We start from the raw sequence: 72,089 nt of genomic DNA on the forward strand, positions 1-72,089 counted from the left end.
GCAGGTTATCAAGATTTAAAAGATTTTGAACGTGGTGTTAAAGTCGGAGCACGAGCGATGAGACACAGTATGTCCGAGGCAGCTATTAAAATGGTTTAAATGGCTCTGAGCACTATGGGACTTAACTTTTAAGGTCATCAGTCCCCTAGAACTTAGAACTACTTAAACCTAACTAACCTAAAGACATCACACACATCCATGCCCGAGGCAGGATTCCAACCTGCGACCTTAGCGGTCGCGCGGTTCCAGACTGTAGCGCCTAGAACCGCTCGGCCACTCGGCCGGCCAAGGTAGCTATGAAATGGGGATTTTCCGGTAAGAACATTTCACCGTGAATATCAGGAATACGGTAAAACATCAAATTTTCAACATCTCTACGACCGGAAAAGATCCTGCAAGAACGGGACCAAGGACGATTGAAGAGAATCGTTCTACGTGGCAGAAATGCAACCCTTTCACAAATTGCTGCAGATTTCAGTGTTGGGCCATCAACAAGTGTCAGCGTCCGAACCATTCAACGAAACATCATCGATATGGGCTTTGATGACTGCACGACACAAAACTTCACGCCTCGCCTGGCCCGTCGGCACCGACATTGGACTGTTGATGACTGGAACCAGGTTGCCTGGTGGGACGAGTCTCGTTTCAAATTGTATCGAGAGGATGGAAGTGTACGGGTATGAAGAAAACCTCATGAAGCCATGGACCCTGCATGTTAGCAGGGGACTGCTCAAGCTGGTGGAAGCTCCGTAATGGTGTGGGGCGTGTGCAGTTGGAATGATATGGGACCCCTGATACGTCTAGATACGACTCTGACAGGTGACACGTATGTAAGCATCCTCTCTGATCACGTGCATCGATTCATGTCCATTGCGCATTCCAGCGGACTTGGGCAACTCCAGCAGGGCAATGCGACACCCCAAACCCCCAGAATTGCTACAGAGTGACTCCAGGAACACTCTTCTGAGTTTAAACACTTCCGTTGCCAACCAAGCTTCTCAATAATAAACACTATCGAGCATATCTGGGATGCCTTCCAACGTGATGTTCAGAGGATCTCTCCACCCCGTCGTACTCTTACGGATTTATGGACAGCCCTGCAGGATTCATGATGTCAGTTCCCTCCAGTAATGCTTCATACGTTATTTGAGTCCAAACCACGTCGTGTTGCGGCACTTCTGCCTGCTCGCGGGGGCCCTACACGATATTAGGCAGGTGTACGAGTTTCTTTGGCTCTTCAGTTTGTATATGTGTTGGCTCTCCTTTCGGGTGCATCTGAAAGAACATACACTCGTTTTATCCTGCAACAAATATGAATCAAGACACAAACGGATTAATGACCTTTCATTTAAATCGATTTGATAATTACCGTCGGACCAGGATTCGAACCCGTGACTCCTGCTTACTAGGCAGATGCGCAGTTGTCAGGGCGTCTGCCTAGCAAACAGGAGAGCTGGATTTGAATCCTGGTCCTGTACAAATTTTCAACGTTTCCCATTGATTTAAACCCATGCCAGCTGGCAGCTAATGTCATTAAAAATTATCAGACCAGAAAGTTTGAGCACCCCGTTCACCGAGTCACAATGGCGAACGATAACGGTTTGTCGGAGGTCGAGGCATGCTTGCTTGTGTAGAATTCCTCGCTTACCACCATCAGCGGTGGAATAAAAAGTTTACCTTGGAACTCGCTAAGATAACATTTCATTCACTCATTGGTTACGACATTCACGGCAGAGCGCTCAGACGAGTACTGAACCTCACTAGCTTTCGGAGAATCCGCAGAACAAGCATAAGCTCGACTGACATCCTTCATGACGACAGCTATACGGGGATGTATACAAGTTATAACTCAATAAGATTTTGAACGCAAAATTGGAAGTAGCATAGCGTTGGCGAATATTTTGGAGTTACGAATAGCAGTGGCTAATGACATTAAAGACATAAACGTCCCTGAAAAGATGACTGGAAATATTAGCACAGCGATACTTTTAATAATTAAATACTCTATCAAGAAAATAGGCTGGCTAATAAAGTTTTATATATTTATCAATGACCTACAAACAACATTTTTCAGCAAGTTTTCAGTCTTTCAGGACCATATCATTTAGAACAAAGGCTAAGCTGACGATACACTGAAAATATTAAAAGGTAATGCAAAGGACTTCACTACTTTGCACAAGGTCACCGTTCCACACTTTCCAAATTAATTTCATCCCTGAAATGGAGAAAAATAATTCTTGTAACTCTCCTTTTACACTGACTGAAGATGATCATTACTGACTGAAAATGATTGTTTCAAATTAAAAAAAATGTCTTAGAATCAACGACTGGTAAAAGTAATAGCATTCCCAGTTTTCTTTATGTTAAAGTAATTAATAGATTTAATTTACTCAACCCATAAAGGTACTTCACAGACTACGAAAAGAGGATTTGGCAGAATATAAAAAAAAAAAAAAAAAAAAAATGGCTCTGAGCACTATGGGACTTAACATCTATGGTCATCAGTCCCCTAGAACTTAGAACTACTTAAACCTAACTAACCTAAGGACGTGAAACTTCCTGGCAGATTAAAACTGTGTGTCCGACACAGTTTTAATCTGCCAGGAAGTTTCATATCAGCGCACACTCCGCTGCAGAGTGAAATTCTCATTCTGGTAACCTAAGGACATCACACAACACCCAGTCATCACGAGGCAGAGAAAATCTCTGATCCCGCCGGAAATCGAACCCGGGAACGGCAGAATACAATTTAAAATCTAGTAAACATCACTAAATTCAAATATAGACAAAAGGAATAAGAATAAACAGTAAGATTCAAGAGGACTTTCTTGTAGTTTTCTGACATTAAGTCCAAAGCCTTTGTACAGTGCTTGCTTTTACAAATAAAGTCAAACTTTTGATGTTCATCTATCAAAACATGTAATTATTATCATATACACTCCTGGAAATTGAAATAAGAACACCGTGAATTCATTGTCCCAGGAAGGGGAAACTTTATTGACACATTCCTGGGGTCAGATACATCACATGATCACACTGACAGAACCACAGGCACATAGACACAGGCAACAGAGCATGCACAATGTCGGCACTAGTACAGTGTATATCCACCTTTCGCAGCAATGCAGGCTGCTATTCTCCCATGGAGACGATCGTAGAGATGCTGGATGTAGTCCTGTGGAACGGCTTGCCATGTCATTTCCACCTGGCGCCTCAGTTGGACCAGCGTTCGTGCTGGACGTGCAGACCGCGTGAGACGACGCTTCATCCAGTCCCAAACATGCTCAATGGGGGACAGATCCGGAGATCTTGCTGGCCAGGGTAGTTGACTTACACCTTCTAGAGCACGTTGGGTGGCACGGGATACATGCGGACGTGCATTGTCCTGTTGGAACAGCAAGTTCCCTTGTCGGTCTAGGAATGGTAGAACGATGGGTTCGATGACGGTTTGGATGTACCGTGCACTATTCAGTGTCCCCTCGACGATCACCAGTGGCGTACGGCCAGTGTAGGAGATCGCTCCCCACACCATGATGCCGGGTGTTGGCCCTGTGTGCCTCGGTCGTATGCAGTCCTGATTGTGGCACTCACCTGCACGGCGCCAAACACGCATACGACCATCTTTGGCACCAAGGCAGAAGCGACTCTCATCGCTGAAGACGACACGTCTCCATTCGTCCCTCCATTCACGCCTGTCGCGACACCACTGGAGGCGGGCTGCACGATGTTGGGGCGTGAGCGGAAGACGGCCTAACGGTGTGCGGGACCGTAGCCCAGCTTCATGGAGACGGTTGCGAATGGTCCTCGCCGATACCCCAGGAGCAACAGTGCCCATAATTTGCTGGGAAGTGGCGGTGCGGTCCCCTACGGCACTGCGTAGGATCCTACGGTCTTGGCGTGCATCCGTGCGTCGCTGCGGTCCGGTCCCAGGTCGACGGGCACGTGCACCTTCCGCCGACCACTGGCGACAACATCGATGTACTGTGGAGACCTCACGCCCCACGTGTTGAGCAATTCGACGGTACGTCCACCCGGCCTCCCGCATGCCCACTATACGCCCTCGCTCAAAGTCCGTCAACTGCACATACGGTTCACGTCCACGCTGTCGCGGCATGCTACCAGTGTTAAAGACTGCGATGGAGCTCCGTATGCCACGGCAAACTGGCTGATACTGACGGCGGCGGTGCACAAATGCTGCGCAGCTAGCGCCACTCGACGGCCAACACCGCGGTTCCTGGTGTGTCCGCTGTGCCGTGCGTGTGATCATTGCTTGTACAGCCCTCTCGCAGTGTCCGGAGCAAGTATGGTGGGTCTGACACACCGGTGTCATTGTGTTCTTTTTTCCATTTCCAGGAGTGTAGATCTTTCATCTGCATTTTTTCTAGTGTCATTGCAGCATTCTATCCGCAAACATGCAATGCTCCTAATAAATGACTTTCACCTTTCTGTGAATTTATCCAGTTATGATTTCTTTGGTCAATCCAGACGAAGGCATGCAGTTCAGTTACTAATTTTTCTTCGAAATTACTTTTCTGCACGAAGTAAGCCACCATTAAAGTACTCAGCGGTCGCATTTCCTGAAATCTATCTTGTATCTTAAACGCGAAACTTTCACAGCTTCCATGTATCATCACTGCAGACACATCCTCTTTGTGGCAATTACTTATTGTATGCAACAGAAAATTCTCAATCTCTGTCCACTCTTCCACTGCCTTATTAGGAAATCGCCTAAACGTGGAGCAGACATTGTGCCAGACGGACAGTTTCTTTTTCTCTTGTCTGTAACAAACAGTACTCAGAAATGGAAAGTAAAGTAAATTCGTGTGACATCATTAGCTGAAAGCACCTCAGCTGTCTGTTTGGCATTGAGAGGTGAACGCTAGCATAAAGGCAGACTGGAAACATCTCTTATTTGATTGGGATTCGATCCAGCGACCTTAGGCTCTCACTTTACTAAAAGACCACCAAGCCCGAAAGCCCGACTAAACCAGGGAATTTCCTATTGTAAATGAACCAGTCTAGACCTTTCGTGTACGGGGATCACAAGTACAGAATAGCATCTCCCTTCCATTACGGAACATACAATCACACAAACTTTTGCATTTACAAATAAGGTCTTCGAAGTCACTCTGATACGGGAATGGGATGTCTAACAGAGTTAGGCGAAATGGTTTTCCTATAGGAGCTCACCTTTAGGCGACATCTCCTGCAGCACGAAATCCTTTAGAGTGCACACACACACACACACACACACGCGCGTGCGAACACACACACACACACACACACACACACACAGCTCTACGTCAGTTTGGCGCCATCGCAGATGTCCCACGTTCCAGCGAGCTGGCGCCCGGAGTTTGCTGGAATGGCATGGCGCTGAATTATTAATCCGTCGGCGGCGACGCAGCATTTATCTGTGAACTATTCAGGGCGGTTGTCGTGGCCTCACTGGCCGGCTGAAATATGACGCAAGTCAGCGCATTCCAGACCGGGCACGGAACAGCCGCAGTTCATTCAAGCGACTCTGCGGATAGCTCACTGCTCGGTTTGAACCGCTGCGCATCCTGTCCCGCGATACACAGATAAGTGACATCAGAGAAATGTAACAAAATATCGGTAAGGCAGTTCTAAAGTTATTTAGCGTCTTCTATAGCTTTTTGTGTGTACTCGGCGTTATTCGCTCCCGAAAATACAACAGAAAATTAATAATTTTTGTCAGTGACTTTATCCTGCTACTTGGCACAGAATTCAAGACGTCAATAACATCAGATAAGTAGGCAGTACTAAAATGAGTCATACAAAGGTAGTGTAAGACGTACTACAAGAACGCAAAGCTAAGTACGATCAAGTTCTTCACTGTAGTATAATGTATAGGTCTCTTCGTCTTTGCTTAACTACTGCAAGTTACATATATATCAAGCTTTGTATTGTGTTCAAACTTTGGTCCACCTTGACAATTTTTATTCCCACGCTTCACTGTAGTAATAAATTAACTACTCCTTGATGCCTTAGGATGTGTCCTTTTACCGTAGCCCACCTTTTAGCTGCGCTATGAATTTCTTCCCTCACATTTCGACAATATTGTAATGGGAAAAAAGCGTACATCAAATATTTCAGGGATCAGCAAGGATTAGAATACAAATCACATGTAAGTGAGAGTGGGAGGAATACAACCGTAGAACATAAGGTACTTATAATGGAGAACGGAGTAAATTTAGTTGAACGACTGAAACACTTTTAAAAAATTTTGGAATAGAAATTTATAGTTATACAACGGCGGACTAGTAATTTCGGTACTGAGAGACTGAGCAGATGTGTATGAGGAACTGGAAGGAGTTAGCAAAGGAAATTTTCAGGAGGCGGAGCTCCAAGGTTCTTAAGCATTTGAGAGATGTCGTGAGTATCGCCTCGAGCTGCTGGTAAAATCCTTTATTTAACAACTAGTTTCGGCCTAAAAACCATCATCATTTGTTAGAAACATGTACAGCATCATAGTAGGTCAATATAAAACCAGTGACATCAGATAATAAAACCATGAACTTGTCACTATTACCATATCGTAACATAAGTTACATCGTCAGTAGCACAGACTGTAGAGGGAGTCCCAAAATCATGTATACACTCTTTGAAACCGAACATCTCTTTAATGAAAGGGGTTAGAAATACAATTTTAGTGGTGTTAGGTGCCTCATGGTCCGACTTAAGGTGGTAAATGTTCAAACTGGTGTCCGTCCATCGCAATACACCGACGACAACGACTTACGACTGAGCGACATGCCAACTTCATTGTTTTCAACGGAATAGTATCACAGGCTTGCTCTATTTGCTGTCTAAGATCATCCAGTGTCTGTGCTCTCGCGGCGTAAACTTTGTTCTTGAGAGTACCCCACAGAAAGAAGTCTAGAGGAGTTAAATCTGGAGATCTAGTGGGATACTCCACACTCCCTCTTCGTCCTATCCATGTGGCAGGGAATGTGTCATTGAGAAATGCCCTCACATCCAGGTGAAAGTCAGGTGGCTCCCCCAAAGTAATCATCTTCATTTACAAACACAACGTTAAGACCAGGAGTTATCATTTACAGCATTTCCAAGTACGAGTAGCCCGTGACAGTGTTGTCAAAGAAGCGCGGCCCGACTAACCCTCTAGAAGACAGACCACACCAGACTGTTACTCCTGGTAGATTAACGTGTGTGCTCGATTACGTATGGTTTCCCCCTGACCCAGTGCGCAGTTATGGCGGTTAATTGTTCAATCAAGTTTAAACGTCGCTTCATCTGACCAAAGCATTCGATCTTGGAAACATTGCACTCCTTCACATCCGTTAATGAACCAGTCATAAAATTCGCTTCTCCTATCAGAATCGTCCTCGTTAAGAGCATGGAGAAGTCTTGGAATGTAAGTTTTAAACTTCTGAGACTGCAAAATTCTATGAACATTGCTTCTGCAGATCCCTGTCTCACGAGAGCATTGCCTCACATATTTCTTCGGGGATCGTGTGTATGTCTATATCTGTTGAGCTTCTCTTTCGTCCGCTATGTCCCTAGTTCATCTCTGATTCTTGTAATTGTTGCTTTTGTCGGTGGTGGTGTTCCAAATTCAATTCTCCAACGTCGGCGCACCGCACTCACATTCTCTGTTTTTCAGTAACACTTTAGCACCCATTTTCGTTGTTCAAACGATAACGCCATGTTTGCTGAAAATCCTGAAACAAAAGAAAGTATTGTTATGTTTTTCACCGCCTTCTAAATTATTACCCTTAAAATTGTATTTCTCTCCCCTGTAATTAAAGAGATATTCTGTTTCAAAGTAGGTATACATTATTTGGTAAACCCCGTATATTGACGATGTAATTTACATTACTGGCAACAGTGAAAAATTCATTGTTTTTTTTTGTCTGATGTCAGTGAGTCTTTTATTCGCTGAATTAGATGCTGTAAATGCATTTTCTTCTTTAACAAATAATTTTTACGGCTTCTCGAGACGGTAACTGTGAAGTTTTTTAAGGGAAATTTTCATTACAACGGTGCATCATGCATTTAGACCACAATTTCTGTGAGATATTAGTAAGTCACATTGTAGCTCATGTGTTACAGAGATATAGTGTGTACATACGCTACCTAACGAAATTTAAAAAACATAGGAATCACAGCCTCATAACATATGTGACATGAAAACGTTTCTCTAAGCAATCAGATAATTAGTTGTCGATTATGTTAAAGTTTTCTCGCCTTTCGCTTCGCGCTACGTTTGGATAACACATCAACCTATTGACTGCTTTTTTTGCCATCATTGTGAGGAACTGTCTGTCGTATCTGATGTCGTGCTGCTATTTAAATTGATGCTGCGCTCATCGTATCTCCGTAATATGTAATAGTCAGCTAAAACGTGGCGTATCACTAAAATCTAACTCAGCAAGAAAAGCTAAGGTGCCCTTAGATGGTTCAAATGGCTCTGAGCACTATGGGACTTAACATCTGAGGTCATCAGTCCCCTAGACTTAGAACTACTTAAACCTAACTAACCTAAGAACAGCACACACATCCATGCCCGAGGCAGGATTCGAACTTGCGACTGTAGCAGCAACGTGGTTCCGGTCTGAAGCGCCTAGAACCGCTCGGCCGGCTAAGGTGCACTTAGAAATCGACAATCCCAACTATGAGACACTGATGCTGCATCTAATGTTCCAGTGTATTACACAGGCGAAGTTGACAATTTTAGCGTTGATATAGGGACACACATTTTCACCCTTCGAAATAGCGTTTCCTTACAGAGTCTTCGCTCTCATGTTTCGCCTGTTTCATGAGGTTGAAAGCAAGGAAGTAGTGAAGACGTACTCGCTTAGCAGTGAGAAGCTGACTTTTTGTTAGGTCAAAATGCACTTGTATTGTGGGTTGCTTAGACCTGTTGACACTTGACTTCCTTCAATCCGAGCTGGTACGGATCGCAAACACTCGAGCAGTATTCGAGAATTTGTCGCACCAGCGTTCTATATGTGGTCTTCGTTACAGGTGAACCACTCATTCCTAAAATTCTCCCAGCAAACTAAAGACCGCTATTCGCCTTCCTCACCACAGTTCTCACATGCTCTTTCCATTTCATATCGCTCTGCAACATAACGCCCGGAAATGTAAACGACTTGACTGTGTCAAACAGGACACTGGTAACACTGTATCTTTACGGGTTTAATCTTCCTGCTCATCCGCATTAATTTCGATTTTTTCACATTTAAGGCTAGTTGCCATTCATCACACCAACTGGAAATAACGTCTAGGTCGTCTTGTATCTTCATACAGCCACTCAACTCCGACACCTTACCATACACTACGGCATCATCAGCAAACAGTCGTAGATTGCTGGCCACCCTGTCAGACAAATCATTTATGTATATAACGAACAGCCCTGTCACTCAAATCATATATGTACGTAAAGAACAACAGTGGTCCTATCACTCTTCCCTGTGGTACTCGTGACAATACCCTGGTCTTTGATGAACAGTCGCCGTCGAAGACAACATACTGGATTCTATTATTTAAGAATTCCACCCGCTCACATACGTGTCTGCGAACTTATTCCATATTCTCGTACCTTCGTTGACAGCCTGCAATGGGCATCGTGTCATACGCCTTCCGCAAATCTAGAAATATGGCCCCTGACTGTTGCCCTTCATCTGTAGTTCGCAGTATATCATGTGAGAAAAGGACTAGCTGAGTTTCGCACGGGCGATGCTTTCTAAAGCCATGCTGATTCGTGGAAATAAGCTTCCCAGCTTCAAGAAAATTTATTACGTTCGAACTGAGAAGATGTTCAAGGAGTCTGCAGCAAACAGAAGTTAGGGATATTGGTCTGTATTTTGGGGGTCCGTTCTTTTACCCTTCTTATATACTCGAGTCACCTGCGCCTTTTTCCAGGCGCTTCAGACTTTGTGCTAGACGAGAGATTCACGATAAATGCATGCTAGTTAAGGGGCCAATGCCGTATAGCACTCTTTGTGAAATAGAACTGTGATTCCGTCCGGACCTGGTGATTTACTTGCTTTCAAATATTGCGGTTGTTTCTCTACGCCAAGGATGCTTATTACTATGGCGTCCATACGGGAGCCTGTTCGATGGTCAAACGACGGTATGTTTGTACGGTTCTCCTGATTGAACGATTTCTTGAACGTGAAATTTAAAACTTCGGCTTTCGTTTTGCTGTCTTCAACTGCCACACCAGACGGGTGAACAAGAGACTGAGTGGGAGCCTTACATCCGCTTAGCGATTTTACATAAGGCCAGAATTTCCTCTGGTTCGCCGCCACATCGTTTGCTAAGGTACCTGCCGTATGCTTCACGCACAGATAGTTTCACAGACGCCCGGATCTCTGCTTGTCGTCATTTGTGCGTTCCCTTTTAACCGAGAGAGCAACAGCCCCTGCTTCCGGAACATCCTCCGAATTTCCTTATTAAACCATGGTGGTTTATTTCCATCCTTTATCCACTTACTAGGCAGGCACATAGCTCCATAGACGAAGATTTACAATCCTCTTGAACATTGCCCCTTAAGTCCTCTACATCCAACTTACTGGAACTAATTGATGCCAATTCACTGACTAAGTAAGATACTAATAACTGCTCATCCGTTATATCTAGCAGAGACACTCTCCTAGCCTTCATGACTGATTTATTAACTTTCGTAATCGTAGGTCCTATAATGACATCATGATCGCTAATCCCCGTTTCTATACTGACAATGTCAATAATGTTTGGCCTAATTGTAGCTATAAAGTGTAAGATATTTCCATCGCGTGTGGGCTGCCGAACTAGCTGCTCAAGATCAAAGAGAAAAGGGGATTTCCGTGTGAAACACATTACGGGACAGGAGATACAAAAACGAAGTACTGATATTCTTTCGCCAATATTCTGTTTCTGAAACCTTCCTCCTTCCTCCTCCTTAGTACAATAGTACATACTTCTGAGAAATATCGTGCGAACATTTTTATAATAAATAACAAACACAGTGGAAATAGGTGTGGCACTTATCTGCTCCGGGGCAAAAGTCGTAATACTAAATTAAAGTAAAAAAACACATTTTCATTTTTTTCATTTGTGGTAAAAGTAGTTATAAAAATGTAAAGTGCATTGATGCGAAATGGGATTCAGCTGAAAAGAGTGCATTTTTTACCTAAAAACGCAGCCCATAAGAGTCGGACAAGCAATTTTTTCACCTCACCCTTCCATGTCAATGTCACTCATTAGGTAGGTGGATTGATCAAAAACCGCTGTTTACAATGGCTAGACCCATTCTGTACCGAATATAGTTGTTCACCTGTACAACGTTATCATAGTATTCTCCGTGCAATGGTGCTTCATCACTGAGGAAGTAATGGATTTGTCTAATGTAAACATCATATTGTTTTTTCATTTGATGTCAAAGCCATATTGGCGCTGAACCTGAAATTTTCATGCTGCACTGGTATGGGGTTTATTGTGCTAAGTTGTAGTGGAAGCATTTCAAGGCACCAGATTGCGTTTCAGTTTTTCACAAAACGACGATGACCGTCCTAGCTTCGGTCTTAAGGGGCAGCGGGCGGTTGGTTTCGTAGAGATCCTTGGATATTTTCTATACTTCTCGACGCTATTACCAACGCTGCTGCCAGCGAAGAGCGTCATTAATTAAATTTGCCTCTCACTCAGAGAACAGCGAGGCAGTGTAATGAGGGAATGATTCACGGAGGGGTAAACTACTGTCAGCGACACAGCTGATTTAAATTCGGTGCAATTATCAGAGTATCTCGCAGTTCCCCGTGATAAAGCAATTTCGGGCAATGCCTATAACTCCGTGAGGGGCGTAATTGATTACATTAGTCGGCGATGTTCCGAAGGCTCCTCGGGTGGTACGGTTCCGCCGCCGACTGTTCTCGCAGAACCCCTACGGTCCTTTAGCAGCCCATCACTTCCTGCGATGCTAATACCGAAATCTGTTTAAGGACGTCCATCGCTCGCTGCGCTCCGAGGGAGAGATGCAAATGAGGCGGCGCGCCTGCCTTCCATTACGATGCATGGGAACTGCGTGGCAGCCGAGTCGAGTGCTCTCGCCGCATAAGTGCGGCCCCCGCCTTCACTGTTTTTATACCTGGAAAATTCCTGTTCGCATTCCAGGGCCCATTATGTAAATCATGTTTTATACAACAGAGGCGCAGTGAGTGAAAATAATACCTCGTCTCGGCAGCTCTGCCGTGAACACCCCAAAGGATCTTCTTGTGGTATTGCCTCCAGCAACACGATTTTTACTTCAGCGTTGTTTGCGCATCAGTTGACGTACACCTTCGAACGGGGATGGCTATGACTACCTTCTACACGTTGTGTGCGCTGGTGAAACATGAGACAATGCACAAAGAGCTGACGGGTTGTGATGTGTCGCTCACACCGACACAGGGGGAAGAGTAAAATATAAATGTCGTGTGACTAGGGCCTTCCGTCGGGTAGACCGTTCGCCAGGTGCAAGTCTTGCGATTTCACGCCAATTCGCCGACTTGCGCGTCGGTGGGGAATAAATGATGATGAATAGGACACAACACCCAGTCCCTGAGGGGAGAAAATCTGTGACCCAGCCGGGAATCGAACCCCGGCCCTTAGACATGACATTCTATCGCGCTGACCACTCAGCTACCGGGTGCGGACAAGGCGAAAGAGTGATCAAAGTTGATAAAATTTTGTTGACCAAAGATAGGAATGTCTGCTTCGACGATAATAACGAAGTAACAATTAAAGTGTTTCCAGGTACGAAGACGTGACAGTATTGTGATTCTAGCGTGTGACAAAGTGACACAATTAGGATCTTCACAGTCATGTACACCTGTGTGGACAATATTAAAAATTCGATGAAGCTATCCTAAGTAACACCAGTATAGGAACAGAAAAGTCTACCTGGATACAGTCTGAGTGCACCAAGGGGAACGTCGATCAAAGCTGAAGACAGCGGCGTCGGTCCCTACGGTGGATTTCGACAGCGTCCTAAGACGTAGGGTGAGTAGCACCCGCCCAAAGGTTAGGAGGGGCTCTCGAAGCTGGGAGAATTGACCTATGCAGCTCTGGCGCCGACCTTTATAGCGACCGACGGCGCAATACTCGCGGCATTATTTTCTGGTCACGTGTGTGGCAGACGTGGTCTCTTGGAATTGATGGTCTCTGCTAGCGCTGGTACAGCCGCTTGGTACCCGTCCGGTACTGCGACAGGACAAGTGGGGGACGCGGAGGCATGCAGAGGCCATTTGGCTGCACGCGTGTTACAGATGCCCGAAGGGTTGCCGATCGTTTTGCGAAGATCGCTATAGCAGTTGCGTTCTCATTTCTCACACTACTATCAGTGGTCGTCGTTATTGTTGTTGTTGTCTTCGGTCTAATGCCCAGCTTCACGCTGCTGAGTCTGCGACATACACCTATAAATGTAAGAATGATGCACATTGGTTCGACTGCCCAACAGTCGGATCCCTTCCCATCGACAACTTCATGGCACATTAAAACAGTGTGCCAGACCGAGACTCGAACTCGGGACCTTTGCCCTCCGCAGGTACGTGCTCTACCGACTGAGCTCTCTAAGCACGACTCACAACCCCACAGCTTTATTTCCGCCAGTGCCTTCCAAACATCACAGAATTTTTTCAAGAGAACTTCTGCGAAGTTTGGAAGGTAAGAGATGAGGTACTGGCGGAAATACAGCTGTGAGGACGGATCGTGAATCTTGCTTGGTAGCTCGATTGGGAGAGCACTTACTCGAGTATGGCAAAGGTCCTGAGTTCGAGTCTTGGTGCGGCACATAGTTTTAACCTGCAGCAAGTTTCTTATCAGCGCGCATTCTCCTAAGGAATGAGAAATACATTCTGGGATGAAAAAGACGCGATAAAACGGATAACTAATAGGACAAGCTTGGCCCTAGCAAAAGTGAGACATGGCGCTGTATCTCACAAAAGATAACAAACAGCGTATTTTTCCACCTTTGAAATGAAAGAGTGGTCCACATTAATTTTTGTTTATTCCAAAGTTCCCTCCTGATATTCATGAATAACAAATTATTATAAGCTGCGTTCCATCACAAGTAATGTAGGGGTTAAGAAAATTATCAGTAGTTAAATGGAGTCAGTACTAATCTAGGACGTGAGTACCTCGGCAAAGACTGGATAGTTCAGGTGAACGGGACAAGACCATAATTTACAAAACTGTTCTGGGAAGGTAGCTCCACAGTAATCGAGTAGCGACTGCCGGAATTTGCGAGAAGACTGAGAAAACTACACACGCAACTAACATTTTCAATTGAGTCGTAATTAGCCTTCAATCATTTGTGAAAGTATTGGATTCCAAAAGTCAGGCTAATGCTAACAGCATATCTAAAGATGCATGTTAATTCTCACATTCTGTTCACCCAAGCTGCAGTCTCTCATCATATTCAACACACAGAAGCGTGATGCGTATTGGGCATTATAATCTACCACATGCTGCAACATATCAGCTCTCCTTCGGACACCCAAACGAATTCTCTAAGTCAAGTGTTCTCTGTCATTCCCTGAATCGAAGTGTCATATACCAAATCTCAAACAGAAAACTTCTTTAGTGAAGTTCAAACAGAAATCTTCATTACCGACACTTGAACAGAATGCTCACAATTGATACTGTCTTCACTCTCCACTCTGAAAATATGGGCAGTTCTCATTTACCAATGAAAACGTCTGTTTAAAGTTTGGCCAATGATCTTTTGTTAACAAGACAACAGTCACCCCTGCGTGCAAAAGTTTTGCAAAATCAACAAATTGTTACACACCTGGGCTTGAACGTCTTAAACAATTCTGAGTTGCTCTCCCACTCTTCAACTAGTTTGAAGGTTTAGACAATGCGATCACCTCCACGTATGCACTTTATGGAAATTAGTCTCCTGACTTCCCTACTGTGCTATTGATTTAGGTTAGCCAATTACGAGCTCTTGGTTCAAATGGCTCTGAGCACTATGGGACTTAACATCTGTGGTCAACAGTCCCTTAGAACTTAGAACTACTTAAACCTAACTAACCTAAGGACATCACACACATCCATGCCCGAGGCAGGATTCGAACCTGCGACCGTAGCGGTCACGCGGTTCCAGACTGAAGCGCCTAGAACCGCACGGCCACACCGGCCGGCATTACGAGCTCTCTCACAATTATTATAGGCCATGGGTTATGAAAATCGGTACAGTGCTTTACAAAGAGAAAAGAATTCCTGTTTATAAAACAACCTGGTCATTCCTCACAGAATACTATTATGTTTGTTCTTACTGACTGTCGCTCTCCTATTGTTCCTAGAAGGCGACTTATCGTTGCAAAACAAAGTTCCTATGAAGTATGATGCTTCTGCTTGAAAATTTTAAGGCTCTCCATGAGTGCAGGTGTTTGTCACACAACATTTATTATTTCTGTGACTGTTACCCCGGAGCCATACCGCGTAGAGAACGCAGAAGTATGCGGAAACTGCAGAAGGGCAACTAATCATCGCCAGCTCTGACAAAAGCCAGGTTTGTGGCCGGTATCTGCTCTTAGCGGTCGTCTCGCCTTGCGCTTTCCTCCGAAAAGGCAGGTCGAAACCCCAAGGAGGATCGGCCTGAGCACCAGATAACTGGGCCTAGACCAACACATTCGTCTTGCTCATCACGTACTCAGCTGAACCACAGAGAAAATTAACAAGCAAAACCACCACCTGGAAGAAGAAGAAATTAATACAGAAGTAGATCGCTTACTTCTGGCAATCGCTGACGTTATTCACAAGAATCATTAACTATTTCAGTAAGCAACTGGGATAAAGTTCAGGTAGTAACGTTTTCAAACCAAGTTCTCAACAGATCACGAGAAGTGCCGGTCCGACAATGAATTGCCACGTGTAAACTTCAACGTCCCTACTGTAGTCAAGCAATGGTCTCCCGCCACATTTTTTGTACCACCCACCCGCCCAGCCATCCCTCCTTTACGGAAATGAATTTTCGTTAAAACCTCATAATACAGTGCAGGAAAAAAAGCAGTTAGTACGTCTGATCCGAAGGCAGAATATGCCAGCTGAGGGATAGTAAACGTACTGATAATGATTTCAATGTCGTCCGCCAACAGATAGCGTAGTGACATAGTTACTAGAGTGCATATGTGTCTCGTCTGTAACAAGGAATGCTAACAGCCAGAAGACTCAGTGTGGTGCAAGCGTTTGAAGCAAGCTGGCAGCCATACCATGGAGACGATCTCGTGCTTCCTATAGCCAACTGCCCGAGTTTGAAAGGATTCAGACTGTGGTCTTTCAAGTGGCGGAGTGGTCCATTCGGAGAACTGCCACGCATTTTGGACGTGCTGCATCAGTTGTGCAACGACGCTGGTATCAGTGGTCGCGCGAACATTCACACACTTGTAGACGAGGTTCTGGACGTCCACGCAGCACAGATGCCCGCCAGGATCGTCGTATTGTAAGGGCAGCAGTGGCAGATCACACAGCCACCACGTCCCAGACAAGAGGTCTTATACTCCCAGACGTGCCAACACGAACTGTTGTGAACAGGTTATTAGTAGCGGGTCTACGAGCACGCACACCTCTAGCCCATCTCCCACTCATGCCACTGTGTCGATAAACGGCTCTCATAGTTCCGCTAAAGGATCGCTAGAAGATGGAACAGCGTGAAACTGAAGGTGCCCTGCAAGAAGTGCAGTAACTTCCCTCACCAACATGAGCTCAGACTTGTCTCCAATCGAGAACATGTGGAATTTGATGTGACTAGAAGTGACTAGTACAACTCGTCAACCAATAACTGTTAAAGAACTTCGTGAACGGATCCCAGCACAGTATACGCCATGTGTACGACCGAGTCAAGTCAGCGTCTGCGTTGGCGCCTATGGAGGCTACGCCACGCAGTAAAATGGGTGTTTTAGCCTGTGTCGATACCTGGAACCTCACAACCGCTTCTGCTGTTGATCTTTAAATGAAATCATTTCATGTACTCCACGCACTATTGCAACAACAAATCTTTCCGGCAAACTACATACTATTTATCTATCCCTTGCATGACTCAAGCTGCGCCATAAATCTATTTTTTTCTCAGTTCGATTCAGTACCTCCTCATAAATTACCCCATCTCCCATTATAATCTTCAGCGTTCTTCTGTAAGCCCGCTCAGTACCTCCTCATAAATTACCCCATCCCCCATTATAATCTTCAGCATTCTTCTGTAAGCCTGCATTTCAAAAGCTGTGTCTAAAGGACCACTGAGGTTACAACAGCACAGAATGTGGTGTATTGTGCTGGATGCCTTTCAACAGGTCTAAAACGTTCAGTAACCTAATATGGAGCTGGAAACAATACTCTCAAGAAGTAAGTGATAATTAACATGGAATGAGCGTTTTCGTCTGAGAATATGACTGACCGAAATTTCCACAAAATAGCGCAATCAAAAAAAAAAAAAAAAAAAAACGGATCAGAAGGTTAGCGGTTTATACTATGAAAAATATTTCGAGACATTGTACACTTTGCAGCTTTCATGTTACGGTTCTGATGATGGTAGGTGTATGCTGGTACCGGTTAACGTTCTGAAGCGTTTTGTGAGTAATTCAGACAAAAATAAATTGTTGACTGATCAGTGTTCTCACGCTCAACGCTCACGCTCAACGCAAATGAAGGGATAGGTGAAAGGAAACGTCCCGAATCGCCAAGGAACTTCTAATTCGGCAATGGACGAAAATTTACGAGGGTTGGGAGGGGGGCAGAGTTATAACAGTAAAGAGGGACCTGCTCTTGATTACAACAAGCATGTTAAATTGGTATAGGTTGCTGTAGTTACGCAGAGATAAGGAGAGCAGCACAGGATGGATAGCTGTATCAAAACTGGCTTTGGATTTTAGGCCACACCAATAACATAAGAGCATCACACATTTATGGTATTCTTCTTTCACGTCCTCAGATACTTTCGTTTGTCTTTCGTTTTTTTGTGTAGAAGCTAACAAACTGTGGATCAGGTACAACAATTATTTACGATTTCTTATTTCTGGTAGTGTTAGTCTTCCTTTTAATTCCAATACCTTGAAATTATTTCACACTGTTGTATCATCTGTTCCTCAGTGACAGTTCTTCTGCGTTTTCGATCTTGCTTTCTCTTCAGAAGCATCAGAGATCTTAATTTTGGTTCTAAAGTTTTCTCTGTTTTGTGTCTATTCTTTAGAAATACTGACTTCTTCTAGGTTTTTTTGAGTTTCACTCTTTGTGTAATTGAAGTACTAAAATATTCGTTCAGTTAGCCCGCAAACTTTTCTTCATACTCTTTCTTAGTATGTCCAAAGGGAGTGTCACGGCATTTTTAAATTGTGTCTAAAAGTTTTTGAGTTTCTTTCTTGCTTCCTAGAATATATTTCTTATTTTCATTTTCAGCATCAAAATTTTTCTAAATCTGTTTTTGTATTACCTCCCTTTCTTCTTATTTATCGAAAGCTATGCATCCTGTTCCGCTGAGTGTCTGAGGTGTCTTTGTAGCGGAGTAATGATTTTCTTTCTTTTTTTGCCTTTAAGGGGGTTAATTTTTTCACGTAGACTACTTGTCCGTGGAGAGTTAGCACACAGTTTCATTCTTTTGAGCTTTGGTGCCATTTGTTTCTTTATTTGATCTCTTTCTTGAATAATTTCTCCCAGATATTTAATTTTTTTAATCTATGACTTCAGGCATCCAAGATGTTACTCGTGTACGTCATTCTGGATGTAGTGCCACTCAGTTATGGGGGTCGAAGTCTCCGTGCAGGTACGTTTTTAAAAGTGCTCAACAATGGTGCGTGAACGACACCGACGTTGTTGCCGAGCTGGGGGGGGGGGGGGGGAAGTGTCGTAGAGGTACCCTTTGCCGTTTTATTCACGTGCTAGTCAGTCTTGAATCCCTCGACCCTCATGCCATAGGAAGGCGCGAAACAGATGGGCTGGAAAAACATAAGCGCAGTTTCCTGCTACGGATCACGTTCAGATTTCGTCGCATGGTTTTGAAGGGTTCTCAGTGGCTCCACGACGTATAGCAAAGCAAAAATTGCGATCACGCTACACTCCAAAGAGGTCAGGTCACGTTCCGTGAGGTTACAGCCCCACCCAGTCCTTATAGAAGGGTTTAATGAGTCAGGGGTGAGAACAGTGCTGAATGTTATCGAAAATTATAGTCCTGTTGATCATCACACTGCGAACTGTCATGAGAACCAACATACCAAGGACAGGGATGACTTCATTGACACCATTTATGGCATCTCTTGACGCCCTTTCGTTTTCATTCTGAGCGGCGGTGTGTCTGAAATGTTCTCCTCAGCCAGCCATAAAAAAACCACGTGGTTTCCACGCTGGGCGTCGCGGTTCTGACCTCCATCGCGGAGACGTCAAAAGAAAGGGTGTATGGGTAAGACGGGGTGTGATAAATTTCGCATCATGTGACAGGTCCACCGTGATGTTGGGTCGAATTGTGGTGAAATCCAGTGCCAAGGTGACCTAACACTTCACACGAATTTCTCAGTTGAGGACATTTTCTCGTGTGTGTCGGCAGCTTGCTGTCTGATGCGTCGCTGCGTCCGAGGGTCAAGCCGCAGGGCGTCATGCTTTTTCGTCATTACGGAGGAAGGTTACGCCCACCTTTAAGCAAGATTTCAAACTTCTGCGTCGTGATGGGAGACGATTATAGAGGTTTAGAAAAAAGTTGCCCGGAGTAGACTTTTGTCAGGCTTCGTTTCATTTACACAGCTGACTAGTGCTCATTGCTCTACGGGGTACCACATCCTCAGTGCTGCCTGTGATGCCAACTCGATAACATTCTGGCCTGAAGATGACATAGCTAAAATAATAAAAAGTGATTTCGACTGTGAAAACTTATTTATCTGAGTCATTGCTGAGATTATGTCTCTGCTAAAGTTCGCTGGTTCATTTACAAAAACAAATCACTAGACTTTGATTTACTTCTTTTTTTATGTACTAGTGTGGTGATTTATTCCAGCTTCTTACAGTGCGTTATCCCACTGCCTCATAATTTTTTTCCCGAAGTCGCAGTTAAAGAGCGTGTGATGTTGTCAGTCTCCCTGCCTGACTCCTTATTTCACATGCATGCGAAATTTCACCGAGAAACTCCACTTTAGATTAATTTTTAGATTGATTGTTTGATTGGATTTATCAGTATGTCATCAAAATTGCGGAGAGGGCAATGTTATCAGTTTATTATAGTCTAGAAAGAAGACTGGCAGCCGGTCTGCCACAATCTCCAGCGCCGGTATCCAGCCCTTAGTCGGAGAGGCGCCCACCCCTCGCGTCCACCACCCCACCGTCTGCCTTTCCCCCCTTCTATTATCCAATTACATGCTCGGTTGCTCTCAAATTCATCAGCATAATGCAACAGCAACTTCTTATCACTAGCTGCAAACGAATTTTCCAGGTAATGAGTTCCTTCTCGACGTAAATAACGGACTGCGAGGCCTTTCTTTCATATTTTTTCCTCTTTTACAGCACCTGTCAGCTGAGGGGGATGCGGGCATGACGGAAGAAAATGACACAGGAACGGTAATCGCCTCACGCAAACGACCGTGGAGCAAAAAATGTTCTGGAAAATGACCTGTCACGGCCAGTCCATTGTTTCTGAATTATCACAGATACCTGTTCAGTTGTTTCTCAGCCGAAGACATATTTATTTTTATCTGAACGTCTGGTAAGCCATTTGTTATCACTAATGCATCGCTGAAATGTGCAAAAACAGCTTCTTGATTTGTATAACACAGAAATTATCTGAGTTAGGAACAGAGTACACCAGAGCACGTAGTTACTAAACACGAGTATTAAGGAATATATGTAACGTGATGAGAACATCAACTATTGGTAGCATCTGCACACATTTACCACGAACACGCTTATTTTACATGTATATGTTAGCGCGCTGAGTTCCTGTTACGCAAGTGTACCTATCCCGAGGTGTTCCTTACTGCAGCAGAAAATTATACAATGAAGAAAATAAATAATAACTATAATAATAATAAAATTAAGCAAAAACAACGATAAATAACTTTCATTGAAATTAGCGCAGCACTAATTAAACAGCAACCTTGACTTGATGCGACATTACGAAAAGAATAACCCAACTCCACAATACGACTGCGGAATGGATCACGAAAGTCAGTCAGATAAAGAACTAAATATTACTAATTTGTAGTCCTCCATCATATAACGCGTTCAAAAAACTACTCCTACTTGTATTTTCGTTACTTCCTTGTTTAGTTATCGAACAGTCCTTAGGCTTAAGTACCTCGCAGATTTGTCGTAGAACACACCCACACTGTCATTCCACACTTTTGACCCGCAGCCGTTCTTCATACGATCCATTCTTCAGATCTCATTGTGTTTATATTTTTGTTATTTTCTTCTTAGACTAATTAACAGCTCACTGGCTTAAGCACGTCGCTTACCTATCACGGCACATACTAGTGCTGTAATTCTGTACTCATGACTATATGTAATGTGGAAATTTGTGGTACGGTCCTATGGGACCAAACTTCTGACGTCACCTGCGGCTGGTCCCGGCGCGGCGGAGGTTCGAGTCCTCCCTCGGGCATGGGTGTGTGTGTTTGTCCTTCGGATAATTTAGGTTCAGTAGTGTGTAAGGTTACGGACTGATGACCTTAGCAGTTAAGTCCCACAAGATTTCACACACATTTGAACATTTTTTTGCTGACGTCATCGGGCACTAGGTTTACACACTAATTAATGTAACTTAAACTAATTTACGCTAAAGACAACACACACGCCCATGGCCGAGGGAGGACTCGAACCTCCGACGCGGGGAGCGGCGCGATCCGTGACGTGACGCCTAAGACAGCGCGGCTACCACGCGTGGCTATATGCTGTGTCTAGGAATCCTGCATACTCGGTTCGCTCGACAAACAATCAAACAACTCGTATTAATGAGTTTTATTACCACAAGATAAAACAATACTTAACTTTGATTGATGTGTCTCAAGCAAAGGGCGACATATAATATAATCAGTCTCCTTCAGATTATAAAAGCACACTTTTGTGCTACTTAAAGATGGCTAACCAAGTCTCTACCATTGAACTTGCCTATCGAAGTGGGCTCCACCTGTCGGGCGCGATGTTTGTGCCCTCTTCACCTAGAGGCCGCTGCTGTCACGTTGTCGTCCTGGAGGGAGATCGGTCAGCGTGCGAATGGCTGCCCTCTTCTCACAGCTGTCTCTTCTCTGTCGTTCCCGACTGGCGTGCCGGCGCTGGCTTTACTCCGTAACAGTATCTATAAGTAGCAGTCAAATGAAAACGAAACAAATGGAAAAAAATAAGTGAACTGTTTATTATTTCAAAGGCAGTCTCCATGCCTGTTAACACATCTATCTCACTGTGAGACAAGATGGTCAATGCACTTACGGAAAAATGTTTGGGGCTACCACGATTATACCAGGCGTGCAACTCTTCGTCCAAAGCAAACTGACGGCCACGAATGTCTTCGTCCAGGGCTCAAAAAATATGGAAACGACATGGGGAGAGATCTGGACTGTACGGAGGGTGTGCAAGGGCTTCCCACTGAAACTTCTGCAGCTTACTCTAACTAACCTTGGCAACATGTGGGCGGGCATTATTCCGCAACAGAATGGTGTCGTCCGTAAACATTCTTTAGCGTTTGGACTTGATGACACGCTTCAGTTCTTGCAAAGTGTCGGCGTACCACTGCACGTTAATTGCGTCATGAAGTCCAAATGCCCAGGAATGTTAACGGACGACACTATCATGTTGCAAAATAATGTCCTGTACGAATGCATGCTTTCGCAGCGACATCCGTTAATAAAACATTCTCGGGTTTCAAGCCGCGTCAAGTGGTTTACTGCCCACGAGCTTTCGGCAGAGATCTCCTCTGCCATTGTCAAGTGGATGACAGTCGTATGGTTGTCATTGCCGTGCTTATATAGCAGCGCCGTCGCTCGTGACGTGCTCGGTCCCGCGCCATATATGGTAATGTTTTGACCGCACGGCCGCCGGGCCCGCTTCAACTCCCTTAACACCGGATCCCACGCTGTACTCAGTTGCAATCCACCGTCTCTATTGAAAGTGTTGTCACAAATTCTAATCTCTATGGCCTCGTTTATCACGCTATTCCAAAAGCCATTAGTCCGTTTAATAATAGACGTCTCGTCGAATGCAATTCGGTGTCCGTTTCCCAGAGCGTGTTCTGCTACAGCTGACTTTTCGGGATAGCGCAGACGGTAACACCTTTCATGTTCTATGCGGCGCTGTTCAATGGTGTGAACAGTTTGGCCGACATATAACTGCCCACATCCACACGGTATCTTGTAAATTCCTGGCGTTCTGAGGCCTACATCGTCTTTCACAATTTCATTAGTTGCCAAATATTTGCCGGAGGCCTGAAAATTGTGTCTATTTTATTCCTCTTCAGGAGCCGACTAATCTTCCCTGTTGTCGAGCCACAAACCGGTAAGAATGAAACATGCTTAATGTCTTCTTCAGATGTCTTCTTCCTTTGAGGCTTGGATGACACTGCTTGTGAGATCTGTTTGTTGTTGTAACCGTTTTCCTTAAAAACTTTGTGTAAATGGCTCATATATATATTGTAAAAATGTGTATGTTCCAAATCTATTCTAAAACCACAGGACCAATTTCAATCAAAGATGGCACACTTATCCCTTCCTGCCAGACAAAAATCGCTGGGAGGAGTAAGAACAGGCTATCTGTCGTGCTGAAGGAGACATGACATAATAAACAATGAAACGCATAAAAAACTGCCACATCATGCAACACGTTTAATGTATTACTTCTGTGGTACTAACTGTATTCGGAATACATTTCACAGACATTATCCACGTATGCCGTCAAATATACCTAAACAAATACGAGGGCTGTTCGGAAAGTAAGGAACGATAGGTCGCGAAATGGAAACCACAGTGAAAATCAAAACTGTTTTATTTGCAAAAGTTAGCTACAACTTCCAGCTACTTATCTCCATAGTCGCCGATCCGACTTAGACACTTGTCGTAGCGTTGTACCAACTTTCCAATACCCTCGTTATAGAAGGCAGCCGCCAGTGCTTTCCGCGAATTCTCTATGCTGGCCTACAGCTCGTTGTCTGTGCCAAAATGTTGTCTTCATAGCCAGCGGTTCATGTGAGCAGAGATGAAACTCAGAGGGAGATAATTACGGGCTGTATTGTGGGTAATTGAAAACGATGCAGGAGCATCTTAATTGCCCCTGCAGAATGCGGCTGAGAATTGTCTTGAAGAAGAAAACGCACGACAGTTATGTATTGTTGGCTGCATAGCTTCAGGTGAAATTTCTCATCAGGCCCTCGTACTTGGCGGGGGACACAATTGTTCTAGGTATCTTTATGTGCTCGCTGTGTGCTCAGAACTAAAAAGAACGACGTAGCGCGATCGAAGGTCATACTAGAGACACTGCTTCGCAAAATTTCTTTGGATTTTCGTTACTTTCCGAATAACCCTCATATATCATTGTACGACACACAGTTCAAGAGATTTGACATCATACATTAAAAAATTCCCCATCATGCTTGAACTTCTAATAGATTTATTCTTTATTACTAAGATACTCCGACAGTCGAATAAAATTAAGGAAATCCCTGACATCTGGCAGCGCCTTGACAGCTTTCAACTGCAGCTTTTTAGGGATATGCAGAATGAAAACAGACTGCCCTAAGAATAAGTTCACAGTGTTAACTGGGCCGAAAAATCTCCATGACATAAAGATGCAGCACACCTTTTCATAAATCCAGCGCAAAGGGAAGAGAAACAGCGTACAGCTGCGAATAGGGGTGTCCCAAAGTAATGGATACACTCTTTGAAACTGAATATCTCTTTCCTTAAAGGAGACAGAAATACAATTTTTATGGGTAATAATTTAGAAGGCGGTGAAAAACTTAACAATGCTTTCTTTCGTTTCAGGATTGTCAGCAAACATGGTGTTGTCGTTTGAACAACGGAAATGAGTGCTAAAGTGTTACTGGAAAACAGAGACTGTGAGTGTGGTACGCCGCCGTTGGGGAGTTAACACGAGTAACAATTACAAGAATCGGAGATAAGCTTGAAGTCGAAGGAACGGTGCACGATATGAAGAAGGGACATAGCGGACGTAAGAGAATGTTCATGCAGTAATCCAGGCATATACATGATCCCCGAAGAAACCTGTGAGGCAATGCTCTCGTGAGACTGTGGTCTGCAGAAGCAGTGTTCATAAAATTTTGCGGTCTCAGAACTTTAGGTCTTACATTCCAAGACTTCTCTATGCTTTTAACGAGGATGATCCTGATAGGTGAAGCGAATTTTGTGAGTGGTTCATTAACATAAGAAGAGCAACGGTTCCAAGATCGAATTCCTTGGCCAGATGAAGTGATGTTTAAACTCGATGGAAGAATTAACCGCCATAATTGCGTGTACTGGGCCAGGGAGAATCCATACATGACCGATCAAAGGCGTGTTAATCTACCAGGAGTAACAGTCTGGAATGGTCTGTCTTCTAGAGGGTTAATCGGGCCGTACTTATTTGACAACACTGTCACGAGCTACTCGTAGTTGGAAATGATAACTCCTGGTCTTAGCATTGAGTTTGGAAATGGAGATTTTTACTTCCAGTAATATATTTGTCTAGGTAACATATCTAATTGATTAGCATTGCAAGGTGACGTGTTACTGTAAGCGCGACATAAGCCATTACAAAAGTGAAATGCTGGCACAATAATGACCGGTGTAAACACCAGAATTTTGAATGCTGGCTTCCAAAAGTGCATGCATTATTTTGTACATGTGCTGGATGTGGTTCGTGGGATGTATTTGCATGCCTGTTGCACTTGGCCGGTCAACACGGGTACAATTAATGTTGTTTGTCGATGACACGGAAATTGTCGTCCGGTAATCTCCCATATGTGCTCGCTTGGAAACAGATCTGGTGATGGAGCAAGCCAAGAAAACATATCGACTCTCTGTGCAGCATGTGAGGTTAATAAACCAGCGATATGTGGGCGAGCGTATCCTATTGGAACACGCTCCCTGAAATGCTTTTCATGAATAGCAGCACAATAGGTCGTACGAAGTTGAAGTCAGGGTGCATGGGATAACCGCAGGAGTGCTCCTACTGTCACAGGAAATCAAATCCCTTCCCAGACCATAATTTCAATGTGTCTAATACGCAGACCGACTGACTGCAGGCCCTTGGCTGGCGTACTTCTAATCAACATATGGCCATCACTGGTACCGAAGTTGAACCAGCATTCATCAGAAACCATAACAGATCTCCACTCTGTCCTCCAATGAGCTCTCACTTGACATTGTTGAAGTCGGAAATGGGAGTGGTTTTCGGACAGTGGAATGCACTGGCTGTTAGACGTCCTTGAATTCCCCTATTTGTCACAGCTCGTTGTGTCGCTGTGGTGCCAGCTGCTGCTCCTGTTGCTGCTGCAGATGCAGTACGAGGCTCCGAGCCATACGTCGAACACGATGGTCTTCCCTGTCGGTAGTGCCACGTGGCCGTCCAGGCCTCCATCTTCTTGCGACCCTACAATATCGTGACCGCTGCTGCCAGGAGTCATGTATAGCGGCTACATTCCTGCCAAGTTTTTCTGCAATATCCCAGAAGGAACATCCAGCTTGTAGTAGCCTCATTACACGACCTCGTTTACTCACAGTGAGCTGCTGATAAAAGCGTCTTTGTCGCCTTAAAGGAGTTCTTGACTAATGTCAACTCTCTACCTCCAACCTCAGAGTTAACTGGCGCTTACAACCGCTACAGCGGCCATTTAAAGCAAACCTGATTAGCACCCTCTTATATGACTGGCACAAAATTTGAATAGACATCACCTTTCATGTAGATACACACCAACTTTCGATTGTGCCGCACAACTCCTAGTTGGAGTTTCGATTTTTTTCCTTCAATGTGTTTTAGCACTGAATATGAACTGGATTGATCTTATCAGACGTCAAGTACCTAATAAATACTTTTCAATAGGATTGCTCTCCATCAAACAAAATCAAATTCGTTAGAACAGCATATGCCCTCGAAAAAAGCTCTCCGATCAGTTTAAACGTAACTCTCCAAAGTACAGTACAGCACTGTAGGAGCTGACTTCCTTTGAACAAGGAACCCACTTTGCCTGCAGTCCGCCAAAGAACACTATTGGCTAAAGCCAACCGACTCACCAAAACCTAATGCAGATACGCTGATTTATCGATGTATCTAGGAACTGGTTATTGAAAATTCAAATATAGTAATAAATTAAATATCGTAAACACGTAAGAGGTAAAATTAATAACGAGGAAATGAAAGATCCAGTTAAAAGGAACGTTTCAACTTATTTTTTTAACTCGTCTTTATCTTTGCAGTCACCTCATTTCGTTTTATTTTTTACCTATCTTTTAATTTCAAGTATTTACTGTTGCATCCCGTCATTTAGATCGTTCATATTCATTTTTCTCTAACACATTCATTGTTCCGTCTGTCTGAAAGAAAGTAGGAAGATTACACGATTAAATTTTTAGGTGTTTTGGAGGCGGACAGGGTGCAAAATTTAATACACAGAGTTTCTATCTCGGGCAGCAACAATTGCTTTAACGTGGCTGGGCATCGCACCGAACTGAGCTTACATGATGGATACGATACCTCATTTCAAGCTGCCTCAACTGCTCAGTCGTTGTGACTGCCGAGTGGTGGGGTGCCATTCTCTCGATCGAGTATTTTAGCGGGAGAGACATCTAGAGAAGGTATGGAATGAGCAACCAGTTGTCTACAGTCTGCGTAGAGTGGAGCAGAGAGCAACTGTCAATATGCGATGCTGCATTACCTTTTCGAATGATAACGCCTCAAATGCCGCGTGGAATCGGCACATCCACCGGCCTCTACACATCAAAATGTAATGCCTGCTATCCAAATTTACCTCCTATGCGAAGCGAAGGTCGTTATGTTGTGAAATAAACACCCGACAGCTTCATACCAGATGCTGAGACTTTATGCCAATGGCGAATGCCATACAGTAACGAACCTTCTCCTCGGAACGTCCACACATTGATATATAAAAATGGCTCTGAGCACTCTGGGACTTAACATCTGAGGTGATCAGTCCCCTAGAACTTAGAACTACTTAAACCTAACTAACCTAAGGACATCACAAACATCTATGCCCGAGGCAGGATTCGAACCTGCAACCGTGGCGTCAGCGCGGTTTCAGACTGTAGCGCCTAGGACCGCTCGGCCTCCCGGCCGGCAACTGATATATACACTCCTGGAAATTGAAATAAGAACACCGTGAATTCATTGTCCCAGGAAGGGGAAACTTTATTGACACATTCCTGGGGTCAGATACATCACATGATCACACTGACAGAACCACAGGCACATAGACACAGGCAACAAAGCATGCACAATGTCGGCACTAGTACAGTGTATATCCACCTTTCGCAGCAATGCAGGCTGCTATTCTCCCATGGAGACGATCGTAGAGATGCTGGATGTAGTCCTGTGGAACGGCTTGCCATGCCATTTCCACCTGACGCCTCAGTTGGACCAGCGTTCGTGCTGGACGTGCAGACCGCGTGAGACGACGCTTCATCCAGTCCCAAACATGCTCAATGGGGGACAGATCCGGAGATCTTGCTGGCCAGGGTAGTTGACTTACACCTTCTAGAGCACGTTGGGTGGCACGGGATACATGCGGACGTGCATTGTCCTGTTGGAACAGCAAGTTCCCTTGCCGGTCTAGGAATGGTAGAACGATGGGTTCGATGACGGTTTGGATGTACCGTGCACTATTCAGTGTCCCCTCGACGATCACCAGTGGTGTACGGCCAGTGTAGGAGATCGCTCCCCACACCATGATGCCGGGTGTTGGCCCTGTGTGCCTCGGTCGTATGCAGTCGTGATTGTGGCGCTCACCTGCACGGCGCCAAACACGCATACGACTATCATTGGCACCAAGGCAGAAGCGACTCTCATCGCTGAAGACGACACGTCTCCATTCGTCCCTCCATTCACGCCTGTCGCGACACCACTGGAGGCGGGCTGCACGATGTTGGGGCGTGAGCAGAAGACGGCCTAACGGTGTGCGGGACCGTAGCCCAGCTTCATGGAGACGGTTGCGAATGGTCCTCGCCGATACCCCAGGAGCAACAGTGTCCCTAATTTGCTGGGAAGTGGCGGTGCGGTCCCCTACGGCACTGCGTAGGATCCTACGGTCTTGGCGTGCATCCGTGCGTCGCTGCGGTCCGGTCCCAGGTCGACGGGCACGTGCACCTTCCGCCGACCACTGGCGACAACATCGATGTACTGTGGAGACCTCACGCCCCACGTGTTGAGCAATTCGGCGGTACGTCCACCCGGCCTCCCGCATGCCCACTATACGCCCTCGCTCATAGTCCGTCAACTGCACATACGGTTCACGTCCACGCTGTCGCGGCATACTACCAGTGTTAAAGACTGCGATGGAGCTCCGTATGCCACGGCAAACTGGCTGACACTGACGGCGGCGGTGCACAAATGCTGCGCAGCTAGCGCCATTCGACGGCCAACACCGCGGTTCCTGGTGTGTCCGCTGTGCCGTGCGTGTGATCATTGCTTGTACAGCCCTCTCGCAGTGTCCGGAGCAAGTATGGTGGGTCTGACACACCGGTGTCAATGTGTTCTTTTTTCCATTTCCAGGAATGTATATATCTAGTGATGCTGCAAGCAGAAATCTTCTGGAAAGACGGCTTAGTGTCAATATAGTATACACTTTTTTCCTTGGGGGTGCCACTGTCGGCACGCCTTTCGCAGTCGGCGCATCAAGAGAAGCTGCTACAATGGTGGCCTTGCTGACAATCGGTGGTACTTCGGAAGGCGTTACGCTGTAGTGTGGATACTTCTCGTGCTGCAAAGGAGCCCGTTTTCTGATGTAAGAAAAGTGCCCGTGCGATCCTACACGGAGAGCGAACAATATGTCTCTTATCTTGGGCACTGCGATCTTTGAGGTCCTGCATGGTGCTTAGTATGGCCCTCCTAAACCTATCGATCCCCTGTTTGCATTACAGTCGTGAGATCCTGATCGCGAGAGCAGATATATCGCAGAACGGTATACCCCACATTCATAGGCTACGATTCCGCCGCTGTCAAGAGCAGCTGTTACAGTGGTTAGCAAGCTGACAGTCGATGCTACTCTGGAAGCTGTTACATTGTTGTGTCGATACTTCTTGTGCGTCAAAGGAGCCCATTTCCTGACTTAAGGGAAGCAAGTGGCTGTACCATCCTGCACTGTCGAGCGGACAATATCTCCGTTCTCTCGGACGCTAGTCGCGTGGGGTAGTTGAAGTCCTGCTTGGCATTGGGTATGTCTCTCCTATCGATTCCCTATTTACACTACACAAGTGGCATTCTGGTCAACGTGAGCAACAACATCGTAGAATGGTAAACCACGCCTTCATAGGCCGCGATCCTCCAGCTGTTACGAGAAGCTGCTTGAATCGTTGCGCAGTCGGTAGCTCTCGCCACGTCTCCTGCAACCTAATCTTTGGTGTTAAGGGAACGTCCCACTTTTGTCGCCACTGCCGTTGGCTACCTCGGAGATGCTGTGTCCCATCGTGGGACTTGCACCGGAAGCCGGAGCAGACGCATTATTACTGTGGCTGACTAGGTCTGGAGGCGAGCGGTGGATCGTCGTCATCCAAGCATGGCCTGGCGGCTCCAAGTTTTTCAACTGTTTGTCATCCCACAGTGGCTTTGCCAAGACCAAGCGGCATTTTTAAATACTGATCTTCCTCCCCGCTGTGCGCGTGATAGTTGCGACTGGTTCACTTCCTCCGCCTCTTTGTACTCTGCTGCTTCTGTATTACTTTCGATTCCGACTCCGGTTATTGTTGTTCCCTGTTCCTGTGCCTGACCAGGCGATTTGACGAGCGTGTGCCTCTTATCAAAACATAATAGGTTCATCTCGGCCCGAAACTAGTAATCGAGTGAATGAAGAACTAAAATTTGGAACTTTGGACTAGTTTTTCGTTCTATTGATTAAACGAAGTTGCTGACCCGCAGCTATTCCAGCATGCTCGAAGTCCGTATGTAATAACTTCCATTTGGTAACTGTCATAGAAAAATTTTTTGTTACGTTTATGGGGAACAGGGTTTTTGTAAGCTATATAAAATTAGTGAAAAACAGTCTAGATCACAATGGTTATCTTATTTAAAATGACTGGTTTCGGCCTAGTCATAGGCCATCCTCAGAACAGCTGAAGTTGACGATTTCCGGAACAGTCAGTGGACCTCAGTCAGTATGCCAGTCATTTTAAAGAAAATAACCATTGAGATCTAGACTGTTTTTCACTAATTTTAATTGTCATTGAGTTATAGTTTGGTTGCGTGTTTCAAATTATGGAGGTTTTGTAAATTTCTTTTATTTCTGGAGATTATACTTCCAAGCCAAGCTTGTTTTTACGTACGTGATGTTCATCAGCCACCCTTTCGTGTCTTCTATCTATGTTTACCGTCCCGTGTGGCAGTAAATTATTTTCCGTTTTCACCTCGAGGCGTGATCTGAAGACGAATCTCAGTTGGCCGCGGAACTTATTTACTATCAGGTGTAAGTGGAGATGGTTACCATGGTCAGTTACTTTATTATGTTTTAGCGAATTTCATAAATGGTTTGTCTGCGCTACCAGCATATGAAGGGCTTATTTCAATAGTGGTACAAGTCCATTTCTGTTCATTCTGAGATACAGAGTCCTAAAGTTAAATGAGCGCTGAAAATTCAGCAGTTGAATATTTCTGGTATCTCAACTGCATTTAACTTTAGGGCTCTCTTTATTTAAAAATTACTTCTCCATTCATCAGGCTACCATTGTATATTTGTGCCTTGTGCCGTGTTCCCATTGGTTGCTTACAAAAGGAGGAGTGCTGTGAGCAGCTTATCAGGGCTGCCCCAAATAGTTTAGGGTCCGTTCGTCCGGACCACATTGCTCGACGCGTGGTGGTGTCATATCAAGCAGCTACATTAGTTTTTGTTTGCTTTTAATGAACTCTCTTTTATGAAAGCCTGAATTATTTGTTGCCTTTTAGTCAAACACATTCTAAAGATGTTTGTAACCTACCTATTTGGAAACTGTTTTCCTGGAACCTTTGAAGAGATTGTTACGTAGCTTTAACTGGTGGAATGTTACGTCTTGCTTCTCTTGTTAAAATTTGCTGTAAAGATTTCAACAATAGTAACCAGTGGCACATAAGATTTGTATATTTTCTAGACAGATAATAACATTTGTTCTAAATTTAAATTTTCGTACTTCATGTTCCCATGAATGACTTTCGGAGAGTTGAGAGTAAATGTTTGAATTTACACTATAACCTTTTGTTATTCGATCTCGCTGAATTATTACATAGCATAGTTGATCGATTATCAGTAACTGTCCTCAAATAATTGTATCGAAGTTAAAAGTTTTATGGCAATGTATCAACTCCTGTTGGCGTAATTGATAAAGTTGTTTTGCTGAGAAAAATCTTGATACGAATGATGTTCTACCTTAATTTGGCCTTGTCCTTCTGCTCCAAGGCAACCTCATGTCAGTAGCGCGTACCACTGCTACAATGCTCGCCGTGCTAACAGCCGCTGGTACTCCGGAATCCACAGCACTGTGGTGTGGATACCCCTCAAGCTGCAAAGTAGCTCATTTCGCGTCGTAAGTAAAGAAGCTGTGCGATCCTACACGGACGAGCTAACAATATCGTCTTCCTGTCGGGCATTAGTCACTAGGGATCGTTGAGGTCCCACATGATGTTCACTACAGCCCTCTTAAACCTATCGGTTCGCTATTTACATTACCGTCGTGAGTTACCGGTCAACGCGACCAGCAATATCGCAGACGGTAAACCGCACTTTTGTAGGCCGCGATCGTGATGCGCTCAAGAGAAGCTGCTACAGTCCCCTGCCGACATACAGGGTCCATGGATTGTGTCCATACCTGTACATGTCCATCCTCTCGATACAATTTGAAACTAGACTCGTACGACCAGTCAACGTATTTCCACTCATCAACAGTCCTTCCTGAACCTTCGGTTGCAAAAGCTCATATCAATGATGTTTCGTTGAATTGTTCACACACTGACGCTTGTTGGTGGCACAGCATTGAAATCTGCAGCAATTTGTGGAAGCGCTGCACTTCTGTCACGTTGAATGTTTCTCTTCAGTCGTCGTTGGTCCCGTTCTTGTAGGATCTCTTGCCGCACACAACGACGTCGAAGATTTGATGTTTTACCTGATTTCTGATACACGTAACAAGATGTATGTCTAAATTCATTTCATGTCTTACATTAACGCAGAAATTCCTCCTTCATAAATGTTGAAAATATGATGTTTAATGAAGTTTGAAGAGACTAATTCAAATAGTAATTATTTTTAAAATGTGTCTACAGTTGTTGTTCACCTACTAGTAGCTTTAATCAAAAGCACATATCTCTATGAATACTTCTGACAAATCCATAAATTTCCGTTTTAACAGTGTATTGCCTCTTCCTATATATACAATCGTAAGTATATTCAAAATATTCCCGTATTCCATACACGAAAGTACGTACTGTAGTGTAAGGTATATCCTAGTGTCAAGTAATGTGTCGTATCTCTTTCCGAAAATGAATTACTTTAACCAAGGTAGCGAAAAAGAAAAATAGAAGCAAAAGGGAACAAAGACAGAAAGGAGCCAAATTTTTCAATGACTAAAGATAGTAATTAGAACACACAAAGATTTCGTCAATATTACTGCCATAATACGGGAGTTAAGCCGCTTTCTTGCGACTGTATAAAGTCATCTTGGGCCAAAAGCTTTTTGCTTTATTTCAAAATTCTTCATTGGTCGCTGTAAGAGCCTGGAATTTCTATACAAAACGACTCAACGAGATCACAAATAGTTCTTACCATTCATGATTTTTGCCTTCTATGTTATTTGCATGTTCTCATCAACACTTTTTCCTTCTACGTTATTTGCAATTTCTCTTCTACACACACACACACACACACACACACACACACACACACACACACTCACTCACACACACACACACACATATATGCACGCGCGCATGAATTAAGACATATCTATCCCCATTCCCTTCCCCTCCCCTTTTACAATTAGATACACACACAAAAAACTCTCAGGTAAGCACACCGGAAAGAAAGCTTAGTCACCCCAATGTGCAGACGCAGATGAATCCTTAAGTCTTTACAGAGGATGCAGTGATCGAGTCAGGTGTTCGACCGCACGCCCACTGCCTCTACATGAGCACAAGGCAGTAGCGGTCAGTGAGCCATTTGTGTTTTAAGCGAACACTGCATATAAACATGGGTATATGTAAGAACGTGAAGGAATGGCAAAAGGGAAGCAATCGTGTTGGGCCGTCCCCACGACCATACGTTGTTGGAGTTGTTGGTGTCTCGCGGCGGACAGTTCAACGTGTCCACAAACAGTAGTGCACCCCATATGGGCCGCGTGGGATTAGCCGAGCGGTCTCAGGCGCTGCAGTCATGGACTGTGCGGCTGGTCCCGGCGGAGGTTCGAGTCCTCCCTCGGGCATGGGTGTGTGTGTTTGTCCTTAGGATAATTTAGGTTAAGTAGTGTGTAAGCTTAGGGACTGATGACCTTAGCAGTTAAGTCCCATAAGATTTCACACACATTTGAACATTTTTGAACCCCATATGGCCACGAAACTCGTCAGAATTGTGGTCGGGAAAAAATACACGTTTGAGAGGGGTCGGAGACGGAATAAACGGCTTGTCAATCGAAATCACTTCCAAAACCGACAGAAACTGCAGCAAGCGGTGGTTCAATATCCATCCCAACCCGTTGAACATTTCGACGGGAGTTGCATACAATGAACATTTAAGAGTCGGTCAAGGTGCAAGGTGACATTACTCATCCCATCTACCATTTTTCAAGATGATAACAGCGAAATTCAACGCGCTGGAAGAGTATGTGATTGGTTTTCTGAACACTCACCCACCCTATTTGTAACACTACGCTACTGCGCACGATACTTATTAAAGCCTGTACTATGGTAAGTTGACGGGCTTCACCTTATAAAAAAGGATTTTGGTATATATGCTGACTGCGTGTACCTGAATGGAGGCAAAATCAGACTTTTACCCACTCAGTAACAACAATGATACGTCAAGCAAGTCTGAAGCGCAACTACACGTTAGGACGGACAAGAAACAACACAGCAGATGCTACCAAATTGTTAATAATACGGTCGCCAGCCTAATTAGGCATTAACTGAGTTTCTTCCCAGTACAAGTTGATGTACGTTCATACAAAACAATACGTAATGACACTGCATACTATGGTAAATTCTAGAACCAGAAAATTTACTGAACTAATGATTTCACTTTTTGTACTAATATGGACAAGCCATAAATACACAACAATACACTATAATGTTTACTACAAACTTCGTACTGTCTATTGATCTGATTAAAATCGGGCATAGGTTACCCTAGAAATAGCACTTTCGAAACACACATACAATATCAATTTTGAAAAAGATAAAACACTAATAAATTTTGGTTTTATATTGACTTTAACTTTGCTGGTCAAATCAGTTCAGTACACTTCAGAATTTAAATGAATAGAAAAGAAAAAGGGGGGAGGGAGACCCTGAAACTGTTATGTTCACTGTATTGAAAATATTGATTAAAGGATTCATTAAGCACTGATGATTTCCAATAGGTGAGTTGCTACTCTTTTTAGCTTATCTCCTGCTCATTTAATTACCATTTTATCTGCCTCAAATAATTAAACTTCATTACTAAACCAATTTCAACATTATCTTCCAACTTTACCAGACCTATATATTCATTAACAACAAAGTTCTTTAAACATCATTCTAACATAGATAGGTCTGCAGGTAAGTATTATTAACATAAACTTTAAATCTTCATTTCGGGACACTCGGATTGCACAACATGTGGAAAGGACCTTGTCTAGGTTAGTTGTGAGGATAATTAACTGATAGGACAGTTCTGGTAAAATTTAAGTCGTTATTGAACAGTATGGAACAAAAGTAACACTGGTCCACACGAACACAGTACTAAAAGTTTCAACCTGTTCGTGTCGATGCGGCGGTTGGCGGGCGGCGAGATGCCGAGGCGCAAAGCACACATACAATCACAGCTTTGGCTCTTGATGTATCGGCACTTTGCTTCTTCTTAGCGTCGCAATACTTTTCCATTTAGTGCCTATGGAATATAGCCATGCTGTATAGTCGTCGGAAACGGCACATCCGAGGCTCAATGAAATCACGTTTTCCAGGAGAGCCTCCTCGATCCAGAGCGTGTTTCTCAGACCGATGCCCAACTCCGACTACCACTGCTGAGCCCGTTATGCCGTGCAGCGCCCGTGTGCATTTTCCCGCGCTCGCCTGCCATTCACGTTTTACCGTTCCCCTACAGACAGGTATTCACCAAAGGTTTTGCATTCTACATATCCTAATACATTGCCTACGTATGGACCAGGCGCACAATTACAATTTAACATCTTACAACAGTTTCAACATTTCTTACATTTCCATTTTGTTATAATATTGCTTGCAATTTGACATAAACATTAATATTCACATCGAAATTTGTTTACAGTTTCTTTAACATAATGACATGAAAAGAAAAAAGAAATGAAATCGGAACATCGCTTACACTAATTTATCGAAAATCAGAAGAAAAAATTATTATATGTACAGTTGTTGTTGTTACATATTACATTAGGGATAGAGAAAACCTTTCGGCTACAACCTATACCGGTATTTTAGTTCTAAATAAGTGATATTTTCCGTATTTATTTGCTCGGTTGTAACAGATGTTATTTATTTTTAACTAATAATCGAGTAAAACACCAAAATATCACTTTCAAGTTATAAAACACGGCAATTAGTCGTCCTTTTCTTTCAGGTTTTATTAGGCAAATCTAGATTCCGGCTACCGCCTAGCCATTATCAGTGCACTAGCCGAAATCTAGATTTGTCTAATAAACTAAAGAAAAGGATGCCCGATTACTGTGCTCTATCATTTGAAGGCCATATCACAGTCGTTGAGTGCACCCACGTTCCTCATAGAAGGTTACTTGCCCAAATTTAAGTCAGTCATAGCAGCAGTGTTAAAATGTTCTATTTTCATATAGCCGGCCGGGGTGGCCGAGCGGTTCTAGGCGCTACAGTCCGGAACCGCGCGACCGCTACGGTCGCAGGTTCGAATCCTGCCTCGGGCATGGGTGTGTGTGATGTCCATAGGTTAGTTAGGTTTAAGTAGTTCTAAGTTCTAGGGGACTGATGACCTCAGAAGTTAAGTCCCATAGTGCTCAGAGCCATTTGAACAATTTTTTTGTTTTCAAATAAACCTTTTTTAAGAAAGCAGTAATTTTATTTGTAATATTGGCATTGGTTTAAATACTGCGTTACTGAGTGAAACTTAACAGGAACACTCTTTGCCATAACAAGTACCCTAAGTACCTTGAGGTCACCCTTGACCGCAACCTTTCATATAAATAAACATCTTGAAAATACCGTTGCCAAGACAAAAGCTCGTAACAATATTATTCAAAAATTGTGTGGAATGTTAAGGGGAGATTCAGCGGACACCTTGTGCACGTCATCCATTGCGTTGGTCTTCTCAGCAGCCGAGCATTGTGCCTCGGTGTGGCTATACAGGTGCCACACCAACTTGACCGACTTCCAGTTCAACCACACTAAGCGGTCAATGACTGGGACAATCTGACCAACACCCATTTATGGATCTTCTCTGCTTGGCAACATCCATCCAACCGCAATCTGCAGAAGCGAAGCCTTCTTTAGGGAATGCCGTAAGAAATAGGAGAACACAGGAAGACATACTAAGTCTACGACGAATAGACTGCGTTCAAGAAACCCATCGTTATGGCAAGCAGAACAGCTAGATGCCAGTAATATCGAAGTGAGAGACATATGGGGTTATAACTGTCAACTTACTGAAAATCCTGAAGAGGGTGAGCGGTTCCGAAAATATATCTGTGACACAGCTGGCACAGAACTCTATAGGAAACCATGGGTCAAACTGAACAGAGGTCGCACAGACATGACCTCCATTAAAACTCTGTGGGACATGGAATAACGAGGAAAACGCCGACATCAGCATCCCCCAGTCTGACAGAACTGCGCAGTGAAATTCTGAACAAGTGGCTTAACCTGGATGCGACTTCTGGAGTCAGTTCCTAACCGAATCCAAGCAACTATCTTGTCCAGGGGTGGAATTACACGGTGATAAACGATGCTTGTAATGACACAATGAAGGCTTTCACGAAGGATGGTACTGCTGTTGATAGTTCTTCCGGGGTATATGGCCGTGGTCCATGGAATACTTCTGTTCCTAACGTTTCGTCCAGTACTAAGTTGGACATCCTCAGAGGTATGGCTGGTCCTGTTGACAGGACTCAACAGGACCAGCCATACCTCTGAGGATGTCCAACGTACTATTGGACGAAACGTTAGGAATAGAAGACAAGGACCACGGCCATATAACCCGGAAGAATTATCAATAACGATGCTTGTAATGATTCCTCTAGAGGTGACCTCTTCTTTCGGTGAGCTTACACAGAACACACAGCGGAAGTGCACACGCTGTCACTTTCGCCCAATGCACTGTGTTAAAAACCGAACACGTGTGTACACGAGGAACGTAAGAATTACGGAGCAAGCAAAAAGTGAGTAGCAAAAAAGTAATTTTAAACATGAGAACTGTTTTTGACCTTGTTAAACCGATTTGTAAACAAAATCATAATTGTTGCAGTGACTACTGAAGATGCTTTAAAGAAAGCGAAGTGCATTTGGTACAGACGCAAAAGACGGAATGACCCCACTATTATTTGTAGAACGATGACAGCGGAAAACAGGTCTCAAAAACGAATAGATAATAGGAATATTATTCCATCACGCACTAACAAAAGACGGTATCGAGATAGAGAGAGAGAAAGTGAGGCACAGCAGTCCATCACGTTGAAAAATAAAAGCGAGCTCACGTCGTGGGCGGCTACCGAGCGGTCACGTAGCACGCCTGGGGAATAGCGACGGGGGACCATGAAACCAGCCGTGAAGCCATATTGCGGAACGTATTCCTTAATCCCCCACGGCCTTCCGTGAAAGTATAAAGGATATGAGAGCATTCGAAGACCGTAAAGACGCCGTTTACGGAGGCCGTTGCCGAGTTATGGCCAGTTTCTCCTTGAACCCACAGAAAAATTCTTCGGCGAGAACAGCCGCGCGTGTAACAAGCTTGGGACGCAAGAAACGTGGCTATACATCGAATGCCTTTCGGCGACGACGTACACACATCACGAAAAGTTTTGCATCACATCAGTTCCGAGAGTTCCGGAACCTGTACAGAAAACTGAAATATAGATCAACATAAACATCATTCCCTTCTTATTGCTCATGAAGACCACACATAGCATGTTGTACCACCATACAGCGAGACCTTCAAACGCGGTGGTCCAGATTACTGTACACACCGGTATCTCTAATACCCAGTAGCACCACCTCTTGCATTGATGCATGCCTGTATTCGTCGTGACATACTATCCACAAGTTCATCAACGCACTGTTGGTCCAGATTGTCCCACTGTTCAACGGCGATTCGGCGTAGATCCCTCAGAGTGGTTGGTGGGTCAGGTCGACCATAAACAGCCCTTTTCAGTCTATCTCAGGCATGTTCGATAGGGTTCATCTCTGGAGAACATGCTGGCCACTATAGTCGAGCGATGCCGTTATCATGTAGGAAGTCATTCACAAAATGTGCACTATCGGTCGGAGGTTGGCATTCACCTATCCTACAGCCGTTACGGCGCCTTCCCTGACCACCAGCGGCGTACATCGGCCCCACATGATACCACCCCAAAACAGCTGGGAACCTCCACCTTGCTGCACTCCCTGAACATTGTGTCTAAGACGTTCAGCCTGACCGGGTTGCCTGCGAACACGTCTCCGACGATTGTCTGGTAGAAGGCATATTATGTGACACTCATCGGTGAAGAGAACGTGATGCCAATCCCGAGCGGTCCATTCGGCATGTTGTTGGGCCCATCTCTACCACGCTCCTTGGTGTCGTGCTTGCAAAGACGGTCCTGGCCATGGGCATCGGGAGTGAAGTTGCGTATCATGCAGCCTATTGCACACAGCTTGAGTCGTAACACGACGTCCAGTCGCTGCACGAAAAGCATTATTCAATATGGTGGCGTTGCTGTCAGGGTTCCTGGCACAAAGTAACAATGCAGACGCGATCGAACCGCGGTATTAACCCTCTAGGCGTGGTTGAAATGCAGACAACACGAGCCGTGTACACCCTTGCTGGTGGAATGACTGGAACTGATCGGCTGTCGGATCCCTTCCGTCTAATAGGCGCTACTCATGCATGGTTGTTTAAATCTTTGGGCGGAATTAGTGACAGTCAAAGGGACTGTGTCTGTGATACAATACCCACAGTCACCGTCTATCTTCAAGAGTTCTGGGAACCGCGATGATGCAAAACTGTTTTTGATGTGTGTAGAAGGCTGTTGCCAATATGTGCGGAACTTCAGCGAGAAAACGACATATACTAGTTTTTGTTATACAATAGAACTTGCGTAAGAAGACCTCAGCTTCTTCAGAGGAAGACTGTTACATCTGATCCTTGTTTTGCGTTGGATCGAATGAGTTATTCTAATCTAGAAATATAATAGGTAGCTTTCTAACGACGTACTGTTTACTGCGAAAAGCATGATTCCCAATCGCTGCGTAATCGTATCTTCGGAATGTAGTTTATAAAGGATGACAATTATTGAACTACATGAAATAAAATCGTCATAAATTCTGAATGGTTTGCGTTAGGACGTTCAAACTGCACAGTTGGCCGCGAGGTATGATGGGAAATAGTATGGTCTGATTTAGCGACAAAGCCCACTCTCATTTCGATGGGTTCATCAATAAGAAAATTGACGCCTTTGGGGGTCTGAGAATCCGCATTTCGCGATCGAGATGTCTCTTCACCTAAACGGGTGACTTTGTGGTGTGTCCAGTCACGGAATAATCGGTGCGATATTCCTTGATGATATGGCGACTACCGAACGGTGTGTGAAGCTTTTGGAACGTTATTTCATCTCCATTACCCAAAGCGACACAGAGTTTGACAAGATGTGGTTCATGCAAGACGGAGCTCGACCCCACTGAAGCAGAAGAGTGTTTCACATTTTGCCGCAACACTTGAGGGACCACATTCTCGATCTGGGGAACCAAGAGGCCACTGGCATGGGCCTCCATTGGTCACCATATTCTCCGGATCCAAACGCATGCGACTCCTTTTTGTGAGTCTGTATTAAAGACAAGGTATACAGCAATGATCCCAAAACCATTGCTGACCATTCAGGAGGTCATCGACAGCATCGATGTTCCGATAGTTCAGTGGGTCGTGCAAAATTTCGCTATTCGTCTGCTCCACATCATAGCCAATGACGGCAGGCATATCGACCATGTCATAATTTAAAACCGAATATCTGTAGTGACGTGTACATGTTGAATAATATGTGTGCACGCCATATTTTGTAACTAATTTACGTTTGTTTTCATATAGTTCAATAATTGTTACGCTGTAACGAACCATCTAAGATTTTGCTATATATTTCCAAATCTGCCCACTTGCAGTCAAACATCTTCTTGAAAGGTAAACAATATGTATGCGTTGAGTAGAAGGCACCGCATCGCTGTTTACTACCCTGTATTTGTTGCTATTCGAGTAGAAATAAAGATACTGTCTGCGTTACAGTATCTTTTCCACCTGCCGTCGTCGGAGTGATAAGTTTCGGTTATGAATCGTGTGGTGTGCGTACTGTAAGACCTTCAGTACACACACCATCAGATTATTTGACTTGTCGCTCTAACGAAGTAGGCGAGTGAAAGGCCACTTGCACGCTTAGAGTAGCAGATAGACGGTGACGAACTTTAAACAGAACTTGATTAATTTTCACACACATTTATTAAATTAATAACAAGCATAAAAAATTACTTAACTTGGTTCTGGATGCTATTTACAATTGACAATCTGAAGATATTGGTACGTTAATCTTATTCTCACATATATCTCTGATACTTGACAAAAGTGTCTATACACTTATCTTCATGGCTATGTACAGGAATATGGTAATCTTATTAGGCGCAGACTGATACTTGACTATGGACTGGTACAGACAAATGTAGAACTCGTACAGACTGGTACAGACTCATGCAGACTGGCTGTACACTCGTTATAATATCTTGCGCGTTCATGTCTCACTGCGCGAGTGTGATCCGTGAAGAGAAAAGGTTCTACGTTAGCAGCAATCTCATTGGCTGCGTTACATATTAATACGCGGATCGGCGGAAGCAGAATTTGGTCCGTCTCTATGGCAGCGCCATCTCGTAGTGCGGAGATGGACGAGAGCTGCGCCTGCGCTGTTGTGCTTAGCAGGGCGCGCTCTAGTGGGAAAGTTGTGTACGCACTGACTATGCGGAACTATGTACACAACAAATCGAATACAAGTTTCTTTTGCAGACCGATGTTTCACATTGCTTCCTTGTGACCTCAACAAATAAACTGGCAGTTAAAATGTCCAATCGAAAACCGCACTAAATAGTAGTTAATTAAAGTTTTAAGACTGGCACAGAGCGAATAACAATTAATAATGAAAACTAACCCTGATAAAGTATGCGATAATGAACATGGTTCCACAAACAAACAATTGGCGTGATAATTACTAATGTGTAGTTACTAACCCCCACTATCTGCAGTATGAAATATTGCCCTAGTTTATAGGCATAAACGTGAAATATAATCTAAGACAAAAGAAAAAAAAACGACCCACCATGGAGGAATTACGTGAATTGGATGAAAATGGTAGAAGTGATTTACATGTACAGACAAACAAATGATTACAGTTTCAGAAAAATTGGATGATTTATTCAGGAGAAAGACGTTCACAAAATGAGCTAGTCAATAACACGTTGGTCCGTCTCTTGCCATTATGCAAGTATTTATTCGGCGTGGCATTTATTGATGGAGTTGTTCGATGTTCTCCCGAGGGATATTGTACCAAATTCTCTCCAATAGTATAATATCTCACAAGCGGAAAAATGCTTCTATCAGAGCACACAAAAACCAAATACGTTACTATTTATTTAAAATACCCTGACTCTAAAGTAGGATACCAGTTGTTTCATTCCGACGTCCACCTTTAGAAATGTTCAAAAAATTTAGCATGCTACCATATTCGTGCTTTTCAACATGATATTCAACTCAAACTCCCACAAGCTCTCCTACCTGTAACTCACTCGCATTCGCATCCACTAGTCCATCGCTGTAACTTGCTCATACACATCCCCTCCCAGTTGCCCTTTCTCACTCACTCATTCAGCCCAACTCGTTGTCATTATCCTTCTGTGTCTCTCTGTCATTGTCCCTCTGTCACAGCCACAGTTCTCATCGTTCTGTCCTACTACTATTATGGTCTCTTCCCACAGTCACTGTGTCTCTCTTCCTTTCTCTTAATGCTAGTATTTCATTTCTTCCTTTCAACAGCTGCTGTACCTTCTCACGATTAGTATCTCTTCCGTCCTCATTGTAATTGTCATATACTCTGTCTCTCATTATCCACTTTATCTTTTTTTCTCCGCACTCCCCATGACACTCTCCCCCTCACTCTTTTCCTAGCAATGTTCTGTTGCTCTAAACTATGATCCACTGCCACTTCGCCCTTCTCTTTCCCTCACACTGACACTGTCTCCTTCGCTCTTTCTATAACACAACGACTGTCTCTTATCTTGGAGTATTTATTGCTTTTCCTTATCTTTGCCACTGTCACTGCTCGCACGGCAAAAGTTTTGGGAAAATTTTTACAGGTGCTGAGAAAGGTAGAATGAGGCAGTTGGTAACCACTCTTCACTCAGAGTCTTCTAATTTAAGTAAACAGGATCATATTTGCATTTTTGTGCTCCAGTGTTAGCATCTTTTCACCAGTTCGCTTCTTTCCCCTGTTGCAGCAGGGTATGTATATAACTCATATGAAAAGAAATGTATCGGTCAGTAAAATTTAGATAGTGTACTTATGTGAAACTGAAATAACGCAAAACTCGTCTTACACCTCAGACGTGCTTCAGTACTACAACATGGGGTTCCCAGATGATAAGGGAGACACTTCAAGCATTTTTCTTGGTGCTACGTCGCTTTATAAACTAAGTTTTCGCCTCACACCGCATTTTACGTGTGTATTTTACTTGTATAAGTAGTGTAACTTTGAACCTCTGTATCTCTGATACGGAATTTCAGGTATAATCGTAAAAATTGCAGCCATTTGCTGCGCATTTCTGAATACGCAGCTGGGTTTTGGTACTCAAAAAAAAAAAGAATCGGATAAGTACTTCGGATAACTGGGAGATAGCGCTTGTAGAAAAATGTCTAGAGAACATACGGTTAAAATTTGGGCAATTTTTTGGGGTTATTTATGATTTAGATTTCAGCTCATAGCCGATTTTATGTACAGAGGAGGGTAACTTCGGGCCCCTGTATCTTGCAAACGGATGAAAATATCAAGAAAGTTTTCAAGGTTGTTCGAGATCGGGATCTTAGGAATATATCGTAAAAAATTCAGCCGTTTGCTGAGCTTGGCCATCTAGGAATCATCGGCTGGGTTTTGGTCCGCTGGTGACGGCGAAAATATTGTAAAAAAAAAACCTTGGGGTTTTCCGAGGAACCGTCCATGAACTAATGGTGTCTCCTTATGTTTGATCAAGCCCATTGCAGACCAATGCAAAAAGAACCAACGCATTTGCTCCATTTGCCTAAGAAGGAGGAACTGTGTAATATTCATAATTTGACCCTGTACTGTACGATAGTGACATTAAGACGATTCTTCTGTTGGGTATACAAAGGTCTATCTAAAATACCGGACTCTATCTTTCTATCACCAAAAGAACGCGAGGGATGAGCACTGTAAAATCCCACTTTCGCTCAAGGCGTTTCGAAATACAAGGTGCGTGAAAAAAATGTGTACACACTTTGAACTGTCGTAGACAATTTATTTCCCGTTCTACAAGGTTAAGTATCTGTGAGAAAGTAATGTAATGTTTCTTCAACAGGTGGCAGCAGTGGCAAGGAAGTAACTGCAACATGGTGGACGTGCGTTTGTACTTTGAAGCGTGGAAGCAGATAATTAAGTGCTACTGGAAGTTTGAGAATGTAGCTGCGGTTCGAAGACAGTGGAGACGTGAGTATGGTACAGAACCACCTTCAAGGTTAACTATTACACGTCTACGAGACAAATTCGAAATTCATGGAACAGCGTGTGATGTGCATAAAGGTCGATCAGAGCGACCTCGTACAGCAACAAGTGACGATTCAACAACTGCGGTCTTGGAACTGTTTCAGAGTTCGCCTCAAAAATCTTCAAGGCAAGCATTCTGAAGAAAGGCAAGTTTCGTGTGTACATTCCAAGGCTGCTGCAACAACTAAGTGACGACGATCCAGATCGAAGGTTAGAATTTTGTGAATTGGTTCAGGAGATGGTGAGACGTGAACCGGGATTTATGGGTAGCATAATTTGGTCGGATGACGCCCAATTCAAACTCCATGGAACTGGCAATAGGCACAATTGTGTGTACTGGGCTGAAGATAATCCTCACATTACAGTTGAAAAGGCTGTGAATTTGCCTGGTGTAAATGTGTGGTGTGGTTTATCTGCAAGGGGACTCATTGGGACTTTCCGCTTTGAAGGTACTGTTACTGGAGAAACGTACCTAACAATGCTTGCTGACTCCATATTCCCTGCCATTCGTGCATTATACGGTAATGATGAGTTTTATTTCCAACAAGATGGCACCCCGCCGCACTATCATAGGGACGTACGAGCATACCTAGATCACAATGTGCCAGGACAGTGGATAGGACGCAGGGGACCAATCGAGTTTCCTGCACGTTCTCCAGACCTCACGCCGCTGGATTTCTTCTTATGGGGCACAGTATAAGATGAAGTGTACAAACGTAAACCACGTAACCTGGACACACTTTGGAATGAGATTCAGGCGGTGTGCGCAGAAAGCTCATTGGACACTTTGGTACGATGTACGGAATAAGTGGTGACTCGTACTCAGAAATGTATTGATGCTGAAGGCCACCAGTTTGCACATTAATCACATTTGCAAAGTACATTTATTTTTCCAATTGGACTTTAAGCTTTCCATTTCCAGAAATTTAATATTGTAGAAAGGGAAATAAATTTTCTATGACGCTTCAAAGTGTGTATACTTTTTTTGACGCATCCTGTATATTAGGTACGCATGCTGTCACATGCATACCGATACAGATGGCGCTACCGATTCGTAACCACACATTCGACATTATCTCGCAAACTGCTTGTTTCTTGGCGCCATGTTTACTGAAACGTTTTTGCTTCTACAAGAGTTATTTTATATTTCCTATTCATTATTTTTGTCTGGGTGCTTCTGCTGCACATTTCAGCTTGGCGCGAAGCGGCCGTCCGTGCGTGTCCCTTGGGAGTTAAACCGTACCTGATGAGGAGCAGACAAGCAACCGAAACACAGCACGCCACATGACGTGGCACAGTAGAGAAGGGGCGCGCGCGAGGCCAGGACGAGATGAGAAGTCGAAGCTGCCCCGCCCCCGCGGCGCCTCCCGCAGCTCCTTAATTCATCCCGGCCTGCCGCGGGCAAGGAGGCGAGCTTCGAAGCCTGCGCCGGTCGGCTGCAGCCGGCGCTGCCCGGGTGACAAATCGGTCGCCGTGGCGCGTCGCGTCGCGGCCCTGCGCCATCAGCAAGTCAAATCCGCGCCCGTGGACACGACGCGCCGCTGCGCAGCCGTGATTTACAATGCAAACCCGCTCTCCTCGCCACTCCCCCTCCACAACTCCGCCTGCTCCTCTCCTAGACGCGTCTACGCCGTGCTCCAACTACGTACCGTTGAGCTACGTTCTGACGCTAACGGTATTGGATAACGTCGTAGTGAAACGTCGACTTACGCTCGAAACAGGTGTCGGCAAAGCGTCACTTGCTGAGAAACACATCTTGAGACTTGCGTTCTCATCATTCGCTTGGTCCAGGGAAAACCCACCTCACTTTCGCTAGACACGTTCAGTTACGAGAGACGTCTGTTACGTCTTCACGAACGACCTGTAGATGGTGCTATTGGGATGTGACATTATTATTCTTGAAGAATGAGATTTTCACTCTACAGCGGAGTGTGCGCTGATATGAAACTTCCTGGCAGATTAAAACTCTGTGCCGGACCGAGACTCGAACTCGGGACCTTTGCCTTTCGCTGGCAAGTGCTCTACCAAATCAGCTCCCCAGGCACGACTCACGCCCCCTCTTCACAGCTTTACTTCCGCCAGTACCTCGTCTCCTACCTTCCAAACTTTCAGGAAGCTCTCCTGCGAACTTTGCAAGACTAGCACTCCGGAAGAAAGGATATACCGGAGACATGGCTTAGCCACAGCCTGGGGGGGGGGGGGGTCCAGAATGAGATTTTCGCTCTGCAGCGGAGTGTGCGTTGATATGAAACTTCCTGGCAGATTAACACTGTGTGCCGGACCAAGACTCGAACTCGCGACCTTTGCCTTTCGTGGGCAAGTGCTCTACCAACTGAGCTACCCAAGCGCGACTCACGCCCCGTCCTCACAGCTTTACTTCCGCCAGTACCTCGTCTCCTACCTTCCAAACTTTACAGAAGGTTCGCAGGAGAGCTTCTGTATAGTTCGGAAGGTAGGAGACAAGGTACTGGCGGAAGTAAAGCTGTGAAGAGGGGGCGTGAGTCGTGCCTGGGGAACTGAGTTGGTAGAGCACTTGCCAGCGAAAGGCAAAGGTCATGAGTTCGAGTCTCGGTCCGGCACACAGTTTTAATCTGCCGAAAGTTTCATTATTATTGTTATAAGATTTTTCATTTTTATTTTTAAAGATGGAAACTCAAATTCCCCGAGTAGTATCATTCTACCGTTGTTAGACACCTCCAGATGCCAGTTTCTAAACATTTCCTCTGCGTCCACAGGGTAGAGTAAGCCCCCCTTCTGTATTTTAGACATAGCTGCACAACAGCAACGGTTCCACGTAATAAAATTATAAACACCCGACCAGTTGCAAAGGATAAAGAATTCTTTACCTAGGTTTCAACAAATTTAAATTTGTCTTCTTCAGAAGGTGGCGTAAGGACAATGAACATCATAGCTTACATTAGAAAGGTATGAAACTTAAGTCAAGAATAGATTTTAACATAAATTAGAGAGCTCTTGCATTACAGAAATATGAGAACGACGACTGGTACTTACAATTTTACATTAGTAAGGACTAATGTACCATCGCCGTTTTTACAAATGTCGACATAAATCCATTTGTCAAAATTAAAATATAGCCCTAGAAATAGGGTTTGTCACGTAAATATAAATTAGTACATGGATGTTGCAGAGCTCACAACCGACTGAGTGTAATCAGCCAGCGTAGTTACTCTGCGACCAGGTCAGCGCGAACTATGTGCCAATTGGCGTACAAAAGCACCGTGTAAATTATCAGTATTAATAACGTCCTTAGATAAAGTAACAATAAAAAGAAGGAAAGCGTTTAACACTCCCGTTATAACAGTATGGGAGCCTTGATACAATTAATGTAGTTATGCATCAAAAAGGCAGGTGGCGCTTACGCCGAGAGAGTTACGTACAGTGGCATATACAGCCAAAATATAAAAATTACATTACTATATTAGTGAAGCCACAAACGGTATATATGTCAGAACTTTAAAATTGACAATAATGGCTCTTAAGACAGAATTGCGAACCCTGGTCCACAGTCCAGTTAATACACATTCGCAGGGAACCAACGTTTTAGAGCCAGACAAAATCACATAAGGGCCGATGTAGTGGCAGCCATACATCGTGAGAAAACCACATTACATAAAGGGTAGTGAGCTTAAAGCATTGAAAGTGCATCATAGCTTCCTGAGAAAATAGACCACTAAGGTTACCAGCATTAATTTTATACCATAAACAGTACAGGTTTAAAGCCTTCGAAAAATTGTCTACGAGCAAGGTTCAACTGGTCGTTCAGTATATTACCGTCCTTGAGCTCTAGATGTTTAAAAATTTGTAACTCTTCCCACAGATCTAGTCTACGCCCTTTGACTTCTCTTCTGTGTTCAACTATACCGAGTGATTCTGTCATAATGTTACTTTCGGGGATAACGTATAATGCTGACAGTACCAATTTGAGATAAGGGATTCTGGTGCAGAAAAGACCGAGTCGAAAACTATTAGCGAAAACCGATCTGAAAGCTCTGACAATGGAATAAGATGGTGGTTTAGCAAGTCTGGTAAATTTCCATGAAAGAATGGAACATTTTTGTTGCGCCTCCGTAGTTGGTAAGCTTGATTATTCCAAGGATCGTATAAAGCCTTTCAACAATGTATAGCGTACAGTTCATTGTTGATAGCCGTCTGAATTGCACAGCGTGTCGACTACAACTGAGAATGGAGAAAACCGAGTTACGTGCTGCTGTTAAAACATCTTCATTTGAAGGTCTGGACTGCTACACTAATCAAAACAGAAGTGGGTGAAGTTCAAACGGACTCTGCACCATCGCCGAAGACCATTTACTTTTCGATTAATGAATTTAGATGTGATCGGACAAGCAGTGAAGACGAAACACGCTCCGGTCGCCCAGTAGGAAACAATCGACGGAATCCTTGATATGGTAATGCAAGACGACCGAATAAAAATTCGTGAGAGTGTCGACCCACTATGTATCTTAAGTGAGAGAGTGCATAATATCTTGAACGGAGAACGCTGAAACCGTGCGCGAAATGGTGCTGCGATTGTTCACATGCGACTAAAACAGCACCCACACAACATTTCAGCACAATATCTGGCGATGTTTAAATCTCAATCTGCATAGCCTTTTTACTCTCATTTACGACTGTTGTTGAAACATGGTTCCATCATTACACATCAGAGTCAAAACGGCAGTCAGAACAATGGACAATGGCTGTAAAAGTGCAATGAAGAAGGCAAAGCCCATTTTAGCAGCTGGTAGGGTGATGCCCACTTTTCTTCTGGGTCAAAATGGTTCAAATGGCTCTGAGCACTATGGGACTTAACATCTGAGGTCATCAGACCCCTAGACGTAGAACTACTTAAACCTAACTAACCTAAGACATCAAACACATCCATGCCCGAGGCAGGATTCGAACCTGCGACCGTAGCGTCGCGCGGTTCCAGACTGCAGCGCCTATGAACGCTTGGCCACACCGTCCGGCTCTTCTTGGATTCCCAGGGAATAATTCTCATAGACTACGTGGAAAGAGGCAGGACCATAACTGGACCCTGTTGTGCTTCATTGTTGGATGGTGTGAACCTAGTGTTAGCTGAGAAAGAGACCTATGTGGCCGGCCGATGTGGCAGTGCGGTTCAAGGCTCTTCAGTCCGGAACCGCGCGACCGCTACGGTCGCAGGTTCGAATCCTGCCTCGGGCATGGGTGTGTGTGATGTCCTTAGGTTAGTTACGTTTAAGTAGTTCTAAGTTCTAGGGGACTGATGACCTCAGATATTAAGTTCCATAGTACTCAGAGCCATTTGAACCATTTTGAGACCTATGTTGGCATGCAAAAAAGTACTCTTTCATCAGGATAAAGCGTCATCCCACACATCCGTGATAACAATCGCGAAAGTGCGTTAATTGGGCTTTGAACTGATTCTTCATCCATCCTACTCATCAGATTTAGTCCCAAGTGACTTCTCCCTGCTCCCTAACTTCAAACTTCGCGTTTACGGGAAGAAATTTTCATGAAATGAGAAAGCGATAGTTGCAATCAACGAGCATTTTTCAGAGTTTGACAGAACCTATTTTTCCGATGGGATGAAAAAAGCTGAGGATGAACGGGACCAAACGTATATTCCTCAAAATAGAATATGCCGAGAAGTAAGATGAGACGTTTATGAAACAGAAATTTTTCTTGCTTTTTTACCAAACATATTAAACCACCCTCATACTGGTACCGTTACTGTTATTTCTAAATACATACTTCTTCAGTAAAAGAGACATGTTTCAAAGTATTGGGGACCGAGCGAGGTGTCGCAAAGGTTAGCTCACTGGACTCGCATTCGGAACAGTTCAGCAGTTCAAACCCGCGTCCGGCCCTCTTGATTTAGGTTTCCCGAGATTTCCCTAAATCGCTTCAGGCAAAGCCGGGATGGTTCCTTTGAAAGGGTACAGCCGACTTCGTTCCCCATCCTTCCCTAATCCGATGGGACTGATGACCTCGCTGTTTGGTCCCTTCCTCCCGAATCAACCAACAGTATCGAGGATGAGAAACTGCTCATAGCTCCTAAGATACACATTTTTGAGCCCACGTTTACTAGGCTTGCTTTCTTCTTTCGTTCCATACTATCAGTTCTGAAAGTTGCCTAATCTACAGTCTTACCAAAGACACTACCGGTGCGTATATTCTACTATCAGAAGTATGAGAACCACTTGCGCTTATAACTTTCGATTCGGTCTTTTCCGGACCAAAGTCCCTTACCTCAATTTGATACATTCACCCTTATCCACGCTCCCTGGAAAGTTGTAACATGATCATGGAATCACCCCTGCATACGAGTGTTCACGTAAAGTGATGCACATGCCACATGCCCTAAAATCTGTCCACTGATAGTGTGATAGTGACTGCACCACAATGACAATGCGGCCTGACTGGTAGGGCATGGTAAGCTCGCGCAATGCACGACGAAAAAGGAATTAAGTCACTCGAAATAAACGCAACTGAATGAAACTGATAACTACGTACTACGTCCGCAGCCCTATGATTAGCATCATTTCTTTCGCTATGGAAGGACGCAGGTTCCACTCCTGGCGTCTTCTTTACTTTCCTAAGATAGGGAGGTCTGCAATTGGGTCTACTCGGCCTCGTGAGGCCCGATCAGGTGTTGCTTCGACAGAAAAGATAGCGGCGTCTACAGGATTCATCCACTCACACAGCGGCTGGAGGGATTCACGACATGTTGGTGGAATGTCCCATGGTCACAAATCGCTCCTCGCACTGTTCTGTAGGCTGCAGTCGGCGAGTCGGAACAAGCCAAAGGCATAATTCGTGAGAGGTGTTTACGTTTACGTACTATACAACCTCCAAGTGTCATAAAACGCACCTTGCACAATAATCAGCTACAACTACGGCCACTGCCCATGGCGACAGCGGATGCCTCCTGGTGGCGCTGCAAGCACGTGACACGTAATTATGTCAGTGGAGTAGACACGGACGTGGAATGATCCTAGCGGAGATATGGGCTGCAAATGGGAAAATCCATTGAGATAAACGACCCTGACAAAGAGCAGATACTTAGAAAGAGTATCCCGAAAACGCGAAGCTGGTCGAACGTTCACGTGCTACTGTCGTATCATCTACGGAAAGAGATAGAATGACAGTGAAACTACCAGTAGGCACTAAATGGTTGAACGTCCACAGCTCTTTACACAGCGTAGTGGTCGGAGGCTTGTCTGCTCTGTACAGTAGGATAGATGGTGATCTGTGACATCTCTGCCGAAAGAGCACAATGCTGGCGCACGCACAAGTGTTTCCAAGCAAGCCGTTCATTGTACGTTGTTGAACATGGAGCACCGCAGCTGACCACCTTGACCACGTTGATCCAACGACATCATCAATTACGATTGCAGTGGACTCGGGAACAGCGCGAATCGACCGTCGATTAATGCAGACGTGCCGGCTCTTCGGATGAACCACGTTTTTGCTACTCTAGGTCGCTGGCCGTCTCCATAAAGGCCCTCATTGAGGTCGAAGGTGGCTCGAAACATGCATCGCGCCACGGACGCAGGCTGATGTGAGAAGTATTAAGCTATGGGGCACATTCTCTTGCGCTTGCATGTGGCTTGTGGTAGTAATCGGAGACACGCTGATAGCTGCTGACCGCCTGCATTCCTTCACCACTTTGTGTCTTTCCCGACAGCGATGTTATTTTTCAGCAGTATAACTGTCCGTGTCTCGGAGCAAGAACCGGGCTACGGTGGTTTGAGGAGCATTATAGTGAAAAAATTGTTCAAATGGCTCTGAGCACTATGGGACTTAACTTCTGTGGTCATCACTCCCCTAGAACGTAGAACTACTTAAACCTAACTAACCTAAGGACATCACACAAATCCATGCCCGAGGCACGATCCGAACCTGCGACCGTAGCGGTCGCGTGGCATTATAGTGAACTCACGTTGTCTCGACGGTGAAATCCGTCCGATGTAAAGCCTGTAGAACCCATCTGGGTCGTCGGCCGGGGTGGTCGAGCGGTTCTAGGCGCTACAGTCTGGAACCACCATTTGAACCATTAGAACCATCTGGGTCGCTATCGGGCGCCATCACTGAGTATGCATATCTGCGGCCCGTTATTTACGTGAATTACATGACCTTTCTTTCATAGGTATCAAATGCTACATACCTCCGCAAACCTACCAACAAACTATCCCATCCTTGATACGTAGAATCAGACATGTATTTTGTTCCAAAGACGGACAAACAAGCCCTTAAGCAGGTGATCATAATGTTTTGGCTCATCAGTATAGCTGCATTCGATGCAAATACAAGTGCTTTTGCCGTCTGTTACCTACTTTTCCTAATAACCTATGAACGTTTTCAGTGTGTGGTGAATACTGTGGTTTGCATTTACTTTATCTCAGCAGCAGGAAATCTCGGAGTAACTGCAATAGTGCCAACTTACCTTGTTGATGAAATCTTTTACAAACCCAAAAATTCTGGTATGGAACACGTGTAGACCTAGTGCAACACAAATGCAAGAAAGATCATCTCACGAAAATACGTAAGAAATTGTAATTTGGAGATAAATGTATGAGGTGGAAGTTGGTAGTTACAGGAAAAGGTTTGAATTAATGAATTCGCGAAGTCTAAATGTAGCAGATAAACAGTATAATTTATCAGCAGATTATGTATATACCTTCGCCATGGTGGCTGTGAATAAACGACTCGAGTATCTCACATTCCTTCCGAACAACATCTCAGAATTACAATAAAATAACATTACTATTCTCTTTAATTCCCAATTAGATGAAAGCTACTGCAATTCCATGCCCTGCCATAATTACATCGAAGTTTTTTTCCAATTTACTGGCTTTCGGGCCTTGGCCATTCAGCCATCTTACAGATGGAACGATTATGACCACTCGAGCGTGCGGACAACCCAACACTTAATCCCTGAGCGGAGAAAATATCCGAGTCGGCTGGGAATCGAACCCGGACTCCTCCACTGAGCAATTCGCTGCACTGACCACGGATCCACCAAGGCGGACCACCGAAGTAGGAAGATGTGTCCTTGTCCTTCACAAATGTAGAAGAATAGAAACGAGTTCTGCCGCCAAGCAGTCTCATTGACCAGAGCTGGTCAAACCTTTTAAGTTGAGGTAAGACAGGTTGGTATGTTCTCGTTTTGGCACCGCTACTTCGATCTCGCAGAAAGAGGGAACTCGTACTTGAATGTCTGTGATCACACAAATGAGTTAGTCCGACTGTGGTGGATTCCTGCGTCGGATGAGAGTTGCGCGACCTGAAACGGCTGCCTTTCAAAAAATGGCTCTGAGCACTATGGGACTTAACATCTGAGGTCATCAGCTCCCTAGAACTTAGAACTACTTAAACCTAACCAACCTAAGGACATCACACACACCCATGCTCGAGGCAGGATTCGAACCTGCGACCGTAGCGGTCACGCGGTTCCAGACTGAAGCTACTAGAGCCGCTTGTTCACAGCGGCCGGCGGCTGCTTGCAGCAGGTAACATTAACACGCCGCTGGAATTTGATATCCTCAACAGTCCCGACCAAGCAAAGCATCGGCTTCTTACCTACTTGAAGCGGGTCTCTGGTTAATTACAATGCTGAGGGATGTGGTGGGGTGTGTCGGTTGTGCTGTTTTTCATACCTCTGTAATGCTAAACTCAGATATCTGGTGACCTACAGAGAGGGAAAGCAACCCATACGACCATGCAAATTAATGAGAGGAATTAGTAAAGTCTTATTAGATGTTAATTAATAGGGGAGGCCGAATCAAGCATGACAGTATGGGTACTACATCACGCACATAGACATATTAATGAGAGGAGGGATCATCTATAATAGATACATATGGTCTCTATAACATTCAGGTTTACTGTCAAAACGCAAACCAATGACTTACCCACTGAAATAAAACGAACATTTAATACATGGGTAAAGAGTTCTAGCGCTAGAGTCTAGCCTTGGCACAGGTTGGTGAATATGATAAATGCAATGTTCTGTGAGTAGTACATGAATGCGACCATTGACTTCAAGCGGGGTTACTAAATTAGAGGAAGACCACGGAAAAAATATTATTGAGCATCAATGAAATCGCTAAATAGTATTCTGAAAGCAAATGGGCTGGCTGCAAAATATTAAAATGGAATAACTGGTTCCTAAAGGGAGTGGACTAATGTCACATTCCTAATGAATTGGTGATTGCAATGCTGGTCCATCTTACCTCACTCATAGCTAATGCGGAAGGCAGTGGCAGCAGTGGCTGCATAATCTGTATTTAGACCTCTGTCTCTACTCTGTATCTGAGTGGAAAGAACCCTCTCCGTGACTGTAGGGCTCATGTCATCAGTGGTCCAGTAACGTCTGTCATTACTCATCCACAGCCTGGTGTTACGTCATCACTCTTAAATCTCCTAGTCAGAAGTTCTATTTCGGAATGCTCTGTAATTTCTCTGTTTCTGTCCGAGCAGGGATCTCGCTGGCCCAACGTGGCAGACATTGCGAGTTCCGTTCAGTAACACTCAAGTGAAGATGTTGAACAAGCTTCTACTCTTTCAGCTATTTGCTGTTTCCAACCAACAGTGCTCTGGGGTGGGGAGGCAAGGAGAAAATCACCCTCATTCCTTGGTACAATTCTGAAACAGACCTATGAGTTAGCTGACATACAGGCATGACTGAGAAAGTGCGTGCTCTACAAAAAAATGGAAAAACCAACCAGAACGATGTATTCTAAAAATTTAAACCGGACGCTGTTTTGTGGCAGCGCTCCGGAGGTAACGACTATTCACACGCTAGCCTCTCGGAAGAGACACCTGCGTAGAGATTCATTATCTTGCTAAAAGGCTTCGATGAGCAATGCTGTGTTTTTTCGACAGAAAGAGGCGTCCTGTTCCTACCCTAAGAGTGTGAGATGGGAGATTCGAATGGACGGGAATGTTGGTCCGTAACCTGAGGCTCTGAACATTTTTATGGGAGCCAGCTCCTTTTAAGGTTCTTATCTTTTACTATTCAGCTCATAGGCTCCTGACTGTGAGGTTCCTTCACCGAACTAAAACAAGAGAGAGGTGGAAAGACTGCTATAAGAGGACAGTCATTGGAGGTAGTGAAACTTAATTGCAGTTATTAAGCAGCATCCGTCATCGAATACTTGGTCAAAGGAAATAAGCAAAAAAAATATTCTGAAATGCGTTGCTTAACAGCGTCAGAGAAGATTCATCTGTAGCGTCAATCGTTTGCTGGGTATTGTGCCATGAATGACAATTTTCAACCAAGTGCCAACGTAAAAACACTGAAAATTCTACACCGCTACACCTCTATACAAGCTGCCTCACATTCACACCTCAGTACTGGTGCAATCGAATCTTTATTTGAGGAAACATCTAATAACAAAGAGAACACCAGTAATTACAGTATTACACATGCATACTAGTTACATTTATAATGTTCATGTAAGAGGGCAATACCATATACACTCATAGACACTTAGATGACTTGTCATTAACAGCCCACACACACATACACACGGTTCGTTTTACAATCAAATGGTACTCCACACAAAATGACTTTAAAGGATCAAATCAGTCACTCAGTGCAAACTACAGCCTATCACACAATGTATGATGTTACACAAAAGAATCACTTTTTCAGAAAAGCATGGGCATTAAAACGTATCGAACAATAACTCTGCAGCATTTTACGTCGAGTAAAAGCATGAAATATATTAAATATAGATGTACAGAAAATCAGATCGAAAATAAAAGAATGGCAGTTATAGACACATGTTCGAAACGAACAAGACGTAAGCAAAACAATTCTTATTATATGTAACTTTTCATGCTTTTCCGACGGATCTGTTGCAAATACACTTCTCGGGTTTTCTGCCGGATCGTATTGTGTAACTCGCACAATATTTCAGCGATGCAGCTCCTCGACATCATCAGGTGGTGGTAGCTGCTGCTGTCACTGCTGCGAGGCGCGATTGGTGAAAATCACGCGGCGGCGTCGAAATTTATCATGGCGAGGGCAGACAATACGCGTGAGCGAGAATCCGCTCATAGTTGGAGGAAAGCGGCGCTCCTCCACCCGCGCGTGCGTTATCGGCAATGACTGTGCTGCCGAATGCTCTTGCGGTTAAAGGGTGAATTAAATCTCAGTAGTGCGTTGCGTCGCGTGATGACTCGGAAGTTCTTGTTTTCCCTGTTTGGATTTAATGGCAGCCAGTGCTGGATTCGAGGCGGCATTTAGTTGAAAACCTGCATTCCTGCTGATAAGATTGTCCGCCGTAGGGATTCGTATAGCTTTCTTAACAACACAGTCCCAGGAAGAAGACGCTTGGGATAAAATTTAAATATTTTCGTAAAGCGTACGATGTCCCGTGTCCAGGCAATGCTCCGCTACTGCAGATTTATCAGATTGCCCCAGGCGTGTATGATGATGGTGTTCGACGCAACGTTCGTGCACTGGTCGGCATGTCCGCGCTATATGATTTTACACATTGCCATGGTATTTTACACACGCCACATCTCCTAAGGCCAAGATCGTCTTTGACCGAGCACAATAAATTCCTCAATTTTGCTGGTGGACGAAAAACACAATTGATGTCGTGCCTTTTCAGGATTCTTTCTAATCTTAAAGACATGCCATCAAAATAGGGCAAGACCGCTGTTGCGGTGGGTGCCTCCGCATCTTCACTAACATCCCTTCTTCGAATTTGATTAGAATGGAATGCATGGCGTATCTGCCTATGGGAATAGTCATTCTGTTGGTGTTGCAGCTCACCAGGTAGACTGTCGGCATCTTGAGACCACATGTGCTCTACGCGCCAAAGAGCGTAAGGCATTACCGCGTTGCGCAGGTAGATGACAACTTGCGGCCTGCAAGTATAGCTCCGTATGAATAGATTTGTGATTGACGCTATGTCCCAGTGTACCATCAGCTTTTCTTCCGACTATGACGTCCAGGAATGCTAAAATGTCATCCTTTTCCACTTCCATTGTGAATTGTACCGGGTGATCAAAAAGTCAGCATAAATTTGAAAACTGAAAAAAAATGGTTCAAATGGCTCTGAGCACTACGGGACTTAACTTCTAAGGTCATCAGTCCTCTAGAGCTTAGAACTACTTAAACCTAACTAACCTAAGGACATCACACACATCCATGCCCGAGGCAGGATGCGAACCTGCGACCGTAGCGGTCACGCGGTTCCAGACTGTAGCGCCTTGAACCGCTTGGCCACACCGGCCGGCGAAAACTGAAAAAATCACGGAATAATGTAGATAGAGAGGTACAAATTGACACACATGCTTGGAATGATATGGGGTTTTATTAGAACCAAAATAATACCAAAGTTCAAAAAATGTCTGACAGATGGTGCTTCACCTGATCAGAATATCAATAATTAGCATAACAAAGTAAGACAAAGTAAAGATGATGTCTTTACAGGAAATGCTCAATATGTCCACCATCATTCCTCAACAATAGCTGTAGTCGAGGAATAATGTTGTGAGCAGCACTGTAAAGCATGTCCGGAGTTATGGTGAGGCATTGGCGTCGGATGTTGTCTTTCCGCATCCATAGAGATGTCGGTCGATCACGATACACTTGCGACTTCAGGTAACCCCAAAGCCAATAATCGCACGGACTGGGGTCTGGGGACCTCGGAGGCCAAGCATGACGAAAGTGGCGGCTGAGCACACGATCATCATCAAACGACGCACACAAGAGATCTTTCACGCGTCTAGCAATATTGGGTGGTTCTAATAAAACCCCATGTCATTCCAAGCATGTGTGTCAATTTTTACCTCTCTATCTACATTATTCCGTGGTTTATTAAGTTTTCAAATTTATGCCAACTTTTTGATCACCCGGTATATTGGGATGGAGCGAGTTGAGATGCCGGAAAAACACACATAATGCCTCTGTTCCGTGGGCCACACCATAAAAGTATCGTCTACGGACCACCAGAGCCATGAGCCACAGCGCCGTCTTCTGCGTCAAGGCTGATGGGGATTTACAGGTGCCAGCTTCAAGTACTTATCGCTGGGCGGTGACTCCATGTCTGCCTGTGCTGCTGCAGCCAAGACAAAGCGCCACATCCAGGCGTCAGCACATTCTAGCATGGCATGCGCCATCTCCACACTGCTACCACTGCATGCACTCCATGAATCAAGACAACTGTATATCTTTGAACAATAAATGATTACTTTCTTAGTTTTGTTTCATTAGTGCCATCAGGTGGTCCATTGGCTATCAACCCGCTCCACACTGCACAGTTGCAAACCGTCACACTAGAGGTCACATGCCCACCCTTTACAATTGGTGTCAAACTGGTCTATCACTTCTTTATCTCGGTGACAGAGGAAGCAAGGCTGCTGCCACTCTTAAAGGACAAAAAATGGCTCTGAGCACTACGGGACTTAACTTCTGAGGTCATCTAACTAACCTAAGGACATCATACACATCCATGCCCGAGGCAGGATTCGAACCTGCGACCGTAGCGGTCGAGCGATTCCAGACTGTAGCGCCTAGAACCGCTCGGCCACCCCGGCCGGCGAATGGACATGGTGTAACTACTACAGGATTACAATCTCGTCGACACACGGTGTGATGAGTGCAGTCTATTTGTTGATTTTCATTTTACTGTAAGAATCGTGAAGAATTAATGGCTCTTTTCCCAGAGGTTTAGTTGTATTTGTATATATGCGATATAGGTAACCTAGACGATGTTCTGAGTACGTATATTAATTTCTACCATTTGGAATGGGCCCGGCATTTTGTTGTGAGCAAGGCATATGATTCATTACATTCAGATGTGTGATAATGATACACTACGTCATCAAAAGTATCCGGGCGCCCAGAAACATATACGTTATACATATGAGGTGCATTGTGCTACCAGCTAACGCCAGGTAATCCATTTCAGCGACCTCAGTGGTTATTAGACATCGTGAGAGAGCAGGACAGGGCACTTCGCGGAACTCACGAATTTCGAACGTGTCAGATGATTGGGTGTCACTTGTGTCATACGTCTGAACGCGAGATTTCCACACTCCTAAACATCCCTATGTCCACTGTTTCCGATGTGATAATAAAGTGGAAACCTGAATGGACATGTACAGCACAAAAGCGTACAGGCCGACCTCGTTTGTTGAGAAGGCAGAGACCGCCGACAGTTGAAGAGGGTTGTAATGTGTAATAGGCAGACATCTATCCAGAGCATCACATAGGAATTCCAAACTGCATCAGGATCCATTGCAAGTACCATGGCAGTTAGGAAGGAGGTGAGAAAACTTGGATTTCATGGTCGAGCGGCTGCTCATAAGCCACACATCACGCTTGGAAATGCCAAACGACGCCTCGCTTGGTGTTACGAGCGTAAACGTTGGACGATTGAACAGTGGAAAAACGTTGTGTGGAGTGACGAATCACAGTACACAATGTGGCGATTCGATGGCAGGGTGTGTAGTGCCAACAGTAAAATTCGGAGGCGGTGGTCGTATTTTTCCTGGAGGCACGGAGGGGGCTTGCACCCTTTGTTGTTTTGCATGGCACTATCGCAGCACAGGCCTACATCGATGTTTTAAGCACCTTCTTTCTTCCCACTGTCGAAGAACAATTCGGGGATGGCGATTTCATCTTTCAGCACGATCGAGCACTTGTTCATAATGCACGGCATGTGGCGGAGTGGTTACACGACAATAAAATTCCTGTAATGGACTGTCCTGCGCAGGGTCCTGACCTGAATCCTATAGAACACCTTTGGCATGTTTTGGAACACTGACTTCGTGCCAGGCCTGACCGACCGACATCGATACCTCTCCTCAGTGCAGCACTCCGTGAAGAATGCGCTGCCATTCCCCAAGGAACCTTCCAGCACTTGATTGAACGTATGCCTGCGAGAGTGGAAGCTGTAATCAAGGCTAAGGGAGAGCCAGAGCCATATTGAATTCCAGCATTACCGATGGAGGGCACCACGAACTTGTAAGTACTATTCATCTGGGTGTCTGGATACCTTTGATCACATTGTGTAGCTATGAATAGCAATTCTGGCGAAATGGAATGTTATAATAATTGTATTCTAGTATTGTATTTAAGTGTATGCATCGTCGTTTTGGTTTTTCTCATCTGTTAGGTTATGTGTAACTGTTAAAGGGTCAGCGAAGTCTGAGTTAGAAATGCAGGAAGCATGGAAAGCTTTGGCAGTGGAAGTAGATAAGCGAGGTGTGTGACGACTCATAGAAGATTATATATTGGAAGAGAAGCATTTCCCGAAATACCAGGCACTGGATACTTCAAATGCCACATCGTCTGTATAATGCTTTTGGGAATAAAACATCACAAACTCCAGAATGAATTCACTCTGCACTGGAGTGTACGTTAATTTGAAATATCCCTGGAAATTAAAATTGTCAGCCTGGGAATCTAAACTGGGACCTTTATCTTCTGCGGGCAACTCTTTACCGAGTCAGCTGCTTGGATAGCTCATTAGGTAGACCAGGCGGACGAGAAAGAAAAATATCCCTGGTGTGAATCGCGGTCTGCCTCACAATATTAATCTGCCGGGAAGTTTCACAACATAAAAGACTTCATTTGCATAAAAAATATCTGCATGTCCAATAAACGTCCTTTGGTTCCTCCCACGACTGTGGGGTCAAAAAAATGGTTCAAAAATAGTTCAAATGGCTCTGAGCACTATGGGACTTAACATCTGAGGTCACCAGTCCCCTAGAACCTAGAACTACTTAAACTAACCTAAAGACATCACACACATCCATGCCCGAGGCAGGATTCGAACCTGCGACCTAAGCAGTGGCGCGGTTCCGGACTGAAGCGCCTAGAACCGCTCGGCCACTGAGGTCGGCATCTGGGGTCAATACCATCTGAATCTAAAATGTATTTTCTAAAGAATAATAGAGACTACTTTATTTGACGGAGCTTGCGGCATTTCTTCACTAAAACTGATGAACTCTTACGAAATTTGAACTGGAAGGCGCCCAACATCTTGCACAACGCCCGGACTGACAAATGACGAGTGTTTGTTCTTGCCACGGAACAGAGAATAAATAAACAAGACGGGAGAAGCTCGCCAGGACAATCCAATTAATTTCAGAGCGGCGGCTCGGCGAATATTAAAACTTCTCCCCGGCGAAATCTTGGCGCTCGCTCGCTCGCTCGGATTTCCCAGAGCGGGTCTAGGCTGGCGTTGCAGTGTGTTCTTGCCAACTGCCAGGGCACGGCGGGCTTAGTGCGCGCCCGAGGATTACGGCAGAGAGGAAAGAATAATAATTACGAGGGAGGAAATTAAACCGGGCACGGTAGGTAGCGCGGGAGGGGGCAGATGGGAGCCGGTAGCGTAAGCAGGGCATCGCGCTTCACCGCGCCTCTTCGCCCTTGTCTCAGCCATCTCGAGCGTACTTTGTAATGACCTCACGATCGGTAAGTTTCAGCTTTCCGTCGTAACCGCTGAAACGGATTTTTTGGTATTTCTTGTTCTCAAAGCTTTGAGAAATGAGAAGAATTCGTGTTACGAGTTCCCTTCACATTTTGTATGCGGCTTAATTTCAGTCATTAAGTTCGTTTATAAAGTACACTCTAATTCATCACACTGTTAACGCTTAACTGCTCTGGAGGGGTGGTGGAGAACCCCAGGCGATGTAAACATAACACACAGCATGTGAACGGAACCACAGATTCCTCAGTGATGTTATGCCGTTTAAGGCGGTGTTTCCTGTTACGTTTTGTGATATAAAGAGGAAGATGTCTCAGGACACCCCTCCAAAGCATTTACGTAAGCTGTTTCTTATTCTCTCTACAAGTGTTTTATGCGATTGAGGTCTTGGAGTACTTCGAAAAGAGTAAAACATCAATGAGAACCTCAGTATCCAAGGTTCTGCTCTCTTTTTCTCTTTTTTTCGAGTTGAGCATCTATGGACTGCCAAATTCATTTTAGTGCCTAGGTCTTGTTCTTGTTCCAACTTTGACTTCCTGCCAGTATCTTCTGAGCCCACCAAGAAGCGCCTGTTTATGCTCTTCGGACAAAGGTCCTCTCTCTCTTTTGGACGTTGATGCCATTTTAAAACCTTGGTAGTTGTTCACCAGTCTTCTAAATTTGTTCCTGTCATTAATTTCTCTTTCTGAGATACCAATCTGCCAAAGATCTTTTTCACATTTTTCGAACCATCTTGGCTTTGTTGTCTTAGATTGGACGAAATTCCATATTCTTTTAGTTAGTCGGTCACCGTCCATCCTCATGAGATGACCGTAAAATAGCAATCGTCTCTGCTTAATGGATGCTGTGATAGGTTCTGCCTTGCTGTACAAGTCCTCATTTGCTCTCATTCGCCATTGTCCATCAACCCATATATTACCTAGGGTTTTCCTTATTATCCTACGCTCTCGCTTTTCCAGTCGCTCAGCTTGACCTTGTCTATTCATGGTCAAAGTTTCGGACGCATATACGCCCTCAGGTTTTACAACTGTATTATAATGTCGGAACTTGGCGCCTATACTCATAGACTTTATGTTATAGGTATTCTTTGTCAGTTGGTATGCTTGGTCTAACTTCCTCATCCTGGCATTAATTGTTTCTTCTTCTACTCCATTCTCCTGGATGACTTCACCGAGATACCTGAAATTCCTAACTGGCCCGATTTTTCCCAGATTGGTGATCATCCATTCATCAAAGTCATTAACAGGTGACGAGATGAAAAGAATAGTGAATGACCCTGTGTTTTTGCAATCTGATGAGGAGAGCACAGCAGAGGTAGATGAATTTATACTAAGTGATCATAATTCCACATTTTCAGGCCGGCCGGAGTGGCCGTTCGGTTCTAGGCGCTACAGTCTGGAACCGCGTGACCGCTACGGTCGCAGGTTCGAATCCTGCCTCGGGCATGGATGTGTGTGATGTCCTTAGGTTAGTTAGGTTTAAGTAGTTCTAAGTTCTAGAGGACTGATGACCACAGCAGTTAAGTCCCATAGTGCTAAGAGCAATTTGAACCATTTTGAAGTTACGTCAGATAGTGTAATGTACCATACGCTGACAAATACAAGTGGTCAAAATAAGTTCCTCTACAACTCTTACCAGTAGTCATAATACAGTTAGTCGCCTTTCAGGTATTGGACATGAAGCAAAAACACTTGCTTCAGCTGACGGGTTATCTTCTTGGGAAACGCTCATTTCTGAAATGGTTCAAATGGCTCTGAGCGCTATGGGACTTAACATCTGAGGTCATCAGTCCCCTAGAACTTAGAACTACTTAAACCTAACTAACCTAAGACATCACACACATCCATGCCCGAGGCAGGATTCGAACCTGCGACCGTAGTAGTCGCGCGGTTCCGGTCTGAAGTGCCTAGAACCGCTCGGCCACTGCGGCCGGCTCTCATAACTGAAGATTTATTACAAATAATACTCACCAATACAAAGGTCAAGATACACGACATGTCAAAGAAATACAGAGCTTCTATAACCAGTGAAATGGGCCTATTGGAAGCTAGATATTTGCATTTCTGGATTTTGTACGTACTATGGATGTCTCAGACGCTTAGCGACAATTTTGAATCGCTTATTATTTGCGCGCAGTCTGTGGTCAGAGTAACTGTGTGGCTGGAAGATGTGCTTGTTTTTGTCATCGCTACTGGACAGCGAGGAGCGCCAGATTGTTCTATCGTTAAGAGTAGTCGCGGGACAGACGCCGAACAGACCACTCGGGGTAAGGCGGAAGTGCGTCTGTGTTTAAGAAAAATGATTTGTGTTTGAATATTATAAAACAGAGGAGAAGAATTTGATTAGTGATTTAGAATAAAAAGAGTTTGAAGAGGAATAATGGTAATATTTCATTTAGTGACAAATCAGTCGCGAGCAGTTAGAATCATTGTTGAATGAGACATTCATATCAGGAATTCCAGACTTTTCATTAAAGACTGTAAGATATTTTTCATGTTTATTATTTATTTGCCTAACATTTGTGAGAATATGAGTTTGGTATCAATGTTGCCCTATGTCAATCTTAATGAGTGTTGTAACGTGAATTGCATACAATTAATAATATATCAGATGATTTAAAAACAGTCTGTAAAAGAAATATTTCACCTAAGAGCACTGTCCACATTCTCGATCCAAGTAATTTTTATTTAAAGTGTGTGTCACTCAGTGATATGTATAAAATAGTTTACTCGTTGTCTGGAGCTCTCTGCAACTGTAGCTAGAAATTTGCAGCTGGTGCGCAGAGAGCAGCAAGCACCGCGTTTCGAAGCAGTAATATTTTCATTTCAGGATCAGTTTGCTACGAAAATTATCGACGCACAGCGGTCATTTCATGAAGAATAATATTAGGAACATTAACGGACAGGAACCACTTTGTTTAATTAGGGAGATTAATAGTTAAGTTCAGGATTTAACCAGTTTGCACACTTTTCTTTAAAAGAATTATAAAAAGGGCTAAAATCACGTTTAAATCTCGCAGGCAGATGTATTTGGGTTCTCTGGCAGCTGGAGATTCACAGTCACCAAAAACTAAACATCCAAGTTACAACCAACTGATCAAGCCAGTGCGAAATCACAAATCAAATAAAAATGACTTTTTATAGGAAACTTTCACCAGCATTAGTAAAATCCTTAGATGTAACAGAACTGACAGCATTTCTAGATTTGCTTTAAACATCTAGAATAATGATAGCTACTCAAGAAAATATTGTTAGACTTCTTGTTAATGATGGGTTCAAATGGTTCAAATGGCTCTGAGCACTATGGGACTTAACATCTGTGGTCATCAGTCCCCTAGAACTTAGAACTACTTAAACCTAACTAACCTAAGGACATCACACACATCCATGCGCGAGGCAGGATTCGAACCTGCGACCGTATCGGTCACGCGGTTCCTGACTGAAGCGCCTAGAACCGCACGTCCACACCGGCCGGCCGTTAATGATGGGACTGTCATTATGTGGTTCTGGCCACTATGAGCTTTCTTAGATTTTTATTCATATTGTCTTGTTTGCGTTTCAACTGTGCTTCTACAAAGGATGATGAGATGTATGGGAACTCATTACAGACAATTGCCAAAAGTATTATACTCCAGAAGCGAGTGGGCAGCTGGTGAAATGTTAGTACCCTCTCGATAGCTGCAAATTTCGTATGTATATGTCCAAAAAGCCAGCCAAATATGGACTCAAAATTATGAGCTTTTGTGGTGCGCTAACATTCTATTTATGCAATGCATTTGTCCTCAAACACAAAGAGACAAATGAAGGCACGTTATCAGTTCCAACACAGGATGTTTTGAAATTAATAACACCAACTGAGGGAAGCAATAGTAACTTGACAGTAGACAATCGGTTCGTGTCACTATAACTCTGATCAAATGAAAGCCAAAAACTTGACTACCTTAGGTACTCTGAAGCTAAATAAACTGCAGTTCCTAGAAGATTTCAAACCAAACAGAAAGCCTCCGGTAGAAGCTGCATTATATGGGCACAGCGAAGGAAAAATCATTTGTTCTTATGTTCCTCGGAAAGGTGGAGTTGTTTTATTGCTTTCATATACTCAGTACGACCAGAAAATTAGTACTCAAAATAATAAGCCTGAAATGATTATTGATTAGCCGGCCGAAGTGGCCGAGCGGTTCTAGGCGCTACAGTCTGGAACTGCGCTACCGCTACGGTCGCAGGTTCGAATCCTGCCTCGGGCATGGATGTGTGTGATGTCCTTAGGATAGTTAGGTTTAAGTAGCTCTAAGTTCTAGGGGACTGATGACCTCAGAAGTTACGTCCCATAGTGCTCAGAGCCATTTGATTACAATGTCAGAAAAAGGAGTGGATGCACTGGGCCGACTGTGCGCCAAATATTCGGTAACATGGTGAACACGCAGAAGGCCATTTGTCTTTATTTTGTGCCATTTTAAACATAGTAGGAGTCAATGCTGTTGCTTTACCTCAGTGCACCAAAACAACTCACATTGTAGATGTAAAAAGAAGTGTATTGTTAATGAGGGGCCGGCCGAAGTGGCCGTGCGGTTAAAGGCGCTGCAGTCTGGAACCGCAAGACCGCTACGGTCGCAGGTTCGAATCCTGCCTCGGGCATGGATGTTTGTGATGTCCTTAGGTTAGTTAGGTTTAACTAGTTCTAAGTTCTAGGGGACTAATGACCTCCGCAGTTGAGTCCCATAGTGCTCAGAGCCATTTGAACCATTTTTCGTTAATGAGGCCCGGGATGGATTTAGAAAAAACCGCATTCACAACACTGAGATATCTGACGCCTTTATCGCGATTGAGAGATGTTGTTAGACTTGATGGTACTCCTCTTCTGATCTCGAATCAATGAGGAAAGCAAGACTCTACATGTATGCAAGAAATGCACACAAGAAACCAAAACAGTGTGCGAAAAATGTTCAGAACATGTTTGACCCATCACTGATTTTCAGTATGCCAAAATCGTTTCTAATCTTATCTGTAATGCGTAAAAAGTTTACAATAATCAGCTATAAAAGTGCAATTCGAAACAGAATTTCCTTAAATTACAGTTTAGTTTTTCTCATTAGGCTACGCCGAGACGCCTCTATAGTATGAGCTCAAGATCATTCCACTAGAGTAGTTAAGTGTTAAATAATTTTAACTTTCTGTAGCCCTCAATGCAATGAGAATTACACTGTATGGAACCCACTCATACTGATGGTATCAAAGTATTTGTGACAGATTTACTGAACTAAACATTCTAACCTGGCCTTTCTAAAATGAAGAGTATTCAGACTAATCTTTGCTTTCAGTTTAAATCCTTGGCTTTCATTTGTGATTCCTCATAGTGACCTGAGTGGGCGTAATCTTCCGCTGAAATAAATTTTCTTTTAAATCTCAGCTTCATCGACTAGACTAACTTTCATATCTTTTAATTCCATTAACAACTATGTACCTCACTTTAAATGTATATAGCTCAAGAGTTTCATTTAAAACCACTGATACAGTTCAGTTTCAGAATAAATGCACAAGTTGTTAGCATACTGAGCGCATGAAATCTTTAGCTGCTCTTGCCTCGTCGTTTCCTTAGGAACAAAAATAATAAACAAAAATACTGTCCAGTGGAAGGCGCCACCTTTTGCCAACCACACAAAAATACTGTTTCTCTGCTTCAGCCGCAATCTCTCTGAGCCAACTCCCTCTAACATTTCAAAGCATATAGATTGCAAACGCAAGTGCTCAGTAGCTAGCCACACAAACCTAGCGCTGAACAACTGCAGCAGTTCGCATACACATTACCGAAATTCTTCAACAGACGGCTGCTACCAACAGACGCGTCCAATCAGGACGGCAGACACGAAGCTTCTCTCAGTTCGTTTACTTAGGCAAATAAAAAGGACTTGTCCCATTTCAGTGTTGTCACATAGCATTTTAACAGCATATTTAATAGTTAATGTGTATCATAATATTCATTTCAGTTTAGATTATTCTGCGCCAGCCATTGACTGAGTCAATTTCTGCATTTCCCACCACGTGCATCGAACTGTGTCTCCATAGCTGCTGGTTGGTGCACTGAGGCATCTGCTTTTGCTCTAAACGTTTCATCATTAACAAACATGTAACAGAATAAAACACAAGTAATTACAAATACGCAAAACAAGTCGAAACCTTACCATTCTTCATAAATTTACCTCTTGATGCTTGATATACATGGCATCTCAAAATACTAGAAATGCATTCTCTAAGGAAATTGAAAACAGGACGTCACAAATTGAAACAGCCTTTTATCCGTACAGTACAGGGCTATTTACAAGTACCTCTGGGATTTAAGAAGGCGGCTATGAGAAAACTACAAGACATACAAAAGAAAAAGACACATATCAGTGGATAGAGTATTTGTTTATGTTTGTAACTCAAACTGCAGATGTTGACTATGGCCAGCATTTGTGACGCAGCAAACGTTAATGCGTGTGTGCAATTCATTAAAGTCGGCGACAGGAAATCAAGGATCAACAGCAGCCCGCTCAGGAGATCTCTATATTGGGTTGCCTATCGAAAGGTGCAAAGCTATTCGGTGCGACAATACAGAGCGTTTCATTTCTCTACACGTTCTGACACTCCTGCCCCCACGACGCACTAAGTGGAAGGATTATCGGTAGTATTGGTAAAATTGGTAGCGGAAGACACCAATGTGATTGTGTAAGAGAAAAACAGGGAGCCAACGATTTCTCTTTTTCTTTTGTCAGTATGGGTGCTTGTTTTGTACATATTTAGATTCGCACATCAATCAGTGTTGTATCTACATGAGTTCTCTCTGTACGAAGGTGTCGTAGATGGTTAACGCGTCTGGCTAGTAAACTGAAGATCTGGATTTGAATCCCGGCCTTGGTACAAATTTTCATTCATCATCAATGAATTCTTTCATTGCCCTAACGCAGCAGAGATCGGAAATTCTCCTGTCGCAACACTATTCAGTCCATTGTGTACTTTATGTACTAACAGAATATAAATTGAATTTTATAGATAATGAAAATAAGTTTATCGCGTACCTTCTGCTCTGTTCTGTAACAAAACCAATTACTTTTGATGCAACTAAAGTTTACTTGCACAAATATATAAAACCACTGTTGCTCTTCATCGTGATTAAAGGCAAGACTTTCCTGTTTTTATTGATAAATCCGAAATTTGTTCATGAATAACAGAAACACGTATTATGCAAATTCGACGAAGTACTGAAGCGCTGTCTGATACATTTTTGTTCTGCGGGTTTATTTTACTTTTTTGTTGAGGAAATTGCGTTTTATAGCGCTATGTGGCAAATATAAATTGTTTGCTTCACTCTTACTACAACGTTCCTCTGTTTCGCGCAACAGTTTTCGAATAGAACCTGAATTGAACATTGAAAATCCAATATTGCTATAAATTATTTAATAAACACAGCCGTCATCGCATTTAAGTTGTTAATTTTTATTTTTCAGACGACCGGTTTCGATCTTCTATGAGACCATCATCAGAGGTACATTCCTTGATTATAGTAGGAATCTCTGGCGTCGACACCAGAGATTCTAATTGTCATCAAGAAATGTACATCTGATGATGGTTGCATAGGAGATCGAAACGGTTCATCTGAAAAATAGAAATAAACAACTTAAATAAGATCATGACTGTATTTAATAAATAAGTTATAACATTAACAGTCCGATGTTTTTCCTGGAACAACGTTCCAAAAATTTTTTGCTATAAATACTGTTTATTTTTGAGTGACACATTTGGAAGTGTGTCGTAAGTTCCTGTGGGACCAAACTGCTGAGGTCATCGGTCCGTAGGGTTACACTCTACTGAATCTCACTTTAACTTACGCTAAGGACAACACACACGCCCATGCTGGAGGGAGGCGCCCGAACCGTGACAAACAGGAGGATATCAAAAATGGTTCAAATGGCTCTGAGCACTATGGGACTCAACATCTGAGGTCATCAGTCCCCTAGAACTTAGAACTACAAATGATTTTATAAATCATTTGTATCTGTACAAATTTCTACGAGTATATTCAGATCTACTATTAACAACTGATGCAGCAGAGCTGTGGTGCCATTGAATTAGTAGACTGTTCTGTCTGGCGCCACTTGCTCAGGTGTACTATGGACTATCCCTCTTGCGGCCCCATATCTATGAGGAAGAGTTGGTATCTGTGGGTTGTGTCGTTATGATGTCCTAGAGTGCCGATGTATGTAGAGGTTAGCTGGCACGAGAAAGAGGCACGAAGTTTGAGGATTGGCGGTAGCGTCGCGTCAAGAGGTGGTCACGAGGTCCGAGCGAAGGAAGCCACGAGCTGCGTAGGGAGGGCCTGCGCAGAGCGAAGATATCGGGGCACTTTACCGAGGTCAGTGCCGACTACAAGCAGCAGGCCGACATCCCGTCGGTTGGTTGGCAACATTCGTGTCGGACGACCGCTCGTGGCCTGGCTGCCCTTTCCTACCTGGCTTTTGTCGGCACCACTCAGTAACGGCTGCGACGCACCGTGGATCCATGGAACTGCTTGCTGATAAAGAAGAGTAACATTCTGCAATCCTCGTGGTGAGTTTTGTCATTGTCTGCCTGCCCTACTTACTATTTTCTAGTTTGTACCCAACCCTCAGAGTTTCACTCGGTCGGCCCTTTGGTCGTAAATATAGGCAGTAGTATTGTACTAAGAAACTAGCTGTCGTTTAAAAATATGTCCCGTTATTATATTGCCTTCCCTTTCTGACTTGTACCCGATCATTAATGTTCTAATTAATCAGCTCTTGGTCGTAAATATAGTCGGGACAATTGTAGTAAGGCACAGGTTGCCGTTAAACAAAAGAGGGACATTGTGGTTAGATTTAGCTGTTAATCGGTTCAGTTCTTTGATTGTAATTGTTTTTCGGAGTCATTAGTTAAAATGTTAACAGCATGTTGTGCTAAGCTGTTCGTTTCTGTGTTTGAAAGCCTGGGTCATTATTGGTGTGTTTTAGCTCGATCTTGGAGTTCCGCCATGTGAGTTCTCTTGTAATAAGTGTTCACAAGTTATGTTAGAAGACTTTCCTGCAGAGCGGTCTTCATAACTGACAATCAGTTTAACTTTGAAAATATTAACAGCCATGTGACACCAGGGCTTATCCGTAACAAAATTGTCAGAGGGGACAGGTTGGCATCCAGTCGCCCCTTGCTTGCCGATTGAAATTAAGAGGTTGGTTGCTTTGAAGTAAGCCTTATCACTGTCATATCGTTTGCTAATCTATTTAACCTTTCAGCACAGCTTC

Source organism: Schistocerca serialis, chromosome 1, assembly GCF_023864345.2.
Source record: "Schistocerca serialis cubense isolate TAMUIC-IGC-003099 chromosome 1, iqSchSeri2.2, whole genome shotgun sequence".
Lineage (NCBI taxonomy): Eukaryota > Metazoa > Arthropoda > Insecta > Orthoptera > Acrididae > Schistocerca > Schistocerca serialis.